Source organism: Miscanthus floridulus, chromosome 10 (genome assembly GCF_019320115.1).
Source record: "Miscanthus floridulus cultivar M001 chromosome 10, ASM1932011v1, whole genome shotgun sequence".
Taxonomy (NCBI): domain Eukaryota; kingdom Viridiplantae; phylum Streptophyta; class Magnoliopsida; order Poales; family Poaceae; genus Miscanthus; species Miscanthus floridulus.
Window position 1 is genome coordinate 62448360 of NC_089589.1, and position 72089 is coordinate 62520448.

Consider the following 72089-nt stretch of genomic DNA (forward strand, 5'->3'; position numbering starts at 1 on the left):
GTGGTGTCTTGAGGATCATGTCACCCCGATGGAATGCTAATTTTGGTTATATCATACCCAGGCAAGCCCCGGTGCATAACCCCTATTATTCTGAACTTATTTTATGCTTGTGCATTAAGTTTAAGGAGTTGAATGAAATCCACTTGCATATATATATCCTTATCCTATGAGTTTTACTAGTATGACCGGATCGTGTAAATTGCTATGCTATAGGACTCTGGTAGAAGTCGAGTGATTGCCTGTCACTCACGAGAGATAGGAAAGATATTATTATTGCTATTATATTATTATCACCTAGAAAATATATATGAATGATAATTGGAGACCGAGCGGAATGGTACTTTGGATCTAGACTTGGGTTTGGCATTTAAGCGAGGCTCGGATTGCATTTGTTTCGCCTGTGTCGGTTAAGGACCGGCCGTTGCATTCGGTTCTAGGCAGGTCACAGACTTATTATCCTAAGCACATACTTGTTTATGGGAGCAGGGAAGGCTCGTTACTCTCTTGTCGTGGGTTCCGGCTCTTTTTGGGCAAACTGATTGGAGGCAGGGATGGTGGAGGTCTAAGCACCACACTGAGTCTGGGACTCAAGTGTGGGGGCTTGGAGTCTAAGTTTGGATGAGGACCTGGACCCCTTGACAGGAGAGTGGTGGGTTAGTCCTGTTTGTGCCTAGGGTACAAGAGGGGCGTGTGTTTCGGGGTACCCAGCTGAGATACATTGGTTCGCGAATCGTTGAGCAATCCGGTACGACTTGTTTATAGTCTTGTACCGTAGTAAGAACTGGAATATGAAAGATGGTAAAATAGTTTTGATTGCTTACCACTTGCTTGAAAGTAGCACAGGTGCTTACATAGAATGGTTAATTAATGAACTAATGATGACTGCTAATAAAATTGAATATAAGGACATACGTTTAGTAATGCTCCTGCAGATGCAATAAAACCACAAGCCATATAGCCTTGCATATCCTTGGAGTCTATTATTTCCTCCTAACGGGTAAGTCTTGCGGAGTACAATTGAGTACTCAGGGTTTGTTGTACCCTGTTGTAGGTGGTAGGAACATGTGGAGCTGGCACTTGTGTGTGGAAACCTCCTGGTGGGCTCAAAGAGGATTTCCTTAATGTTGCGGACATAGAGTTTATTTGAAACTTTCACCCAAAATGTTTTACAATGGAAAAACTTATAACCTGTTATGATGTATATAATGAATCATCATGTTAATGTTTAACTTGTCATTAAATAATTTTATTTCCGCTGAGACTCTGATAACATGATTATATTCCGCTGTTATAAACAATAAATATTATACTCTGATGTTGCATGAAAAGTGATATAAGAAATGGCTAAAATGTTGTAAGCTTTATTCTCCCATTTATGATCCTGTTGAAAAATATGGATTTTCGGGTTCTCCCATGAGGTGTGCTCGACGGAACCGTGTAATTTAGTGTCCTCCCATGAGTACTTAGTGTTTAATGGAAGACAAGTACTCCTGGGAGACATTAGACTAGGCGGTTCTGCCACATTCCTCCACCACGCGGTCACGACCACAGCATCATCCTCCTCCCCGGATCGTAGCCCGTGGCCGTCTGCCCCTACCGGTACCCGACGACGCACATGGATGAACTAGAGCGGCAATGCACCGCCATGCTGGACCAGGGGCTCATTCGCCGGAGTTCCTCGGCGTTCTCCTCCCCTGTCTTCCTCGTCAAGAAGGCCAATGTCTCGTGGCGCTTCTGCGTCGACTACCGGGCCTTGAACATGATCACCGTCAAGGATGCCTTCCCCATCCCGGTGGTCGACGAGCTGCTAGATGAGATCCATGGCGCCAAGTTCTTCACCAAGCTCAATCTACGCTCGGGCTACCACCAAGTCTGGATGAGTCCGTCCGACATCGCCAAGACGACATTCCGCACGCACGATGGGCTCTACGAGTTCCTGGTCATGCCGTTTGGGCTATGCAACCCCCCGACCACCTTCCAAACCCTCATGAATGATGTTCTGCGCCCCTTCCTCCACTGGCTTGTGCTTGTATTCTTTGACAACATCCTCATCTATAGCACCACCAAGGCGGATCACCTCTGGCACATCCACGCCATCCTCACTGTGCTGCGACAGCACCGCCTCTTCATCAAGCGCTCTAAGTGCACCTTCAGTGTTGGCTCCATCTCCTACATGGGCTACATAATCACCGAGGCCAGCGTCGCCATGGATCTCACCAAGGTGCAGGCAATCCATGAATGGCCCCAGCCTCGCTCGGCGCGCACAGTGCGAGAGTTCCTCGGCTTAGCGGGCTACTACCACAAATTCATCCACGACTACCTCTCCATCGCGCCCCCTCATGGCGCTCCTGAAGAAAGAGGGGTTCAGCTAGAATGACGATGACGTCGCGGCCTTCCAAGTGCTCAAGGCCACGGTCATGTCGGCCCTAGTCCTGGCATTGCTAGACTTCGTCAAGCCATTCGTCGTCGAATGCGATGCCTCGACCCATGGCTTCAGGGCGGTGCTCATCCAGAAGAAGCACCTGGTCGCCTACTTCAACTGGCCCATCGCGCCTCATCACCGTTGCCTCACCACCTACAAATAGGGGTTGATCGGCCTCGTCCACGCCATCCGCCATTGGCGACCGTACCTCTGGGGCCACCGTTTTCTAGTGCGAATGACCCACTATAGCCTCAAGTCCCTCCTCGATCAACGCCACACGATGATTCCGCAGCACCACTGGGTCAGCAAACTCCTCAGGTTCGACTTCACCATCGAGTACAAGCATGGCGCCACGAACACGGTGGCTGATGCCCTCTCATGCCACGACACCTATGAGGGTGCTATCTTGGCCATCTTCGCACCACGGTTCGACTAAATCACGCACCTTCGCTAGGCACAGGCCACCAATCTGGCCCTCATCGCTATTCGGGATGAGATCACCGCGGGTACCCATGCATCGCCATGGTCCATGATCGACGGCATGGTGACCTTCGACTCCCGCCTCTACATTCCACCAACGTTGACCCTGCTGCCGAAAATCATGACCGCCGTGCACGAGGACGGCCACGAGGGTGTGCAGCGCACCGTGCACCGCCTCCGCCGTGGCTTCCACTTCCCCAACATGCGCCGCCTAGTTTAGGACTACGTCCGCATGTGCTCCACCTGCCAGCGCTACAAGTCAGAGCACCTACATCTAGCATGCCTCCTCATGCCCCTTCCAGTACCGCAAGCCATCTGGATCGACATCGGCCTCAACTTCGTGGAGGCGCTGCCACGCATGGGGGGGAAGTCTATCATATTGACGGTGGTTGATCGCTTCAGCAAGTAGTGCCCCTTCATCCCCTTGGCTCACCCATACACCGTAGAGTCTATGGTGTAGGCCTTCTTTGCCGACATTGTACGCCTCCACGGCGTGCTGCAGTCCATGGTGTCCGACCGTGATCCGGTGTTCACCTCCACATTCTGGCAGGAACTCATGCCCCTCATGGGCACCAACCTACACATGACGATGGCTTTCCATCCGCAATCATATGGCTAGACGGAGGCGGCCAACCGCGTCATCGTCATGTACCTGTGCTGCTTCACCGGCGACCGCCCCCGCCAATGGCTCCGCTGGCTATCCTAGGCCGAGTACATCTACAATACGGCCTACAAGACTTCACTCCGCAACACACCATTTCGTTTGGTGTATGGCCGCGACCCGCCGACCATTCGTTCCTATGAGCCGGGCGAGACGCGTGTGGTTGCTGTCGCCAAGAACATGGCGGACCACGACGAGTTCCTTGTAGACATCCGCTATCAGCTGGAATAGGCCCAGGTAGTCCAGAAGCGCCACTACGACAAGCTTCACCGCCCCGTCTCCTACGCGGTTGGCGATTGGGTCCTGCTCCGCTAGCGTCATCATGCTGCCGCCTCCCTGCCCTAGGCAACCAAACGGAAGCTCAAGCCTCGCTTCTTCGAGTCGTACCGCATCACAGAGCTCATCAACGCTGTCGCGGTGTGCCTTGACCTGCCCCCGCACACTCGGTTCCATGACGTCTTTCACGTCGGCCTCCTCAAGAAGTTCGTCGGCGTCCCACCAGCTGTGCCACCACCCCTCCCAGCCATCCACAATGCCACAACGGTGCCGCCGTCCCCGAGCCTAAACATGCACTGCACATCCGCTTGGCACGCGGCGTCCGCCAGGTGCTAATTCACTGGAAGGGTGAGACTGCTGCCTCCGCAACATAGGAAGATGTCGACTCCTTCCTCGACCAGTACCCAGCATTCCAGCTCGAGGATGAGCTGCTAGTAGATGCGGGGGGCGGGGGGAGAGATGTCATGTGGGGCCGCGCCTACACAAGGGAAACCAGCGGCACCGTAGGCACGGTCACCACGCTCTGCATGCGCGCGCGGAAGAAGGCAAGTGTCTGGAAGGCAGTAGAGCCGATCATGGCCTTAGATTGAGGAGCAATTGGCTCCAAGTTGTTATGGCCGAATGGCCTATATAATCTTGTACTCAGTATGGTGATAATCAAGCAAGAACAATTACCCAATTCCCTAATCTTCCTCTGCTGAAACAACTAGGCGCTGAGGGGTAAAACCTCACCCCTAACCACGGATCGCGGCTACGATCTACGTAGCTAGGGTCCTCCTACCCTATCCCTCGACGCCCTTGACAGGAACGAGGAAAAATACAGGAATATAAAATGAATGAATGTGCAAAATAGAGGATGAAAAAAACACAGGAATGCGAACACATGAACCAGATGATGGATGAATAAGGTAAAACTCATATTCTAATAATCTGAGGACATAATGATATAGTAATTAAGAGTTTGAAATAATGTACAGACTTTTCCCTCGTTTCACCTCCATTCTTAAACGGGCCTAAAGTGTTTGAAATTCCCAATCTCAACCGAGAGAAGAAGTTGATTCTGCCATTCACTCTCTCAGGATTCCTCATCAGCCGGTGGTGGTTTGTCAAAAACAACCATCACATTCACCTCATCAACCACAGTACCCTCCTTGTCAATGAACACGTCTCCAGTTATATCCATAGCAGCAACACCTCCATCTACTCTGGTGCTCAGCACGGTGATCTCCTCCTTGTGATTATTTGGCAGTGCATTGACCTGTGCTTGCGTTGTTACGGTGACACTACACTTGGATCCTGGTGGGACAATGCCCTTGTCTGGCTCTATGCGGAAGCAGCGTGACCTTGCCTTTGTCATGAAGGCAATGTAATCATTCGTATCGTTGGTCAGCTCAATTGAGTGTGATATCTGCGGGTCAAGTTTAAAGGGGAAGTGTATTTCCAGCGGCTCAATCCCAAGCATGTCCTCCAGGCAAGGGATTTCCTGTGATGGAGAAATTAAAGATGCATTAGCTTTACCAGAGCCTGTCAAAGCTTTAGACCCCTTGAGCTTCAGGGAGCACATAGGGCATACCTGGAATTGGCCACCCTTACTATCTATTGTGTTGAACTCATCCATTACGTATACTATGTCAGGTCTGGCTGTCGGGTTAATTTGGATGCATCTTTGGGCCAGCTCGAGGCATTTTGTCACTTGTTGATAACCCAAGGGTGTATGCTTTGATGATTTAATCCACCTGTGCCTCCATCTTCTAAGTACCTGCATTTACACAAAACCATTCAAATTGGCACCAAAATATTTAATGCAAATGACATGTACATTGTTATCGGCTTAATAATACAACTAAAGAGACGTTGGCTATAGTAACACAGGTTTGGAATATGTCAAAAGTATCCTAATTCCTGTATCTGAGAATTGCACTGTTTCCAGTAAACAAGCTATAATGTTCATGTGAAATTCCTATGTGATCCTTGTATAAAATGATGCCCAATCAATTTAAGAATTTTAAGTTGTTTTGGAAATAAAAAGAACTACAGAAAAAATGACTCACAACAAGTAGACAATTATATACGAAAGCGAAGTATCAAACAGTAACGTTTTTATTGTTTTTTTGTATTGGAATTATCCCTAATGAAACGTAAGTGCTTTTCCATTCTAGATTGATCTTACTAGTGAAATAACCAGCTCAACTACTTTCATTCAAGGTTTTTTGTATTAGCATCATGACCAAAAGAGGACATATCCATGCAACGATGACATAACCACAACTCTTACTTTGGTAAGATCAGGCCCCTTTTTACTTCCTGTCACCAGCTCTGTAACCATTACTCCCAAACTATATATATCTGACTTGCTGGACGATTTGCCTTCGAGAATGTATTCTGGAGCACAATATCCTCTGCATGATAAGAACACACATATCAACACGCTATGACATAAAGACCTTGTAAGAAGACAAGTGTCAGAAACAACAATGTATTATTAGTAGCTTACGGTGCAATAAGACGCGATGTGGTCGCTGTTTGTGAATTATTGTCAAGTCTTGATAGACCAAAATCTGTAATTTTGGGCACCATGAGATCGTCTAGCATTATATTCGCAGGTTTGAGATCCATGTGGACGATACCCTTCTCCTTGTGAAGATAGAGCAAACCTTTGCAGATCCCCACAATAATTTCTTAACGAGTATGCCATTCAAGTCCCCTCAGTTCATCTTAAGAAGTATATGAAGAATCAAGAGTATTTTAGAAGCTGCAAATAAACAATAACGTGCCCAGTGTATGTGCAAGTGAGCATTGAACAAAATGTTGGCCTTTTTTATCTGTACACTGTCCATGATTATTCATCAAATGCAATTTAAAAGTTAGGATTACAGTAGTGAAGATGCATGGTGCGATCAAGAAAGTAACCATATCATATGAAAATGCAGTTGTGCGCTTTGGTCACTGGACTGTATGTAAGCAAATGAATAGAAGAATATTGATAGCGTTTACTTGAGTATTTACAAATTTATTTTAAAATTCAGGAAGTGGCCATGATTAGGGATTTGACTCTTGATCAGATTATTTCTTTGTTGTGCTCTTTAATTTAGTTTTCACTGTTGATGATCTTAGTTTAATTTTTTGTTTGGCATATTTTTGCTTGCAAGCACTGTGTTTGATTGCTGATTATTGGATCTGCTGTCTTATAATGTGAATTGGAGAGCTACTGATATCATGTAAAAAGAAGTCATACCTGTGAGATGGCTCTCAAGGTTTCCGTTGCTTATGTACTCAAAACAGAGCAACCTATCCCGTATATCAGCCATAAGTGTTCTTCCATCAAATATGAACAAGCGTTCTTCCGTAAAAGAACAATAACCCAGAAATCGTACTATATTTTTGTGCCTAACCATGATCAAACTTTGAACCTCCCGATGGAACATCTTGTCTTCAATTGTTCGGCTGTTGAAAAGCCTTTTCACAGCAACAATTCCATTTCGAAGCATGCCCTGTTTATAATATCCTTAATTATGAGAAAGACCATGATCATTATGTCAAGTAATGCTATGAAAAGAGCAAACATGAAGGTGTGGTGCCATAAAAATTGCAGTTACCTTGTAAACCTCTCCACATCCACCAACACCAATTTTTCTCTGCTCAGAGAAATTTTCTGTGATGCTCCGTAGAAGTGACAAATCTAGATGGCTTGGTTCCTCGCTTCCAGCTACTACACGCTCGAGTATGTTGAGATCCATAGTCTGTACCGATGCAGGGTACGTAACGGTGCGCTTTTTTTTTTGTTTATGAAATACGAGTTCAGTGTTGTTGACAATGTAAAAAAAGTTTTGGAACAGATGCCATAAGCAAAAAAAAAAGCACTATGATACAAAAACAGCTAACTTTCAATATGCTACACTTTCCAAACAGATGGACTACGAGGTTCTAATGAAATACGAATTTCTATTTCATCTCCACTAAGGGGGTGTTTGGGACTACTTCACTCTACGTTTGTTTAGCTCCACTCCACGTTTTTTAGCCAAACAGGTTTAGCTCCACGCACTCAGTTCGAGGAAAAATATGAAGTTGTGAGAGCACCTTAATGCAGGGTGCTTCACAAACTCCAGGTTTTTATGGAGCTATTCCACAGTGGAGTTTGTGGAGTAGAGTTCGTGGAGCAGTCCCAAACACGCCCTAAATATTCACATTACCAGCAAACCATATTGGAGGTCATTAGTAAAAGGTTGTGTTTACCACATTTATTGCATATAAAAACTTTAAATTTTTATTACAATCCCTCAAACGGTATTCTTCAACACCATCTTCTCCCAAATCTATCCACTACCATTTCTGGTCCACTCCATTCCTCTCCTCCCATATCCAAGAGGAGTGAGGGGACATGGATGCAGCGACAAACGCACGTGTATATATAGAGGTATACCCATGTTGGACTATGTTCAATGATGGCACTAATACTATATGTGTCACTCATGTTGTGCCAATACGGATAGTGAGTATTGGTGCCAAAACATAGGCTCGTGCTCACATTATCATACCGCACATCGGCTACCTGGCAAGCAGGCATGAGCGTTTGATAATATACAAGTTGGACTAGCACCTCAGGCCAAAGTGATTTACTGTTATGTAGTAGGAGATCATTTTTATAAGAACATTATAGCTCTCGATGAGGTCACGAACTTTATATTGCCATTTTCTGACATTATCTAGATGGCCAAATCTTATTTACTTTAATTTGACAACAACAATTTATAAGGTACAATTCTTTTCCACCTGACTCACTCATCATAATTTGTAGTACTCATAAACGATATGAAAAGGGATAAAGATGTTAATAACATGATGAAATGATAATACTTGCAGTCCTTATGTACTAAAAAATGTTTACTGTTATGACATATGAAATTCACTAATATAAGCTTCCAGGCTTTCATGTGGACCAACTCAATCCAAAGTTGAAAGATTTGTGTAATAGTAATACAAAAATATACGGTGAAAAGAGTAGGAATGCAATGCTTAAGTTTTCATGTAGAGATTGCAATATATGTTGATGTCTAAGAGTAGGTATTATATGGTGAAACGATAATGTATGCAATGCTTAAGTTTTCATGTGAGGTTATAGAAAATAAGGGCTAGTTTACATGTTTGTAACAAGGTATTAAAAATTAAAAAAAGGTGTACCCAGTGCAGAGAGCTCCTGCTCTGTGCGGGGTCTGGGGAAGGGTGTCAGTGGCAAGCCTTACTCTTGCCTGTGCAATGCGAGGAGACCGCGACTCGAACCCGAGACCTTCCGGTCACAGGCGGTAAGACTCTACCGCTTGCACCAGGCCCGCCCTTCTAGCACTACTACAGGAATCAATTTGCGCAGCGTGGCCAAAATGGGCTCCGTGGCGGGCACCTCTTTTGCCCGCCACGGTTAACCGTTGGCCGGCCAGGGAGGCCGGCCACCGAGGCGCCCGCTGTGGGAAAAGGGTTTACCGCGGCGGGCCACCTTACTTGCCCGCCGCAGGAAATCATTATTTACCGCGGCGGGCGGTATGAATCGCCCGCCGCGGTTAATACGATTTACTGTGGCGGACTCTTTAAACTACCTGCCGTGGTAAAGAGTTGATTTATCGAGGCGGGCGCTTTATCTTGCCCACCGCGGTATAGCCTGTACAAATACACAGCACCACCCTTTCATCTTCTCCACGGGTCTTCCTCTCTCAAACTCATGGGGGGAGGCTTTGCCCTAAAATTTGAGGAAACTTTTGATTTGAGTTGAATGGCTTGGATTTGAGGGAGGACGACATCATAAGAGGTTCATAAAGGCTCTCCCTCTCTCCTTCCATCATCTCTCTATTTCCATCACCTAGAGTTCTCTCTAGATCTAGATCTAGATCAATTTTAATGGAAAAAATGATGTCATGTATTTCTTTAACTTTAGATTCATCATAGATGCATGCTTCATCTTTCACATCGTCATTTCCTCTCTTTTTCATGATTTTGGACGTAAAAATCATCAATTTCTCCTAATTCTTCTTTATTTAATGTTGATTGTGATGGGTCTCCTAATTCTTCTTTATTTAAACAGCAGCAGTTGGAGGGTGCTCAAGAATGGATTGAACTGGTCGAGAGACGTGCAGAGCACCCAACACTCCTTCAAGCAGACAAAGGCGGACATATGTAAGTTAGACAAATGCGTGCTTGAAGAGGGCACGTTCTTCAATGAGAACAGCCCGCTAGCGATATTACCGGAGTACGAGAGGCTGAGGAAATGGCCCACGATGATGCGTCCGCAGGATTACACCTTAGCGCATGTATAACGACTTTAATATATAAATGTAATGAATTAACGATGACAAGAACGACTAAGTGAATGTATATATATGTATATTATCTCATGTGTAATGCCTGCATACTTTTTAAGTTTAATCTGTGAAATCTGGATGTGATTTGAATTTGAATTTATATGTCTGCTGTATTTTTTTTAATTCAGGAAATAATTTACCGAGGCGGGCAAATAATAAAGCCCGCCACGGCTAATGAACATAATCGCGGCGGGCCACAAAAGGTGTCCGCCGCGGTAAAATAATTTACCGCGGCAGGCGGTGTAACGTGCCCGCCGTGGTAAAAGTATATTTAGCGCGGCGGGCACGTTACCGTCCGCCGCGGTAAATCGGTTAACCGCGGCGGGCAAAGCCGCCCGCCGCGGTTAAGCCACGATTTACCGTGGCCTCTAGGCCGCGGCGGACGGCTTTGCCCGTCGCGGGAAACCGAAAACGCCCGCCTCCAGTAAAGTTTGTGTAGGAGTGTAGGTGGGACAAAAAAAAAAGATCGGTAAGGATACAGGACATCAGAAGCATATACAGTATCATGCACCCACATGAAAAAGATGTGTTGACATGTGTGCATGCAGCTACCTCTTCATCCGTTGACCCATTGCCCTGCGTCTGCTCTGCGCCATTACCAGTGTCCATGACATGGACAACAAAATCATTTTCTTCATTTTCTATCTCCGACTGGTCTGGCTCCGATAGTTTTATTTTTCTTGAGCCAACTAAATCATTTTCTTCACTGCTGCTGCCAGTGTTCACAACAACTAGATCATTTTGGTCGATTTCTATCATTGCCAATCCGTTCCTGTGTGCAATCACTACCCTGTAACTGATTAAGATGTTGCCGATTAGAAGTTTTACATGTGATCAAAGAGCACAATCTAAATAAAGAGGCGTGAGCATAGAGGTTAAAGCCAGACAAAAAGCTCTTTGAGTTGGCTCGGTGGCTCGTTCCAAAAATGCTCCGATTGAACTCATTTTTCTTGTAAAATAAAAATGAGTTGATTTTGAGTGACTTTCGACTCCGTCTCAGCTCGTTAAGCTTGATATGAAGTTGGATCTTAAACAACTCAGGAGACCATGACAAATAAGATTATGTCAATATTGAAGAATGCTCGAAAAAAGTGCAGTTGGCACTCGTTATCATAGCCAACATGCTGTCAAGACAAAAAGTGCATACTTAATTTGTGCAATTTGATTCTATACAACCACTTGGCTTATATCGTCACATAACAAACCTAGCTGATAACACTCCCTCTCTAGTAAAAAAAAATGCCATTTCAGGTTGCATGCAATCAGCATATGTTTAATAAATAAACTATGTAGTAGTACATTAATATATTGGTGAATACGCTCAAAAAAATATATTGGTGAATATGTTAATTTGACTTTTATAAAAATATAACTAAATTTGTCTTATAAAGTACTAGTGTACTACATGTTATTTAAAGTTTTGCATATATACTTTACACTAGTATATTTGTATAAAAATTATTATGTAGGGGCCTCCCCTGCTAACCTTTCAAAAAAAAAAAGTGGGCACAATGTGCCTGTTATAACCGACCATTGTAATATAGAGGTTGCTAATACTGATGGGGCGGGCATGTCCACAGCTGACAAACGTTGCGGTGATGGCAGAGATGGTGGCACATCTGGGAGCTGCAAAGACAATGCGGATGCCGCCACAATAGACGGAGAGTGGCTGTTGGCGAGGCTGCTGATGGAGAAGATAATGGCAGTGTGGTAGACGTTGCGGCCAAGACGGAGAAGGACGTGCGCTTTGGTGGACCGTACATCAAGGCTAGAGTTGGAACAACCTAGCGTGTCACCATGGTTGGTGCTGATAATGGTGGCGTTCGAGTCTTCATTAGATCACCGAGTTGGAAGAACATCTTTTAGAGACGACCGATCCGCATGGAAAGGCGATCATACCCTGCAGAGACGTGGTCGAGACCCTCAGAGATGGTGATGAAATCACCCATTGAAGGCAGTGGTTGCTAGCAGAGCAGAAGGACAACAATGAGAGCGATCTGGTACAGGACCGAGGATCGAAGTTTCTGATACTAAAGATGTTGTGGTAGATTGGTTGGGGAATTGATAAAAGAACAACATGAGATAGATTGGCTAACTCGCCCTCCCTCTAGAGGCTCTGATCTGCTTTTAGACGTATGTTTTTATGAAACTGGAGGAGTTTGCACCCCTAGAGGAAGCTTATTAGAAATAAGAGTTGGATTTAAAGTACAGCACGAAATAGAAAAAAGAAAGACTGAAAGAAAATAAGAGATAAACGAGAAATTACAACAATTTTTGAATCTATAGACCAAAAACGCCTGAGTCCTTGGTTTTTCCTCGTGCCGTCAGTAGCTTTAACTCCTTAAAGAAAGTTTCCTTGGCTGCATTAACTGTTGTCAGTATGTTTTTGAAGATGAGATCATCCCTCGCTGTCCATATTGCCCAGCACATTAGGATGGCTATTAACATGAAAATTTGTGGGTGTGATTGTGCCTTGATTTGTAGCAGTGCTTCCGGGAATATTGAATCATGGCTGAAGTTAATGTTAAGCAGTCTCCAGCAACTTTTGGCAAAAGGGCACTCTAGAAACAAATGTTACATTGTTTCCTCCGAATTGACCTAACAGAGCACACAATTGTAGGATTCCAACTACAAGTTTTTTCTTTTGAGGATATTTCTTGTGCTCAATCTATCCCTAATGAGGAGCCAGAAAAAAAACCTTGTGTTTAGGCTGGCAAAAGCTTCTCCAAAGCCAAATGAATCCTTCATGAATTTGTCTGTGCCCGATGAGATTTGCATACGCTCTTGCTGATGAGAAGTCTTGTCCCCACATGTAATGCCTATGCAGACAGGGGCAAGTTGAATTCACTTGTTATGGGGTCTTTGGCATAGAAGCTATGCACTGAGATGTTTCTTGTCTTACCAAAGGAGTAAAGTTCTAGAAATTCATCTTTGAGGGGTTGTTGCGTCCAGTATTATCCTGCCAAAAGAGGCAAGTTTGTCCTTTTTGGATTTGATTCATGGCTAAAGGTTTAAAGGATTCCAGGAGTTTTAGATTTTCACTCCACCAAAAGGATCCTTTTTTATGCTTGGGAAGCTTTCCATTTGGATAATGTTTTTCCTAGACAATAGAGACCCAAGGGATGTCCTGCTTATTAAAGAACTTGTTCCAATTCTTCATCATCAGAGCTTCATTGTGTTTTTTTTTCAAATTCAGAACTCCAAACCCCCCTTCATTTTTGGGTAAGCAAACTAAGTCCGAAGCTGCCTTTGGTGCTTTTTTGAGTTCAAGTCAGCAACTCTCCATAAACAGTGTTTTCCAGAGGGAGCAAAGGTAGAAAGTTGGGAGGGCAGATATGACTGCATTAGTGATTTCAAGTCTTCCAGCCTGGGAGACAAAAGCAGAAGTGCTAGCCAGTCTCCGCTCACATTTGGTTACTAAAGGGACAAATTCCTCAACTCTGGGTTTGGTAAGGCCAAGGGGGAGGCCTAGGTAAGTAAAAGGCAAGCACCCAATCTCACAAGCAAAAGTGCTTGCAAGGTGATTTATTTTTTCTTCTGTCAAGTTGATTGGGAACATCCTAGATTTTCTGTCGTTGACCTTAAGTCCAGTTCATTCCGCAAAAATGTATAGGGCAGATTCCAAGAAGAGTTGCTTGGTTTCTCCTTCCAAAATGATCAGAGTGTCATCTTCATATTGAATGATGGGAAAATGTGGGGAAGAGAGGAGAGGGATGGGTAGCTTTAAAAGGCCAATTTCTGTAGCTTTGTTTAGGAGGGATTGCAGTAGGTCTATGCAAGAACAAAAAGTAGGGGGGCGAGAGGGCCCCTGTTGTCTAACACCTCTTCTACAATGGATAGTTTTCCCACGTACATCATTGAGGAGAACCTTTGATGTGCCAGAATAAAGAATATTTCTGATCCAGGCAAGTCAGACCCTACCAAAGCCTCTGGCTTCCAAAAGATTTATGATTGTTTGATATTCAATTTTGTCGAAAGCCTTTCCAAAGTCAAGTTTGAGGATCACCATCTCTTTTTTGGAGTGGTGACACAAATGTAGATACTCAAAAGACCATGTAAGATAGTCCTAGATTGTCCTGCTTTTGATGAAGCCATATTGATTTTTATGGATAAGGCCCTTGATTATTCCTTGCAACCTAATTGCCAGGAGTTTTGTAATCAATTTCATAGAAGTGTTTAGGAGGGAGATGGGTTTGAAAGCTGAAACTGTCAAGCAGGTATCCACCTTTGGGATCAAGGTGATGTAAGAGGAGTTAATGCTCTGTTGGCAGAGATTATTTTGATGAAAAGCCCAACATAGATCATAGAAATCAGCATTAATGGTGGGCCAACATTTTTTTTAGAAATTCATTTGCGAAACCATCTGGGCCAAATGAGTTATCATTAGGTAAGGATTTGACCACATTGTCAATTTCTTCTTATGTAAATTCTTCCTCTATAAAGTGGAGATGATCAGTGGGTTGGATTAGAGCTTGCAAATTGAATTGCATCTCATTAATTTCAGAAGTTCCAAGCCTTGATTTGAGAGCTTGCCAAAGAAGTTGCTCCTTCTCTGAGTGGGTTGAAGAATGGTGCTAGGGTCAGAAGCCAATCTAGCAATTAAGTTTTTTCTATGTCTATTTGTTGCATTTGCTTGGAAAATTTTGTGCCTGCATCACCAAGCTTAACCCATTTCAGGGAGCCCCTTTGTCTCCAGTATGTTCTTTGTTGTTCCAAGAGTGTGAAATTGTTTTGTTCTAAATATCTCTCTAAAGTTCCATTCCTCCAGATTAAGGTCCCTAAAATCTTCTATTGTCTCCAGAATCTCTAAAACTAGCTTTACATTAGCTATATTTGCTTTCAGGCTTGATAGATTTGAATGCCAAGCTTTCAAAGCTTTTCTCAGGGCTTTCAATTTGGAAGTGATGGTTTTTGTACAATCACCATGATGTTGATCATTTGTCCATTTCTTCTGAAGGAGATCTTGAAAGCCTGGTTGTTGCAGCCAAAAGTTTTCAAACCTGAACACTTGACCTTTTGGGGTAGAGGTTGAGAAGGTAATTGCCATAGGGTAGTGATAAGAGGTTTCCATAACCATAACCAAGGATCTAATGATACTTCATTTGGTAATATAAAATTGTTATTTTTTACAAGCTTAGTTAAACACAAGATAGTTTTACTTTGACAAAACTATAACGTTAAATTTTCTGGGATGAAGGTAGTAATTTATTTAAGCTTCCATACTTTATGGGTTGTGTCTATAATGCTCATGACAGTTGAACCACAGAACAGGGGATTGTTTTCCAGCATACCTTCTTGAGCTATCCATACATACTTTTACATCATTAACTCCTCCGAGGCCAAAGTTAAATGTTCTCTCAGGCCTGGTAGAGCACAAGGCATTTGTTATATAAGGAGACAATCATTGAAACGTGTGTAGTGCATTTTATAATTTAAAAAGATGAAAAAAAAGAGATCCAACCTAGGAGGAAGTAGGTGGTTTTTCATTATTATTAAAAAGAGAAATAAGCAGAAATAGGCACCCAAATTCAAGCCGAGATAGAACTTGAACCTCGGTGGTTGGGTGCACGACCACACCTCCCACCCAACCAGTTGAGTTAGGCTCATACTGTCCTTGTGGAAATCAACAAAACTCATTTTTCAACTCAAATAGTATTAAGTGAAATTGGACAAACAATGATAGTAAATTAGCAGAAACATGGTAGTAAAAAACAGTATATATTTGTGTCAGTTGATTCCTTTTTATCATTTTTGGGAAAATTATGTAACAATGATCAATGTAATTCACAAAATAAAAAAAAATGTAACAATGATCAAGATGTATGCTACGGCTGTAAATGTGATACAAATAGTAAAAAGAGCCAGAACTCTATTTTCATTATATAAAGAATGTGAAATGTGATACGGTACATCACAATCTTTTTTTTAAAAAAAAGTTTTACCTCTGCTTTTAAGAAAGCAACACATCACAATCTTTTGATGTCAATGAATGTAAATTTTTATGCATGTCCTTGTGCAATACACAATCACTATACTCCAACAGGATGATCAATAGAAAAGAAGCAATTATACATCTGTCTGTAGCATTGCTGCGCTTTATTTTACAGGGACATATATTTTCTCTCTGGTCTCATTGACAATATATTTCAGCGAACGCTGATATACCCATCCTGTCATGTGTAAGCTGTCCTACGAGCAGTAAAGTGTAAAGTGCTTTTACCTGAGCGTAGTTGGGTTCCACAGACAAAGAGTTCCATCTTCTGACCCTGTAACTAGTACTGGATGCTCGGGATGGCAATAGATTACGTTAACTGAATCAAGATGTATGCCTTCAACTGTTTGAACAAGACTCTTTGTGTGCAAGTCCCGAATCTGATTCAACAAAACAAAAAGATTATAATCGAGAATGCTTCATCGCATATGTTGCACGTCATGGTTACTGAGAAGACGTCACACCTTGACAATCCCATCAATGCCACCGATAATCAGATAATGATGGCCACCATTAGCAAAGTAATCTAAGCACTTTATAACTGGGTCATTATATTCAGACAATATGAATTCAGCAGAACCAGCAGACCGGTGACTACAAACCTGAAGAAGTTGGTCCATAGGTCGTCAATATACTATACTACCAGATTGACTTAAGTATTGGTCTGTTGGATATACTACCTTTATTCCAGCATCGCCATGAACTGCAAAAGTATCCGTATCCGTTACATTTAAGGTGACTCGATAGACATGGTCAAAGTCAACAAACTCAAATATTCGAGTGCATTCCCAGCCCCTTTCCCAGTCCCACAACTTGACGTTTCCCTCGTGCAAAGCAGCTGACAGCACATATGGCTCAGTTGGATGAACTGCCAAGTCCCGTATGTCTAAGTGTGCTTTGAAATGCGCTAGTTGCTGCATTGCCTTGTAGCAATACACATGAATGTAACCATCCCAATCTCCAGCCACAAGCCATTGCTTGCGTGCAATAAATTTGGCTTCAATCACACCTGAAATTGTAGTGATTAATCTATTTTATTAGCAAGTGAGTGCGTCGGAAAAGAAACAGCTAGAAGTAGAAGTAAAAATAAACACCTTTTATTGGTGGAAGCTTATTCGACAGGTCCAACTTTGCCTGCACGTAGACAGAAAAAACCGTTCGTTTTAGTACTCCGAGTAGCCAGTGGTATTTACATGAGGCCAGAACACACAATCATTGCCGGTTATGCTGGAACCGACAGTGTTTGCTTAACACTACCGGTTCATAAGCCTAGGATTCAGAAAAGTTAGGGAAGCTATTCACCGAGCAGTGAAGGCACCTATCACAGTTGGCTCAAAACACTATCCGACAGTGATATATCACCGCCGGTTCAAGCCATAAACCGGCAGTGATAGGTGTCATATCAATGCTGGCAAAGGCTATGAACCGGTAGTGATATATCACTGCCGGGTCAAGCCATGAGCTTTGGTGTTGACCCGATGTTCTCTGCCGCTGGATCCACCAAACCATCAATTGGTTGAGCTTCTCCACCATTAGATCCATCTACCACCATTACTTCTGGTTATAAAACCGGCGTCCATACACCTCCATGGACAGAGGAGCTAGGTCCCCTGCATGTGTGCCAGTCATTTGAATATAGTCTCAATATGTGTTCTCTGTGGGAGGAGTCTCTCCATATACACCTTCCGTTTTTTAGTCAAGATGAAGCATGAGAGGTACTATAAGAATGTTTGTAAAGATAAAGCCACATCAAAGCCAAGGTGTGTTGGCAGCAGTGCAACCATTCCTTAGTTTGTTGGTATTCTGTGGCCTACTGCTAGAGGCATGGGTTCATCACAGCTCCAAACCCTTGCCTGTTGGTCAGCGTTGAGCTAGAGGCAGCATAGACTCATCATGGCTCGCAGCCATAGTGGTTCTGCACCCTAGCATGCTCCTACACTTTTGACACCCCCACTCGGGTGTTACAAGAATGATTGTGAGGGGGTTATATTATAATGTGTTTATAGATTTTGATGCTAACATTATCCTAGTCGGTAAAACATTTAGTTCTTTTCTGAAAAGATCTTTATTATTGTATATGTAAATTTATTGTAAGGTCTTTGTTATCATATATATCTTTTTTGTACTCTAGATCTTTATAAATTCATATATGTTGTTGTTCTAGAATGACATATACATCGTTCACAAATTGGATACACCACATCTAAGGGTCTCAAACACAGGTATATAAATCATGCATCCAAGAAAAATACAATAAGTGCAAATAACTTTTAGCACATCTTCCGGTATCAGTAGGTGTATATATCCAATGGTGGACAACTCATGCATGTATGGGTAGGTGTATCCAACTGCCAGGTCCGAAACATGCCAGCAGTGCTGTATGGACTATCCGAAAAATGATTCGGATTGTGTACACGTGGCAGGAAGGTCCCATCACTGCCGGTTGAAATTATGAACCGCCGGTGATATTGGATCATCAGCCGGTTATTAAAAGAAACCGACAGTGATGTGTCAGTATCACTACCGGATTTTTGCTTAACCCGACAGTGTTACTGATACAATGCAAAAACCCCAACCCAAGCCCCTTCTTCCTCCTCCCGCCCAACCTGAGCACATTCATGGAAGGAGGCGACTTTTCGCTTTCCTCTTTTGCGGCCATTTCTCACCAAATTGCTCATGGAGGGGGTTGGTTTTGAAGGATTGACATGATCCCTTTGTTGTAAGGTGGTAAACTAGTAGTCCTTTGAATTTGTAGCTGGTCTTGTTGGTCATATTGTCTTTGATTCTCATGCTCTTGATCGTTATCAAATTTGCAGAGCTTTTTTCGTGAAGGCATCTGAATTTTGGTGAATCCACTTGCGACTGGCAATACAATGTTAGTACCTTTGTGTACTCACTTAATATGTATCTAGGTAGTTTGCTTTTGTTAGAATATTGGTTTTGATTTTTGTCATATGGGTGACCAGTTCTTGATGAACCCATGAGATACACATAATTTAATTTGAGGCTACATTACCTACCAAGTATTTATTTTCAGAATAGCATTTATTACCTACCAAACATTTAATTTAGACATGTTTGAATTATATCTGGTATAGGATTTGGAAATTTATTATTATTGGACATTATATTTACCTAGTAAGCATTTATTATTCATAGGGCATGCATTCAAAAACTTGAAACTTAAACTAAATCCAGTGCCCTGTACTTTTTTTTTGCTAACAGATGGATCAAGGATGGATATGCGGTCTGGGTCCTATGGACCTGCAGTTTGTGATGGGCATCGACTTATTTATCAAGGCCGCCAAAACTTATGTCATAGGTGATCCCCTGAATGAAGGACGTGTGCTGCCCATGCAGGGTCTGCAAGAATCTGAGGCAATTTCGCAAGCCTAAGGAGATAGGATGTCACCTGGTTACCCAAGGTTTTGTGGAAGATTATAAGTGAGATATGGAATATGCATGGTGAAGAGGGTGACAATGTAGCGGATGACCAAGGTGGCAATCATGAGAGCATACCTGGCGAAGATGTGGTTAATAATAATGTTCTTAGGAATATGTTAGCTGATGACACCGTGGACGATGGGTTCTCTAAGATGCTATGTGATGCGTAGTCAGGATTCCTTAGTCCAAAACAATTGAAAAAGTTAGAGAAAATGAGGAAGGATGGAAAAACACCATTATATAAGGGTTGCAAGGTGAGCAAATTAGAAGTTATCAGGCTATTAGAGCTGAAATCTACTCATAGTATGTCTGGTAAGGGCTTCAGAGACTTGTTATGTTAGCTCAAGAAACTGGTACCAAGGCGAGCAAAGCAACGAACAGTTTGCGATGCTTTGACTGAACTGAGTTGGATTCCAGATATTCAATGTGCAATCACTGTTACAATCATTGCTGAATTTCTTGACCTGTGTGACCTTTTCTCGGAGGTAGAACTGTAGGCCGAGAGTGAAAATTCCCACACATGGTGTTTCTCTTCTAATGGAAAATACTCAACAAAATCAACATATGAGAGTTTGATTGTTGGGGCTGACCATTTCAGTCGACCTACGGAGAGAATCTGGAAAAGTCAGGTGTCTGGTAAGTGCAAATTCGTCATGTGGTTGGCCGCTCATAATAGGTGTTGGACTGCATATCGCCTTGCCAAACGGGGGTTACTGCATCATGAACATTGCTTGCTATGTGATCAGGAGGAAGAAACAATTGTCCATTTGCTTGTGTCATGTGTCTTCACTTGACCAGCGTGGTACCTCCTCTTGCAGCAAGTGAGTTTGGAAGGCTTAACCCCCAGCCCAATGATGTTTCCGTTGATGATTGGTGGGCACAAACAAATGATAGAGTGAGTGGCCCAGTTCAAAAAGGGATTAATTCCATCATCATTTTAGGAGCTTAGACAATCTAGAATCACCACAATCGTTGTATTTTTTATGGGATTTTGCCAAGCTTGAATGAGGTTATGTTGTTCATCAGGGAGGATCTACACCTTTGGTGTTTGGCTGGGGCTCGGGTCTCTCATCTCCTTGCCCTTGTGCCAAGTGACAATTGATGTTTTGTTAATATCATTTTAGGTTTAAGTTTACAGGTAAGCATGTAATTTTTGTTGGTGTGTCTGGTTGTTTGGTTACAAACCTTTTTCTTCTTAATATTACAAGTTACTTAAATTGCTTCAGTTCTCAGTTGTGGTATTTTCTTTTTGTTTTAAGTTTACAAACTACTACCTCCGTCAAAAAAAGGATGCAACTCCAGCACATTACTAAGTAAAACTATATCAAATTTGACAAAATTTATACAAACAACTACAAATATTAATGATATCAAATAAGTACCATTAGATTTATTACTAAATATGTTTTCATCCTATAACTATTTTAGATTCATATTGATATATGTTTCTATAAATTTGATCAAACTTAAAATCAATTAACGAAAGACATACCTAACGTCGTATCTTTTTTGAGACAGAGGTAATAGTTTACTGAAACTGTCCTATACACTCTAAGCTTATGTGTTGTAATTCCTTAACACCCCGTTTGGATGTAGACATTGGAGCCCAAGCATTGGAATTGGAATCAGGTTTCCTCAACGCTGCTGTTTGGATGTACATAAAATTGAGATTTGGCATTCAAGACCGAATTCCTTGGTATTGAACTATAACTGGAAGGGGTCTATCCCAATACTAAGCCCGACCCCTCAGTATTGAGTGGAATTGGACCCGACACTCAGCCTCTTCCCCGTGGGCGAGCGGCGGCGGGCGAGCGCCCTCTTTCCCGTGGCCGACGACCTCCTCTTCCTATTCCCCATGGCCGACGGCGCGAGCTCCTCTTCCTCTTCCCCATGGATAGAGGCGCGAGCTCCTCTTCCTCCCCATGGCCGGCGGCGCGAGCTCCACCATGGACGGCGGCACGAGCTCCTCTTCCTCCCCCATGGCCAGTGGCGCGAGCTCCACCATGGATGGCGTTGCGAGCTCCTCTTCCTCCCCGCCATGGCCGGCGGCGCGAGATCCACCATGGACGGCGGCACGAGCTCCTCTTCCTCCCCCATGGCCGGTGGCGCGAGCTCCACCATGGATGGCGTTGCGAGCTCCTCTTCCTCCCCGCCATGGCCGGCGGCGCGAGATCCACCATGGACGGCGCGAGCGAGCTCCTCTTGCTCTTCCCCATGGATAGCGGCACGACCTCCTCTTCCACCCCATGGCCGGCGCCGCGAGCTCCACCAAGGATGGCGGTACGAGATCCTCTCCCCCCCCATGGACGGCGGCGCGAGCTCCTCTTCCTCCCCGCATGGATGGCGGCGCGAGCTCCACCATGGACAGCGGCACGAGCTGCTCTTCCTTCCCCATGGCCGGCGGCGTGAGATCCACCATGGACGGCGTCGCGAGCTCCCCCATGGCCGCAGTCGAGCTCCCTTCTCGGCAGCGCCTCTTCCATCTCCGCCGGCGGCGAGATCCACCATGGACGGTGGCACGAGCTCCTCTTCCTCTCCCCATGGCCGACGGCGCGAGATCCACCATGGACGGCGTCGCGAGCTCCCCCATGGCTGCAATCGAGCTCCCTTCTCGGCAACTCCTCTTCCATCTCCGGCAGCGGCCAGATCCACTCGCGTCCTCCCCCACTGCTTCTTGTCGATGACGGAGAGGAAGGGCCGAGGGTCGGCAGCGACCACCCCATCTCTAACTTCCCGCCTCCGCGCCTGAGCATGTCGCGGCCGAGGCTGCCTCCGCCTACGCGCCCGTCATCGGTGGAGAGCTCGGGCTGACGGTGACTTGCCGGCGGAGAGCCCTGGTGTAGATGTAGGACGGAGAAGAGGGACCGAGGGGGGAGGGACAAGGGAGACAGAGGACCATTTCAATGCCTGGCCATCCAAACAGAATTTCGACTTTATAACCTTTCTAGATTCTAGCTACCAATTCTATCTACAACCAAACAAACGATTTGGTATTGAACCAAATTCCATTCTAAGGCTGTATTGGTATTGGCACCCAATTCAATACCTCTAGCACAATATCTACATCCAATCAGAGCCTTTGAATTTAGCGCCAAGGGTTTATTTTTAAATAATAATTTAAAAACGACTTTGACCTTCTTATAACCGTATATCTTCCTACTTTGTAGGAGTGAGTGAAGTCTAAAAAACCAAACTTCGACGGCTCCTCCTCTTTGTTAATTGGTTTTGAGTTGGTGGAGCCAGAGCTGTTGCTACCGGAGTAGCAGGTGAAGGCGAAGCTAGATCTATCCTGAGGATGGCCAAAGGAAAGCCTTATATTCTAACATGTGGGCTAAAAATAATCATTTTATCTGCTGCAGCGTCTCTTTTTAAAATAATGCATTTTTGATATACAACAGCCAAAATTGAAAAAGATGGTGCGTGTTTTAAGCAAAACCAAAACGTTTTAGAGTCCTGTAGACAGATTCCCGGCCCTTTGTTCATACTATTTGGGCTTCGATAAATTGTACTTCTCAGGGGTCAGTCCTGGCTCTTGCCATGTAGTATCAGGACCGGCTTTTCTAATCTTGTTGCTCTAACATGAATGATCGAGTCAATTATAGTAATGATGAATACATAAATTAAGATTCTACTAAAAAAATAAATCTAGCTATAATACTACCGGACAACAAAGTCTCTAATTGGTTGGCGAGATTGTAAAAATAATAGAGTTAAATACAGTAGAGATTCATTAACTTTTAAGCGGTTGACCGTAGGACCATGCCCCTTCGTTTGGCCTTAGATTCAACTTCTTGGTTCTTAGATTTCATTCCATGGTGAATGTTGACTCTACGTGCTACGTGACCAAATAAAGGGGTGGTATGGACCTATGGTTAAAAGTTTATGGCACAAAAGTTGAATCTAAGGGCTGATCAAAGAAATATAGACCCATGGTGAACCACTTAAATATAAATAGTTTATAGATCCAAAATTCAACTTTTAAAGTTGATGGACCAAACTGAAAATCATGCATAAGTTAATAGACATATGATGCATTTAACTCAGAAGAATAGATAACCCACATATCTTAATTACATATATGCCTCTATACACTCAACTACTACGCACTCACTCCGTCGTACCATGGATGCAATTCTAGACTTATAGTATAGTGCATATAGTGCATATGTATCCGGAATTTGCTATTTTCCTATGAATTTTTATAAAACGAATTTAAATCTCAAATTTGGTGACAACATACATATATAAATGCACTACGAATGGACATTGTTTCTATTTTTTTAATAGTTCTAAGTATATTTTTGTAAAGGGTTTTCATGATTCCACTGAGAAGGTGGTTTGCATCGAATATTTTCCCAAGGTACCATGGAAATACATTTTTATAGTATCTGTTTGAAGTAATGAATGTTGATACTATTTTCCATAAATTTAGTTAAATTAAACATAGCTAGTCAGTAGAATTTATATCATTGCTGGGACGGATGTAGTACCGACTAGCTAGTGTCTGTGCAGCACTTACCCTGGTCCTGCAGTTCCAAATTTCAATGCCACGTGCCTCACCAGATGTTATTAGAACCCTGCGTGTACCACATAAGTTCTGTGAGAGCAAAAAAATGTTGCGTTAAAGAACTCGATGAACGAATAATCAATGCTAATCCGTATCATTTCAAGAGAGTAAATCTTTGCACGCACCATGGCTCCAATGGATGGATGTCTATGCTATAAGTAGGATTGAGGGATAATACCTGATCAAATCAAACAAACGCTAGTTAGCGCCAAAAGATTTAAGCATCACATATTACTATGAGCAAAATAAGAAAAAATAAAATTATGTATATACCTCAATTCTGGGCTGTATTGGTGTAACAACGCCACGAAATCAAGCAGTTGCACAATGATGCCAAAGGACAAATTAAATAGAGAAAAAGTATATTACAAATAAAATTCACTTTAGAAAAAAAATGACGTGATCTCGATCCATTTGTTAGGATGGGAGCGATAAGGGCACCCGTAATGATATAAGCTAGTTACTAGCTCTAAGCCAATCTCTTCAACAGTGTTAATTTTTGAGAGATTTAACTTTTTACCATTATAAAGATTAGCACCTCCTCAGATAGCATATCAACGGTTGCCGCTACATTCTTACCAGCGAAGACGGAAAACAGATACAAAAATGCCACTTTTGTTCACGTGGCACGCCAGCCCTCGCGTCAGCAGGGATCCAAGTCAGTATGCGGGCGTCAAATGTCTCTCCTACCCCTGCTTCGCCGGGGACCCGCTCCTCGACATTTGACGCTGTCTTCTTCTTCAAGTTGGAGAGGAGCAGAGGACGAACGGGCCGATTCCGGCGGCCAGGTGGCTCGGCCCGCGTGGCGCGACTCTACAGCTGGCTGGCGCTCCCGGTCACGGCACGTGCGATGCCTCCTCTGGCGCCGCCGCACGGCGAGAATAAGAGCAGCAGCTCCGGTCGGCGTTGTTCCACGGGCGCAGGACCGAGCAGCGGCACCACCAGCCGCAAAAGCAGAGGCCCAAGACGCTGCCTGACCTGCTTGCCGGCGTCAGGGCAACGAGCTTCCGTTCTGGGTCCCCACCCCCGGATGCTGGTGACACGGGGAGGAGTCCGAGGAGGACGCCGAGCAAGGTTGTGCTGAGCGTGGCGGTGCAGCAGAGCATGTGGCCGCTGCACGTCATGGCGTCCGCCGAGTGGACCGTGGCCGACCTGGTGAGCGCGGCGGAGATGGCTGCTGGCGGCGGGTGCGGCCGCGGCCCAGCGCTGGAAGCGCTCCGGCGTGCTGTAGTGGTGGCGAGCGTCATCAGCGCGCGATGGAGCGGCTGCTAGCAGCCTCAGGGCAGGCGGAGGTGGGCCGCAGTTCTCCAACCGCGCGCGTCAGCTGCCTGCGGACGTGCATGTCGGCAACGACGGGGTCTAGGTGGTTCCCGGCGGCGCGGGCTCAGGCGAGCGTGCGCCATGGCAAGGTGGCTAAGCGGCGAAGCTGGAGGCGCGTTCGGCTCTGTCCGCAAGCGCGTGCAGCAGAGGGAACGGCGGTGGCCGAGCTCGAGGCTCGTGGCCATGGCAGCCGGTGCGCACGCGACCGGCTAGCTACGCACGCACGCGGTGGCAGCGGCGATGGCCCAAGTCCGGGGCTGCTCTGGCGGTCTCCGGCTCGAGCGAGGTGCGCCGGGCGGAGAGGAGGACGAGGCTGTGGTGCACACGGTTGGGGTGGAGATGGCGCGGAGGGCGGGGAACGCAGTGGTGTAGCTTGGACGGGCCACGGCCATGGTGACTGTGCGTTCGAGCAGAGAGAGCATGGGCAGTAGAGACATTTGACGCTCGTTTGTTGACTTGGATCCCTGCTGGCGCGAGGGCTGACGTGCCACGTGAGCAATAGTGGCATTTTTGTATCTGTTTTCCGTCTTCGCTGGTAAAAATGCAGCGGCAACCATTGAGATGCTATCTGAGGAGGTGCTAATCTTTATAATGGTAAAAAGTTAAATCTCCCTTAATTTTTAGCATATAACTCATAATATGGATAGCCCCACGACACTCTCACATGTTTTTGGTTTGTGTGTATGAGCCTAGCTCTTAACGAAGAGCTAGCCTTTTCTTTCTTAAAATGTAAAAAAAAATACTTAGAGCTAGCTTATGAGTCAGCCATTGCGGTTGCCATAAGTTCTATGGTTTAGCTTTGGTCATAGGAGCATAATATCACATGAAATAGTGCCATTGTTTTTTGGGTTTTTTTATTCATACCATTACAATTTTTGAATTTTAGCCATTGCGGTTGCCATAAGTTCTATGGTTTAGCTTTGGTCATAGCGGCATAATATCACATGAAATAGTGCCATTGTTTTTTGGGTTTTTTTATTCATACCATTATAATTTTTGAATTTTAGAGAAACACCGTTACTATACCCCTATTTTAAAACATACCATTATAATTCTTCATCGTATGTCGACGACTTGGGCCTATAGCTGCAGGCGTAAACGAATACGTATACTTCATTACAGCCCCTCTCCCTGTCACCGACGCCCGGGCCCATGGGTCATCTTCGTCCATGGCGAGCAGCAGCAGCTAGCACGCGGCCGAGCAGCAGCAGCAGCACCCCGGTTAGGAGCGCCTGGGCCGCGAGCTCCACGCGCTGCCCAAGCCGCGAGCTCCGTGCGCCGTCCGGGCCGCGAGCAGCAACAACACGCCGCGAGCTCCCCTGTTTCGCACAAGCAGCAGCAGCTAGCACGCAGGCGAGCAGCAGCAGCAGCTAGCACGCGAGCGAGCAGCAGCACGCGGCGAGCGGACGGCGGTGGGGTGCACGTGGCCGGCGCAGAGCTCGCGGCTTGGGCGGCACACGGAGCTCGCGGCCCAGGCGCTCCCAGCCGGCGTGGAGCTCGTGGCCCCGTCAATGGCGAGCTGCTGCTCTCGTGGCCCTGTCTTGGCGAGGTCGTGGCTCCCAGCCGGCGTGCTGCTGCTGCTGCTCAGCTGCGTGCTAGCTGCTGCTGCTCGCCATGGACGGCGACCGATGCTGCTCACCAAAGAGAGATGAGAAGAGACAAGAAGATGACATGTGGGGCTCACGTGTCGGTAATAGGAAGAGGGGCGGTAATGAAGTATACGTATTCGTGTATGCATGTAGTTAGGCCAAGTCGTCTCTATACGTATTCTATGGCATTTTGTGGGAAACGAAGAATTATAATGGTATGTTTCAAAATAGACGAATAGTAATGGTGTTTCTCCAAAGTTTTTTTTTTTTTTGAGAAATTAGATGTTTCTCCAAAGTTCGAAAATGGTAATGGTACGCAAAAAAACCCTTGAGCAGCAAATTTACAGAACGCACCTTGAATGCTAGCTGGCTTGCACACTCATGAAGGCTCGTTATCTTCACCTGTTTCAACACATCATGAACTGCTTCTGCTTTGTGAAACATGTAGTCAATGCTCAACGATAAGTCCAAGTTGGCTGCAACGCTCTAGATGTGAATTGTGCTCAGGTTTGGGGGTGGTTTCTGTTGCTTTTGCATCGTCAGAATGTAAGTCTGAGTGGATCTTGCAGGTACAGTGCCATTGAGTGAACCGACGAAGATATCTGGGGTATTTGGCTGAATCCGGTAGGCAATATGATGATCTGCGTTGTTGGTTAGCTGCACTGGGCATGGAATCAGCTTATCTGGCTCGAAGGGGAAGCAGAGATTGAGAGGTTGGACAACAAATAGCTGCCTGTACGGCTTATCAATAGTTTCTTCTGTTTGGTTCAACATAGAGATGACATCCTCTATACTGGGCCTTTTGTGGCTGTTGGATTCCACACACTTCACTGCGATCTCAGTGCAAGTCTTCACTTGGTTGAAATAAGCATCCAGATACGATGCATCTTTCCATGCTACCATCAGTAACATGTTCCTCCAGTTTCGTTGAACCTGCAACTGAAGTGAATCAGTAAACGCCGTACCTCACTATGAAAACGTTTCGAGCCAAAACTACAAGAAAATGGACATTATAGTCCTCATAAGAAAAAAAACTTGCCATACCAAATCAATGAAGTCTTGGGAAGAGGGCATATCAGAATATGTGGAGTAGCCATCGGATCCTGTCAATATTTGTATGAGTATGACCCCCAAACTAAATACATCAAACTTCTTTGTGATTTTTCCCATATCTACATACTCTGGTGGGGCGTATCCGCTGAAATATATTTGAAGCATCGCATAAGTAACAGTGATGTAAACCTAAATAATTTATTTTATAGAAAAGATGGCCCAAGATAATCTCCTTCCAAATATACAATAAGAAAAACAGAAAACATTACATAGAAAAGACCAAAAGGTAACTTACTATTTCCAATGTTTATTACAGAAAAGATCCCATTAAAAGTAAAATTGCAATCAAGTAAAAAAATGTCGTCTTGACTAAAATTCAACCATGATTGCTAATTCATGCAATTTCCTATCACCATCAATGTTGCTGCCTCTAGAGGAAGGAAACTGCTTACAAAAAAATGGACAAGTATAATAGACTCCATCATCAATGTTGAGGAAGAAGAGGAAGAGGAAGAGGACGAGGAAGAAGAGGAAGAGGAAGAAGAGGAAGAAGAAGAAGAACAAGAAGTGGAAGAGGACGAGCAACATGTCTTAGAATGACTGCAAGAAGACGGTGGGTGATTGCACATCATCACTCGATCATCGATCGATGAGCTTCCAGATGATCTTTGCCAAAAAAAAAGGTACAAGGCATGCTTTCAGCTGATCTAGAAGTGTTCCTGGTGAGCTACTCCAAAGATCGGAGGGTGAATATTACTCAATACGGTGAGGCCATCTTCGGTAAGCCTTCTATCTCTACATCTGATGCACCTGAGGTAAAGATCCATAAAGAAGTTGATGATTTCTCCCCTACTAATGCTGATTATGCTAAGATATTACATGATCATAAAACTGTGATTGGGAACAACCTTATAACTGTTGTTAATATAATCATGTCTCATTTTGATAGACTAGAGGGTAAGAAAGTCGATTATATTGATGCATCTACTAGTGAATCGGCTTCTAAACAACCTTATTATGGGATGCCTTACGATTTTTATGAGAACCAAAGCTTATATATGGAGGGGTTTAATGATTCAACTGAGTGGTTGATTTTCACTAAATCGAAATCATAAAGGCACTCTCTATATCATAAATATCACATGTTTAAGCGCAATGCAAACATACCACTATTTAAAAAAAACAAAACAAAAACCAACAGATATACAAGGAATGAGTCATTTAACTCACAGAGTCCCTAGAAGGTTTTTTGTAGTAAGCGATTGACGAGTTCCACTAAAGAGCCTTGATAGGCCGAAGTCTGCAATTTTTGGCACCATATCCTTGTCAAGCAATATATTTGAAGGTTTGAGGTCAAGATGGAAAATTCTTTCTCCATGAAGGTATTTCAAACCGTCACAAATCCCCTTTATTATTTTGTAGCGACTATGCCAACGAAGTCCAGACCGTTCGTCTGTAGAAGAAAATAAATGACACATGTTTACAGAATTATTCTATCAAATGTAACTAGCATTTTTTTAGAGATCAACACTAACTAGCATACTAAACAAAACTACCTCATACCAGAGAGATGCTTCTCAAGGCTTCCTTTAGGCAAAAACTCCAAGCATATTGCCCTCTCTATCTTTGTAGCAAGCACTAGCCTGCCTTGGTGTTCGACACATCTATCTTGCTCTATGTAGCTTTTCCCAACGAGCTGGACGATGTTTGGATGGCAAATTCTAGTAAGGATTTGAAGTTCATTTTGAAACTGATCCTCATCTAATCCTGGCATGTGGTAAAGCTTTTTTACAGCTACCTCTTGTCCATTTGGATGTACTCCCTGTTTCACATATTTGATTACAGGCATTTCATTATTGAAGGATGAAACTGAAAAGATGAAGCAAAAGTCATTAACCATACCTTGTAAACCACCCCATATCCACCACTACCAATTTTTTGCTCTAGTGCAAAACCATTTGTAATGTCTTCTATTAGTTTCCAAGGCAAATCTGTTGGCACCTCCCTTGTATTGTATCGTTCATTATTCATAATTCATATATCTGTTACATTTAGTGTCACTTTAAAAAACTAACTTAAGATAATGAGCAACTAATGAACAATTAAATATACATCCTCCAGTACTAAAAAATTAGGCGATTTTTGGATTCACACTAACCTACCTTATGAACTTTTTTGCTGAATCTACTCATATAAACATTAGGTGTAAAAATAAAATACTGACACTCACATATTATTCTCATTTTACTGTATTTAACAAACACATGGACAAAATTCATTATCTTCCAGTCCAGAGTTTCGAAACCCTTAAGCAGCATCTGTTGTACTCTGCTATGTGGGACCAGACCAACAAACCCACCATGTCAGTTTCACATCCAAGGATTTCAGAGAAGTATGGTGGTAAATAAAGAATCAATCTGGCAACTACTCAAATTATGATAATATGGGAATGGGCAGGAATTATCTTGAGCATCATATGCCCAATTTGAAAGACAACCAAACAAAAGGAATTTCATGCAGTCACCTAGAGGAACTTTTCAAAGGATGAAGGTTCAATATTTACACAATTCCAGATCTTTGGATTTTGTAGTTTCCTTTTGTGGGTGTGTGGTGTTTTTTAAGGGTGCCCTTTTTTCTTCTTAATGCAATGATATGTAGTTCTCCTGCATGTTCAAGAAAAAAGTGTCATCTTTGGATGGACAATGGACCATCAAAACATTTTTAACATTTGAAATATAGAAAAAAAATTCATGCTGCAATAAGAAGAGTTTATGTAGCCTGGTAGTAAAGCAATTGTCTTCTACTGCAAAAAGGCTGGCATTTCAAGTACTATTTCAGAAGAAATTCTGAAAGGTTTTAGGGAAGCTAATGTCATATTGGTCACTATGGAATTCAGTGGTACAAACTTGCTATACGATTTGGACAGCAGATTGGTTGAGAGCAGAGGTCGGACAGCAACGAAATATTCCACGAGCATGTTATCAAGGAAGACTTTTCATAAACACAGATCTTGAACGGGAATTTCATCTGAAACATAGGAAGGACTAGTTTCACAGTATGAAAAGGAGTATTTCGTAAACATACTACTGGACGACAGGTAGAAAGCTTTTCTTCGAGAACCGAAATATATACGATTGTGTGGAGTAAGTTTAAGCATAAGCTAAGATATTACAAGAATACTAGAGGAGAGGAGAGGAGAACTGAAAGAATCCGTCTCTCTACTATTCCAAAATATGAGAGACAAAATTACAAAAATAGCAGGGTCACGAACTATTTAACATAACTCCTGGTAAGAAAAAAAAACATGACTAACAGAGAGAATATAGTATCACGAAAAGGTTTTACTGGTTTTTTGTCACCTTGCTGTTTGCTACAACACCAAGTAACCTCCTTTGAGCCCTTGTTTAGTTACACCCCAATTTCCAAAAAGTTGCTACAGTACCTGTCACATCGAATGTTTGCGGCCCGTGTATGGAGCATTAAATGTAGACGAAAAGAAAAACTAATTGCACAGTTTGGTGGGAAATTGCGAGACGAACGTTTTAAGCCTAATTGGTCCATGTTTGAACACTATTTGCCAAATAAAAACGAACGTGCTACAGTAGCCCCAAAATCCAAAATCCTGGAACTAAACAAGGGCTGAAACGATGAGCACACAAGAGTATCTGAGGACCAACAAGGCAACAACTAGTAGTATATGTGATGAAAATCCACATGTATATGCTCAGAGTCGCCATGTTAGATTTGGTAGTAAACACAGAGCTACGATCATCGATCTGGCAGCCTGGCGCAAATAAACTTCCCTAAAACCTTTTCAGAATTAAATATATAGCAGAATCAGGGTCACTAACCTGAAGCAATCTTGCAATGGCCACCCTCCTTGAAGCGATGGTGAGCAGAAGAAAGGAAAGGAGAGGGCAGCAACCAGTGAGGCAGAAGTAGATTATGCTTTATCGAGATTCAAGATTAATGCGAACAGAAGTTTGTTGGTTGTTGGACCTCTGCATTTGGCCAAGGGAGGAGACCTGCTAGTTGACTCCAAGTATCCAATGCGGTGCATGTGCTGGTTCAGCAAAAGCTGATGCCGACCCAAGAAGCAGGTTCAATAATTGCGGTGCATGCTACTCGTGAAGTGAAGGTGAGGGACGAGGTTTTAGAGAGAGAGAGAGAGCGCAAATCGGCCGGTCCGGTTATGATGGATTTGCTGGAATGTGAGAGGATGGAAGATACTTAATTAAATTTGTAAAGAATAATATCAAAGCGAGTAATGTAATACTACTTTCGTTTTCATCATAGTAAGTGCTAAGAGCAACTCGAAGAGACTCTATGTATCCTTCCTAATTTATAGGAAAAAATTCCCTCCAACGGCATCTTCAATTGGATCACCAAATAGAGACATCTTCTATTTCGTATTTCTCGCTAGCCCAAGTGGATAACGAGGATGGCTCCCTAGAGTACGCACAAGATATATAAAAGATGTTGGAAGATACAAAGATATAGAAAATGATTTTTACTCAAATGACTCTCCATATGATGATTCAGAGAGTAAATTTTTAGAAAGACACTCTTGAAGATGCTCTAATAATAATATCAAAGCGAGTACTAATGTAATTTTAGTTTCATCGAATTACCTAAATCTTAATTATCTTTTAAAGAATAATATATTATTTATGATAGCAAATATATATTACTAGAAATTAAAATAGATTTAATGGATAATCTACTGACATACTTTTTGGTATCATAAACATTAATAACTTTTTTATATTGATTTTGATCATATTTAAGATGTTTTCTTGGTAGTATATAAATTTTTTCTAGATGAAAAGAATATAAATATAGATTGGGTGCATGTCTATAATCATAGCTTAAAATTTTGGGACCCTACTTTAGAGAAATATAGATTGAGTGCATGTCTATAAGATAGGGCCATCAAATCTAACAAAAAAGTATGCATATGAATGTATGTATACATACATGGTGGACGTGCACAGTTGGTGTAATTTTTTTATTGGAATGTGATATATGTGGTGGATCCCAATGTGCATAGTTGATGTAAGAGTTTTTTTTTCCTTTGAATGTGACATGTCACATATGTGATGATGGATCTGAATGTGCATATTGGATGAAACTTCTTTTTTCTTAGTAATAACGTGGCATATGTAAATTAATGTGAAACCTGTATACTTGATTAATATATTATTTTTTGGACCTAAACTTGATTATTTGTTGTAACGTTTATAGATGTGTAACATGAGTACTTAATAGTGACATATGATCATACATAGGTGACACGATTTTGTAAAATAAAGTTTATACCTCGAAAGTCGAAATGTCCGCGCAGCGGATGTGATCCCCTAGTTTAGCTAGCTTGGGCGAGGTTAGCAGAACAAAACAGGTTTCTGCCCTAGTTAGCTCTGCCCTGCGTTGCTTCAAACTTTTTGACAGTGGGAGCAGGAAAGTGTAGAGAAACTACCGAGATTCTCTGCAACCACTGCAAATTGGAATTTCTTGCAGCCGCGGGACTTACGAGGGAAGTGGGAGGCGCTAGTGCCGTTCACACGGATGTGGCCTACGCATCTTTTTTTTTTTTTGAAGGGTGTGGCCTATGCATCTTGACTTGGCATGAGCGCGCGGATCAGTGGAACGCTGTTGAGGACCTAAGGGCATGTACAACCCACAGACAGGTGTTCGTCTCTAAGCGCCTCGAATCTATCATACAGACAGGTATAAAGATATGTCATACAACCCACAGACAGGGGGCCGGTCTCTAAATTGTTTAATGCTTTGCATGTAGTTAGGATCAACTATAAATAAATTTTTGTATACCATTATGTAGCTATTTGATAGAAAATGTATCAAAGATAAATAAGAGCAACATGATTATAATATTTTTAAAAACCATCAATATAATAATTATATTTCATATAGATGCAACGTCTTTTATCTAATTTCCTTTGTTTCCATAGCGTTGTCATATGTGCTCGATTAGATCCTTCTTGAGTTTCCTGTGTGTTGGCCGAGCTTTGATAGTGGAATTTCTACGAAGTACCTCTGCGAAGGTAGGATTAGGGTTGTCACTTGTACGCACTTCAGGTGGGAGCACTATCGTCGCACTTGGATTCTCATTCAAATCCAAGACTTCTCTAATTGAATCCTTCTCATCTTCCACTATCATATTGTGAAGGATAACACAAGCTTGCATTATGTTGATAACATCCCTCTGCTTTCATAACCTTGCTTGTCGACGAACAATATCAAAGCGTGATTGCAGCACACCAAATGCGCACTATAACACATAGGGATGAGATTCATACTAGCGGATATGAGTTCATACCATGGTTTCAACTTGTTCAGCCATGCATATAACACATAGGGATGAGATTCACGCTTAACTGAAAATTATGAAACTTCAGTGTAACTGAAAGAGTTACAGGTCTGAAATTCAGCAACAGACTTATAACAAAAGCCTCTTCCTGAAAATCAATGTGGTAGACAGGTAATTATTTGCATCACAACAAATTACAGATAGTTGAACACAAATTGAGTGACCAATGCATCACTTCTAATGCAATCTGAAAATACTCATGATGATCAATACAGAAAAAAACAGTCTCTCAGATCCTGTAGTGCTCCCATCTCTCTCAGAGATGGCTGATGCACTAGCACTAGCAGCAACCACCTGAAACAAGCACTGTCTGAATCAAGTGTTCAAACAACTCACTTGCCCACCTAATTTAATCAGAGAAATCAACAGTGGCCACTGTTTTCTAACCAGAGCTGCATGTTCACAAACAAATGAGAGGAGGTTATGAAATTATGATTCACAAAATGGTTAATTGTTTTCACAAATTTCTGAATCATGCTAGATCTGAACAAGAACGCATGAAAGACTTACCATGGAGGAAGCTTGCTTGTCTGCACGCTCGCAGCGCCAGGGTAGACCTCGCCTGCGCGGCTCGCAGCGGCCGAGGCAGACCTCGCTGGCGCGGCTCACGGCGGCCGGCGCGGAGCTCGCCCGTGTGGCTCGCGGCGGTGGGGGCGGAGCTGACCCGCGCGTTTCGTGGCGGCTGGGGCGAAGGTCGCGTGCAGCCTGTGGTGCGGCTCGCGGCGGAGGTCGTCGTGCAGTACAGCCGGCGGCGCGGAGGAGCTCAACCGCAAGGCTAGCGACGGTCACGGCGAGCAACATCCTCCTGCGCGCGCCAATACAAGATTCAACGTGCGCCCATGCTGGATCCGCGTGCGTCGTCGAGTCGAGAAGACGACTCGTACAGCGCCGCTGCAGCCGGCGACTGGGCCTCGGAGCACGAGCCCTCAGCGTCGTCTCGCGAGGCGACGACGCGGCCGTCTCCAAGCGAAGGGAGGGTTCTTTTTGCAAAATCAGCAACATGGAGACGGGGATAAAAGACGCGCTGTACATGCCCTAACCGAATCCACTTTCCTTGGTGATTAATTAGTCGAAAGCTGACGATTAGATTATGGAACTCGCAGACACTCTTTTGACGACCCCTGCTTTTTTCGAATTTGAAACAAACAATTATGCACGCTTTCCGTGTTCGCCCGGGACAGTTTCAAATCATGACTACATTAGACAGTTTCCAACCATGCATGGCCTTTCATACGAGAAATCTCTAGCAGGACCCTCATACAAGACCCTAAACTATCAGGCACATTCTTGGTGAGGAGATCTGTTTCTTCCGAACTTATTGAAAGGAAAAACACAAGCCACAAAAGAATTTAGAATTGCAGGTCTACTGGAAGAATCAAAGACAAAGGACTATATGCATAAATAATCAGAAGTATTGTTGTATGAAGAAGCAGGCGATCACTCGACGCGAACCTCCACCACTTGTGGCATCTTCTGGCGCATTCTACTTAACTCCCACAGGATTTTGAAATCCTTATGCAGAGACAGTAACCACAGCTTCCTTAAAGACACAGGGGATTCAAATCCTTCAGGAAACTTATTCAGTTTCGGCAGCGCCACAATATATAAACCTTCAATATTTGGAAGAGCATCCTTCCCAACTGTCAACTGGTTGACATTGAGCATGTTCTTCAGTATTAGTGCCTTTAGTTGTGGAAAGGACCCTTCAGAAATAACCATTGTCTCTGTGCTGCTCACCCTATTAAGGCTCAGATAGCTGAGGTTTGGCACATGTGCAGCAATAAGCAGTAGCGGGTCTTCCTGAAGACCAGACCAGCTTAGAGGTAGATACCTGAGGTTTTTCCCATGGCCTTGAAATATTGGGCACTGTAGTTGCAGTGTTCCGGCAGCCCAGCGCCCCCTAACGATCAATCTGTGGAACTGCTTGGACTGGCCATCCGCGTTTAGGCCGCCGACCGGTCAGCAAGCACGGGCACAGACCCAGACACGCACGAGTGCATGCGACTTCGGCTCCAGCACCGTCCACCCCACCGATGCCTGGCCTAGCCGGCCACCGCACGGGTGTTGGAACCGGTGGTGACCACCGAGTTCATGATCTTGGAGCTGGCTTGTAGCTGACACAGCTCATTACGAGCCTGCGCTCCCACAGGTCCCAGGTCCACCAGAGCTGACAACATATAAGGCATTTGGGCCTTACTCAACCCAAAAGGCTAGCCTTATATGTGAGGGTTCTCCCACCTTATATCTTGTGCTCCCCCACCATCGCTACACGATGTGGGACTAAACCCCAACAATCTCCCCCTTAGTCACACATCGGGGTGCCCCGCCATATGTGACGCTCGAGATTTTTTTATCGGATTTAGCTTTTTCTGACCTTGGGTACCGGCTTTGATACCAATTGTTGGAACCGGTGGTGACCACCGAGTTCTCGATCTTAGAGCTGGCTTGCAGCCGGCACAGCTCGTTACGAGCCTGCGCTCCCACAGGTCCCAGGTCCACCGGAGCTGACAACATATAAGGCCTTTGGGCCTTACTCAACCCAAAAGGCTAGCCTTATAAGTGAGGGTTCTCCCACCTTATATCTTGTGCTCCCCCACCATCACTACACGATGTGGGACTAAACCCCAACAACGGGGGCACGTGCATGCGCGGGCCTCCGGCCGCCTGGCCTAGCCGACGTGCGTGTGCGGGGGCCAGACACTAGGATCTAGGAGAGGCGCACGAGGCGTTGGCCATAGCCCCAGCCACCCAGCCACCTCCTGCCCTAGTCGGCGAGTGCGCAGGGGCATGGGCACGTGCGGGCCTCTGGCTCGACCACCCGGTTGCCCCCTGGCCTAGCCGGTGTGCAAGAGCGGGGTCGAGACACTCGGATCTAGATAGCACCGAGCACGCGGAGTTGAGGGAGACGCCCCTGTCGCTAGAAAGCCCGCTGCATACAAGGCCGATGCCGGAGCGGCCTCCCCTGCTCCCCCGCCTCTATCCTACGTTGCTCGTGGTCGAACACCACCGCTCGGAGCAGAACCCTAGTGGCCGCAGCCCGACCTCCCAGCTGCTACCTGACCTAGCCGACAAGCGTACGGGGGCACAGGCGCACGCGGGGCCTCCAGCCACCCGGCCGTCGCTTTGCCTAGTGGGGGTGCGTGCGCGGGGGGCTAGCGCTAGCCCTTTGCCACAAGTGAGACGCTCGGGCCTTCGGTGGTTCTTTCCTGTTACGATAATGCTATCTAGCGAGGGTCCATCTAGCCGGACGCGCGCCTTCGCTGAGCTGGGGATCAGGTCTGACCGGCCCATCATATATTAAAAAAACCTGGACACTTTCACCGAGCGAAACCGCCCGTGCCACGCGCCCCTGCACCTCGCGCCGAACCCGCTTCACGCCACGCGCCCCTACGCCTCATGCCAGACCCACCTCGTGCCACGCACCCCGCCTATGCCTCGCACCGCGCGCCGCCCGCGCCTCGTGCTACGATCCCCTTCGCCCGTGTCAACCTTCATTGGACAGTAGCAAGTAGATGAGCACATGTTGCAACCCTATGTTTCATGAGTTTCAGATGTATGTTGCATATGTTTCATCTGGATGTTGCAAAAGTAGATATGGTGTTGCATATGTTGCAATGGCTATACACTTGTGTTACAAGTGTATGTTTCAAATGTTTCAGCTATTCCAAACGTATGTTGCAAGTGTTTCATCTGGATGTTGCATATGTTGCAATGGCTATACACGTATATTGCAATTCTGTTTTTGAAATGTTTTAGCTGTTTTTCATCTGGATGTTGCATCTTTTCATCTGGATGTTGCATATGTTGCAGTGGCTATACACATATATTGCAAGTGTATGTTCCAAATGTTTCACCTATTTTCATACGTTTGTTGCAAGTGTTTTATCTGGATATTGTTATATGTTATGGTAGTTATACACATATGTTGCAAACGTATGTTTCAATTATTTCACCTGGTTTTAGTATGTTGCAGCAGGTGCTGCTCCTCACGCGCTCTGACTCGCGGGCACGCACCCATCCAATGCTGCCTATCTCTGTCATGCGGGCCAACGCCGCCTATCTCTATCATGCGGGCCAGCTCCAATAGTCAAACGTGCACACAACGGGCGGTCAGTGCCCAAATGGCCGAGCACTCCCTGGTCAAAGTGCATGCGCACATGCAGAGCGTCAGAGCGAGCCAGCGATGCAGAACCAGACTCCCCTACACAACCAGGCTTGGTCCCCTAGGGTGGAGCATGTAGCCGGGTTCAACATGGGTACGCGCGCAATGCTCCCACCCTCTCTCTCTCGCATGTAGCTAGGCAGGCCCCACGCACATGCTCTCCCGTGCAGGCGCTGCAGCAGCACGCGCGGACCCAGCAGTAGTAGCAGGCGCTTGGTGCGAAGCACGGGGCAGGCGCAGAAGCAGCACACGTAGACACAACAGCAGCAGCAGGCGCCGTGCATGAAACACTGTCGAGGACTAGTACTAGGCTACCCGAAGAGGAGGAGCTAATGATCATCAACATTGATTCATCTGAGCAGTCAAGGGTGCGACTACAGCTCCAGCCGACCTCTGGGGGCAGACTCAGCCTTGCCCGACCTAGAGGCCGCGGGCTCTGCCTCGCCCGACCTCTAGGCGTGCTCCGCCTCGCTCAACACCGAGGTCGCGGGCTCCACCTCGCCTGACCCCAGGCTGCGGGCTCCACCTCGCCCGACCCCAAGGTCGCAGGCTCCGCCTCACCCGACCCCGAGGCCGACGGCTCTGCCTCGCCCGTTCCTGAGGCCGCGGGCTCCGCCTTGTCTGACCTCTAGGCCACGGGCTCCGCCTCGCCCAACCCCAAGGTCGCGGACTCTGCCTCGCCTGACCTCTGGGGGTGGGCTCCGCCTCACCCGACACCGAGGCCACGGGCTCCGCCTCGCCCGACCTCTGGGGGCAGGCTCCGCCTGGCCCGACACCGATCCCGGTGTAACGTTTATAGATGTGTAATACAGAGTACCTAATAGTTACACATGATGCATCATACACATGTAACATTTTGTTTTTGTTTTTTTAAACAAAAACATTATTGATGACACGATAAGGAGCGAATCCAAAATTCCTAAATGCTGAAAATTTGTATTGTCAAATCTTTTCATTTAAAAGAAAATCAATGGCTCAGCTTGGTTTGACCTGTTATCTCATTTCCATCTTATAATATGAAATAGGTGACACGATTTTGTTCATTGGATCTAAAGTTTATGCTTCGAAATCACCGTGCAACGGATGTAATATTGTGATCCCCTAATTACCTTGGGCTTGGCTAGCAGAACAAAACATGTTAGTGCGGGCCCTCTACCCTGCTTTCCTTCAAACCTTGTGGGTTTAATTTTTTTAAAAGAAAGAAAGAAAAAGACTTGTGGGTTTTTGACAGCAAGAGCAGGAAAGCATGGAGAACACTACGTGAAAAACGGTTTGTAGCAACGAGAGGAATTTTTTGTAGGGGCGGCTGGTGATGGAGCCGCCCCTACAGTGGCGTGCTAGGGAGCCCAGACACTAGCCGCCCCTATAAATAGAACAGCAGGGGCGGCTCACTCACCAACCGCCCCCGGCATTGCTATTTGTAGGGGCGGCTGGTGATTGAGCCACCCCTACAAATGCCCTCGTATAAATACCTCCAATTTGTAGGGGTGGCTCAATCATCAGCCGCCCCTACAAATCACCCACATATAAAGCAAACTGCAGCACCTTCTTCCACCTCGGGTCACTCACTCCAACCCGTGAAAGAAAGATGGGGAGGCCTTGGGCACCTCCCAAAAATTGCTCTACTAAAGGAGGAGGTTTTGATCTCAAATCCTTTGGTGGAGAGGTTGTAGATGGTAAGAAAATGCTATTCCACACTTTTTTTTGAAGTTTTAATGGTTGGTTAGTGAGTAATTAGAGTTTTATTTTTCTCTCTCTTCTATGGTGCTTGAGCTACTTATGAAGCAAATTAGACCCAAGTTTTGAATGTACTAGGGTAAATTAGGGAGGGGAACAAGATCATACCCTTATTTGGTCCATGTTTCTAGAATTTAGTGAACAATTAGTTAGTTTTATGGATGTTTCATGTGCATGTGGATCTAGATCTAGGGTTTGTTTTTTTATTAATTTTGTTTTTATAAATTTATGTTTGATGAAATTGGACTAGGGTTTGGATGAAAGATATTGGGTAAAATATAATTATTGCTAATTGTTGTCTTTAAAATTGTTTATTGTAATCAACAAATATGTATTTTAATTATTTATGGATAAATGGGCCATTAATTAATTTTCCTCTACCATGGTGTGTTTGTATGCTTCATGTAATTATATTAGATTTATATTCATATATATCTGAAGTATATACAATTATTCTCAAGTAATTATTAATTTGATTAATTTTTATATATATCTGAATAAGTAGTCCTTTAATGTTTGTTTTGTTGTTGTAAAAGGAGTACATGAACTTTTGGATGTATGGTTCGTTAAGGTTCAAGGCAGGTTTCCGTGAAAAGGTGGATAAATTTATTGAAGCCACGAAGAAGAATGCAACGACATTGATAGAGAATAATGATACAATTATTTGTCCTTGTAAAGATTACAAGAACCGTATGGCATGGACAGATGTGACTATCATTAGATCACATTTGATTATGCGAGGATTTATTGAGGACTACACAGTGTGGATTCATCATGGTGAAATGGTTATTGTTAACGACGAGGATGAGGAGGAATACGACGACGAAACCATAGAATCCATGTCCCAATATTCAGCAGAGCTTGATGCACGAATGGATTTCGAGTTTGGCAATGAACAAGTGGTGATGCTGGTGGTTGGGATGGTAACGACGAAGGTGGTGCCAATAATGATGGTGGAGCACATGTCGGGGATGAAGATGATTTGGAGGACATGATTCGATCCCCTGGACCAGAGATTTTACTAAATAGCCCGAAAGGTCTAGAAAATTTGGAAAGGGTGACCAAAGCATCGAAGGAGACTATGTATGGTGTTGAAAAGGACTGTCCCACACATTGGACATTTCTACGTTTTGTGCTTGAGCTACTCATCCTGAAGGCTAAGTATGACTGGTCAGACTGTTGTTTCAATGATCTATTGCATCTCCTATCATGGGTGCTGCCACAACCAAATTCAGTTCCCGCCAACACATACCAAGCGAAGAAGGCCATAAGTCCATTAACAATGGGGGTTAAAAAAATCCATGCGTGCCCCAACCATTGTATACTTTTTCGTGGTGAAACGTTCAAGTCACTGGATAAATGTCCCCGGTGTGGGGCCAGCCGGTACAAGAACAATGACCTTTACGGTGGGGACGAAGCCTCCACGGGGAAAAAGAGGAATAGGAAGGATACAAAAAAGGTGGTACATGAATCTCAGCCCCCAGAGGACACTCCATTAGGCAACGATGCAAAGCAGAGAAGAATTCCTACCTTGGTAATGTGGTACCTGCCAGTGACCGACTGCTTGAGATGTATCTTCCTAAACCCTAAAGAAGCTGCACTCATGACATGGTGGGATGATGAGCGCAAGGTGGATGATGATAAGATTGCACACCCGGCTGATTGTAGTCAGTGGCAAAGGTTCGATGAGAAGCACAAAGAATTCAGTGATGACCCAAGGAATGTACTGTTTGGCTTGAGCACCGATGGAATGAATCCCTTCAATGAGAGGATGAGCGACCACATCACTTGGCCAGTGATCTTGACCATGTACAACATCCCAACGTGGTTGTGTCAGAAGAGAAAGTAACTTCTCCTCACTATTCTTATTTCTGGCCCTAAACAACCAGGTGTTGATATAGACGTGTTCCTCGAGCCTTTGATGCAAGAAATAGAGAGGCTATGGAGGCATGGGGAGCCGATGTACGATGCATTCTGAAAGGAGGACTTCATATGTAGAGCAATAATATTTGTTACTACCAATGATTACCCCGCGCTGTTTGCTTTGTCTGGACAGATCAAAGGGAAGACGGGATGCTTGGTTTGCTTGGATGGTACTACATGGGTGTACCTGGATGCATCCAAGAAGATAGTTTACCTAAGGAACCGATGCTTCTTAAAGACAAGTTACAAGTACCGCAGCAAATTGTTCTTTAGATTTTATGACAACACCCCGAAGATTGAACCCCCTCTGGAGAGATGTCATAACGGAGAACACGTGTACAGAATGGTGAAAAACATACGCGTTGTCTATGGAAAGAAGAATCCAGATGGGACGAACAGAGATAGAAGCACACCTCCTATCGAAGGCATACCTTTCAAGAAACAGTCGATCTTCTTTCAGTATCTGCCTTATTGGCCAGACTTAGAGGTCCCCCATGCCATTGATGTTATGGACGTGCAGAAGAATGTCTTTGATAGTCTCATTGCTACCTTGATGGACACAGGCAAGTCAAAGGATAGTCTGAAAGCACGAAAAGACATGGTGCAGCTAAACGTGATGCCACAGCTTCACCCGGTACCTGAGGCTAATGGAAAATACACTCTGCTCGCGGCGTGCTTCAACCTAACACCAGACGAGAAGAGAGCTATATGCACTTTCCTAAGGGGGGTCAATGTCCCGACTGGGTTTTCAGCAAATGTGAAGAAGCTAGTGTCGTTGAAGGACTTGTCAATAACACACTGCAAGGCTCATGATTGTCATGTAATGCTGACAGTGTTTCCACCTATTGCAATCAGGGCTATAAAGCCAGAGTTCTTAAAAATGGCCATCACCTGCATGTGCTGCTTCTTTTCGAAGATCTCACAGAAGACAATTGGCAATCAAGAGCTAAGTGACCTACATGAATTTGTGGTGGAGACACAAAACCAACTAGAGATGTGTTTACCTCCTGTTTTTTTTATATAATGCCACATCTCATGATTCACATGGTTCATCAGATACAGGCGCTGGGCCCTTGCTACTTGCATGAAATGTGGTCCTACGAGCGGTTCATGTCGGTTCTAAGTCGATACGTGCATAATCGAGCATACCCAGAGGGCTCCATGATAGAGGGTTATGGTACTGAAGAAGTTATCGAGTGTTGTCAAGAGTACCTAAAAGTACAGAAAGGGATTGGTAAACCCGATTCTCGTCACAAGGGTAGGCTGGCTGGGAAGGGCACCAGTGGTAGAAAAGTGTTCATCGACCATGATTATAAAGAGGTGAGTTGGGCGCATTACAATGTCTTATAGAGTACATAACTGATGCAACCGTACATTGATGAACACTTGGCTATCATTATGACGGAGAGAAATGATCGTTCGGATGATTGGGTCATGAAACAGCATAAGGAACGACTAACTACATGGTCGAAGGACCAGAACATACCGCCTGGAGAAACCATAGACTCTATTAACATCAGTAGGTTGGCGGAGGGGCCATCGAGACAGGTGGCATCTTGGAATGCTTATGACATCAATGGGTATATGTACTATACTAACGCAAAGGATAGTAAATATGTGAACCAAAATAGCGGCGTTCGAATAGAGGCTCTCGATGGATTGGGGCGAAAGATCCAATACTTTGGCATCATTGAAGAGATATGAGAACTTGACTATGGAAGGGATATAACGGTGGCCCTGTTTCGATGCCACTGGATCAAATAACACCAACTGAACGAGATCGGATTGAGAGTCCTGGACCTCGAGAATCTAGGCTACCAAGATGACCCTTGGGTGCTCGCTTCACGTGTTACACAAGTTTTCTATATGTCTGACCCACAAAGTAACCTCCCCCCAAAGAAGAAGACAAAGCACGAGGTTGCCTCCGGGAAACAGCACATTATCGGAGTTGATGGCGTGGACGATGTTGAAGCTTACAATAACTACGATGAGATGCCGCTATTCATAGACTTTCCTAAGAAGATCAGTGTTGTGAAAAAAAACCTACCCAAAGATATATTGCCATGGGAACGAAAAGGTGTCAAGGGGAAAGTCGTTACAGCAGGCTAGCTAGTTGTTGAACATAGAGTATTTGTGTAAGTGTGTGTTTGTAAGACTTCATTTATGCATGCGTGTGAGACTATATATTTATGTATGTGTGTAAGACTATATATTTATGTATGTCTGTGAGACTACATTTTATGCATGTGTGTGAGATTACCCTTTGCAACATCCAGATGAATCTATTTCAACATCCACTCTATTACTGCCAAAACTTTATAAAATCACTTAACACTTTATGAAATCAAGAAATGGCCAAAATAAAAGTAGGAGATTTTGACGAGTTATACAACTTTTATATTCATCACTTTTACAGCTGAAATCATTTAGTTGTTGAAAATCAGGTTTGAAGCTATCAATTTCTGAAATTCAAAATTTGAAATGTTCAAATTTTGTCAAATAAAAATATGACCAAAATAAAAAGTTGTACATAGTGATGTGTTCAACAACTTTTATATTCATCACCTTTACAACTAAAATCATTTATTTGTTGAAAATCAGGTTTGAAGGTGTCATTTTCTGAAATTCAAAATTTGAATTGTTCAAAATTGGTGACAAAGATAGATGAGTAGACTAAAATGATAGAGCATGATTTTAAAAAATTATAGGGAAAAAACCATCACATTGGAAGTTAGTATGAGGAAAAAAAACTAGTTACAAGTTTCAGCCACGGATTAAAAAGAGAAATCGCACTTGTTCATCATTGATCATCATGAACAGTTGTGATTTTTTTTAATCTCTGGGTAAAATTTGTAACTAGTCTTTTTCCCTCATACTAACTTCAAATGCGATGATTATTTTTCCTAAAATTTTCTAAAATCATGCCCTATCAAGTTAGTGTGTTGATTTGATCATTCTTTTCATTTGACAAAGTTTGAGCAATTCAAATTTTCAAATTAAAAAAAATGATAAGTTCTAACGAGATTTTCAACCATTAAATGATTTCAGCTGAAAAAGTGATGAATACCAAAGTTGTATAACTCATTAAGATCTACAACTTTTATTTTGATCATTTCTTCATCTGACAAAGTGATAGTAAACATTGTTCATAAATCAACATGTTTCTCGTATAGTTCATGAAACTATGAGTCATATATGAATTTATGAACAATGTTTACTAATACTTTGTTATATGAAGAAGTGATCAAAATAAAAGTTGTAGATAGTGATGAGTTCAACAACTTTTATGTTCACGATTTTTATTGTTGAAATCATTTAAGGTTTCAAAATCTTGTTTGAAGTTGTCATTTATTGAAATTCAAAATTTTAACTGTTCAAATTTGGTCAAATGAAAATATGATCAAAATAAAAGTTGTACATATTGATGAGTTCTACAACTTTGGTATTCATGAGTTTTCATCTGAAATCATTTACTCTTTCAAAATATTGTTTCAAGTTGAAATTATTTGAATTTCAAATTTTGAATCATTCAAACAAAGTCACATGACAAGATGACCAAAATAAAAGCTGTACATGTTGATGAGTTATACAACTTTTATGTTTACAACATTTTCATTTTATTTCATTTATTATCATAAAATTGTAGTCGAAGTTTTAAAATTCAAATTTTTAATTTTTATTTTTTTTGTTTTCTATATTATTTTGACTACAATTATTTTTATATATATTTCTGCATACATAGAATAATATAAAATATTATATTTGTGCATATATACAATTGTTTTTATATTACTTTGTGTTTTTGTGATATAAAAAATACAGAATTAATAATTTAATAAAATAGAAAATATTTGTAAGGGCGGCTGGATCAGGAACCGTCCCTACAAATGTATTTGTTGGGACGGCTGGATCAGGAACCGCCCCTATAAATGCATTTGTAGGGGCGGCTGGATCAGGAACCGCCCCTAGAAATCGTCCTGAGTATAAATACAATGGCGCACGGGTGAGAATGGGTTGGGCGCTCTCTTCTTCCTCCCGACGTCGTTAGGCTGCCCACTTTTTCCCCCGCGCCCGCAGCCGCCGCCTCTCGGACCTCTCCCGACGGCCACGCCCCCTCTCCGCACCCCTGGTCCTCTCCCGACGCCCGCGCCCCCTCTCCGCACCCGGGCGCCCCATCTCCACGGCGGCTAGGGTTTTAGAGCCCCGGCCGGCGGCGCTAGGGTTTTTGACCTTGAGGTGCCGCGGGCCTGCTCCCCGCCCTCCCGTGGCCCAGGTGCGTCGGCGTCCGTGCTCCCTCCCACGGCGAGCGGCCACGGTGCCCGAGCTCTCCGGCGTCCGCACTCCTTCCCTAGCGTCCACACCTCCAAGGGCGTTGCCCGCCTCATGCGCGACCGCCGCACCAGCGAACTCGTCGCTGTCAAGTACATCGAGCGCGGCGAGAAGGTATCGCGCTGATCCCCTTGTCCCTCCCCTGTGGATTCAATTCGGTGCTGACTGTAGTTAATCAATAACCCATCGATTCCACCGCACGGCGTTTGCGTTCCGAGGGGGCTATTCGATTTGGGATGTGAATCCTTTGGGTCCTGCCGTGGGGGTAGGGTCGTAGGGACCGTATTTCAGCCCGAGGATGACATTTGTGTGCATTTAGGTTATTATTTGTTGTTTGAGTGAATATCAGCTGTGGCCTTTTGCTGTTTGTTCCATCTGATACGCAGGATATGCCGAGTATGCACGAATTATAGTTTTGTTCCTGTGAAATTTTGTTTGGGTGTGCTGTATTTGTGGCTAAGCATTTGCCACCACAATCATTAAACAAGCAAGCTTATGCTGATTTAGGTCCAGTCTGGACTGAATCGAAATAATAATTTAATCACCCTGTTTGCTCAAGCGAACATCATAATTTTGATACGCCGCAGGATGCTGGAAGGTGGTTGTGACTTGTGAGCTTGGAGTCACCAGTTAACAGCGTCAAATAAACAATATCTAGTTTGCTTGATTTTTTATCGAGTTTATCAAGAGAGTTGGCCATGGCCGCTACCTATTTGTTTTTTATTTTCTTGAAAATAATATTTCGCCCCTGTGACCTGTGCCACCCTGTGGCACTTCTGTACATGCACATGAGTGAAATATCATTGTTCTACCAAATTTTGTGCTGCTCTGGTGCTTTGTTGCTGCTATTGTAATGCCATGTCAGACAGAAAGACCTACAGTCTAACCTCCTGTGTTTGTGAAAAATAGGTCTTTCCATTTGTCATGCTACCACTTTCATTGTGCACATAAATTGCCTACTGTTACATTATCGGGTCCAAAGCCTGCTATCATATAATTTTGGGTTGCTGAAAGCAATTGCTTCATGGAAATGGTTTCATTTTATCTGTATGAAGTGAGTATGACATGACCACGGGTTATATTCTATTTCTTTCATTAAGTACTTTTCTTTCTGACACTTGTGTATCTTGTAGGGATTTGGGTAACTCAAATTTGTCAGGCAGTCTTGTTCCTGAACTAGGTCACTTTGAGCACCTGCAATATCTGTGAGTATGACAAAACATTACTTTTTATTTTTACATGAGGTTGTAGGTGCCATAGCTGGTTATTTGCCATTGATAATACCTTTAGACCTCTGCCTTGCTGACTTCTTTTGCACCATGAGTTTGAGGGTTATTTGCTCTGGCATCAGTTTTTGCAACCAAACCTGGCTTGGAGCTTTCTCTTGGTTGGGTATGCACACACACACACACCTCTCGGCTGGCTAGGTGGCTGGCTATCTACCTATCTATCTTTGCTGCCAGCAGCAGCACCTCCAGTACCACCACAGCAGCAGCCACAAGAACAGCAACAATCCTTTTCAGTACTGCTCAGTTTTACTGATAAAGGGCGAGTACATGTGTATCCCTTGTGCCATCACTGAATGCTGCATCTACAAGGTCTGAGGGCATAGTATTTTATTCCCACCTAGATAGGCCCAAACCTGTTCCTAATTCATTCATATGTTTTTGTTTTCTTTATCTTTCCACATCTATGACAAATTGTGATATTCTTTTGAATTAGTTTCTTCAAAGAACACAGATCATTCATAGTCTTTGGCAGATAACTCATTTGCTTTATTTCATGGTTTTTATATGCACTTGAAAGTCGGCAATGCTCTTTTTTTTTATATGCACTTGAAAGTCGGCAATGCTCTTTTTTTTAAGCTCTTGTGCATGTGAGCATCTAGTTGAACTTGGACTACACATGAGAAACGCACCTTTGCCCATATTGTCCTTCCCATTTCTCCTATCCAGCATGGAATCTATCCATTGACCATGGAGTATTTCAACCTCCAAATACTGCTGGCACAAAAGAAGTATTTCATAGTGTTTTTTTAATAAACTGTCATGACTGTTTTCTTACCATGGCAAGTACATAAGCGGTAATACTGTCTTCATATTGTGTCCCAAAGCTCAGTATCTGCTGTGCAGAATCATGAGGCGGAGTGGATTGTCATGTAATAATACAAAGTCTGTAGGCCAAGGTTTCATGATATTTCATATAATTTTCAGTGTTTTCCCTTTTTTCAGGGGGGGTGTGGGTCCTACATCCATCTCATGTCATATTGTCTCCACTGGTTTTTCTTGCAGCATACTTGAATTACAGCATATTTACAAATTGCTCATATTTTGCAACCATCTATTCTGGCCCCATCTATTCCTTCCCTCTCTTCCTCCAACAGCAATAGCACATCACCTCCATCTGTTTCCTCGATGCAATAGCAACCTCTCTCTGATTTTTTAGTCATGTAAGGAGAATTAGCATATGCATATATGATTCATGTGTAAGCTGTGAAGGGATCCTACTGAGATTTGTGCTAGAGATCAGTTATTAGTGAAGTTCATTTAAATAGATTTTGTGGTAGGCGTCATGCGCTTCTTTTTCTCTGTCTCCGTTCTCTTCCTCCTGTTCGCTTGGTCGGTCTCCTGTGTTTCGGGCCTGAGCAAACCGGCACAGCAGAGTCGCTCGCCTCTTCCTTTCTGTGTTCGTCGGATTTGACTGGTGATTTTTGGAGCCAAGTGCAGCAGCTCGTTCTTACTTGTTTTTGATTGGTCTATGGCTTAGTGCTTGCATCCGTGACCTACTAAAGCAATCAATCATTGATTAATCTTTGTAGTCAGTGCAGCAGCTCGGCGTTTGCAGACCAGCATTCGAGCTTTCTTTCTCTCTGTCGCAGCCAGTGCTAGAGCCGCAGTGCGTGTGCAGTTCCTACCTACTTCCCTACTACTACTGTCTACTACTTCTACTTCTGTCTTCCCTACTACTTCTGTCTACTACTTCCCTACTACTACTTCTGGTCTTCTGTCTACTACTTCTATGTTTGGCAGCAGCTGCTCTATTTTTTTTGGCAACCAGCAGCTGCCTTTTTTTTGGCAAACTCTCACCTCCTCTCTCCTCTTTTACTTGCTTTGCTGTGCAGCAGCTCTGTACTATACTCTGTACTCCTCCTACTACTTCTACTATAAGCTTTTTTTGCTACTTCTACTACTTCCCTACTACTACTGTTTACTACTTGTACTTCTGTCTTCTACCATAAGCTTTTTTTTGCTACTTCTACTACTTCAACTACTTCCCTACTACTACTATTTACTACTTCTACTTCTGTCTTCTATCAACTACTTGTACTTCTGTCAACTACTACTTTCCTACTACTACTGTCTATTACTTCTGATTGTCCGATCTACCTATCAGGTTCGGAAGATATTAAGCATATGATGTTCATGTGTGATCGAGCAAAGTCAGTATGACAGCTGTTGCTTTTTTTGGGAAGTAGCACCTGCTTTTTTTTTTGCCAAATCTCCCCTCTCCTCTATTTTTGCCACCTTTCCTATCATCTATGTTTGAGAAGCAGCAGCTGCTTTTTTTACTCCTTTTCCTCTCTATGTTTGTTAAGCAGTTGTTGCTTTTTTTGCCAAATCTCCCCTCTCCTCTCATCTCCTTTGTTTTGCCGATGATGAAATTGTCCAAGTCCATACATTATATGGAATATGAGCTGATGATCAAGAACTTGTGAGGAACTTGGCATCATTAGCAGCCGCCCCTACATTACCTTCTCCTCTCTTCTCTGTTATGATGCCTTGATGCTCCAAGTTCATGATCAAATGATGATTGACATGTTTTTGAGGCCTCTACTACTGCTACTACTCGTTTTTTTGATATATTGTTGTTTTATTGGACTACTTTGGTTTATAGACTTTTTTATTTCTTATACCTTCTCCCATACCTAAAGCACACTTTCTTGCATCTATTAGAACAAAGCGCGAAATAATGTCGTGGACACCAGACAGTGCAGCCCGATGCCCCGAGCATGATGAGCAGCCAACCTATGAGGAGCAAGCACTAGAGGACCAGCTTACTCAGGAGCAGTTCGATAACGAGTTAGAAAAGGATCTAGAAGTGATGCTTACTCAGGAGCAGTGTGACGAGGAGGAAGGGGGAGCAGAAGGAAGAGCAGGAGAGTCTGTTGAAAGCGAAGACGAACAGGATGATGTTGATGATGACTCAAAAGAGGGATATGTAAGTCTCGAGGATCCTTTCCCACGTGAAGCCAGAAGGAGGCCAACGGAGGAAGATTTGGACAAGGATTTTGACCCGAACGAGGAGGTAGGAAAAAAGCCTTAGCTTGTAAATTTTGCTAAAACTTTGGCTGTGTTTCCTCTGCTAACACTTTGACCTGTCGTATATACACGTCCCTCCTAAAACTCGGAAAAGACGACGTCGACGTCCGCAACATCTCGCTGGACAAGATGGAGTAGGGGAAAGGAGAGCAGAGGCAACAGCCATAGAGACGGATCACGATGTCTCTGCTCCACAACCTCAAGAGACAACCACGACTACCAAGCCTAAGAGGAAACGAGAGGATAGAAAAGGAAATCTATATCCAAATAAGGTATGCTATGTGATAACGGAGGTCGGGCCAGCAGGGGAGATCCTTGAGCCAAAGGAATTAAGAGGACGATTCCGTAATGCGATCGGGGCCCTAGTAAGAGATAAATTGAACCCAGCAATCCCTAACTAGAAAGAGGTACCAGAGAATAAAAAGAATGAACTATGGGATAGGCAGCTGAAGCTCAATTTTAGATTTTCGGAGGGTAAGCACGAACTAGTAAAAAATGCTTTCAGGATGATGGGAGAGTCATTCTAACGTTGGAGATCAGAGCTCAACACGAAGTATATCCAAAAGGGGTTAACTCTCTTCAACGAGTTTGACAAAATAACTCCTAGTCAATGGGAGGAGCTCATGGCTCAGAAGACTTCACCGAAGGCATTGGAGCTCAGTGCCCGTAACATCGAGCTAGCGAAGAGGAACAAATACCACCATCATCTAGGCCCCGGTGGCTACTATGCCAAGGAAGAGTAGTTTAGGAAGATGGACGAAGAGGCCACAACTGCTGGGAATATCGATGTGACGAATTTGAAGGTACGCTCAAGGAATTGGATATATGCGAGGAGTACAGAATTATCCGGCGGTAATCTTAAGTTTGATAAGCCGAAGACCCAAGAGGCAGTATCAAGGATACTGAAATATGCTGAAGACAAGGAGAAGGGCTCATTCAATCCTTCCAGAGAGAGGGATGAGCTTAGCCTTGGCTTGGGAAACAAGGAGCACACAAGCCGCACCAGGGGGCTAGGGAAAAGGACGACCTGGAAGCAAGGATTCGAAGAGGACAGGCACATGTACAAGAAACATGACAGAGACCGAGAGACTAGTCTTGAGCTCCAAGTGAAGGCTCTAGTTGCGAAAGCGCTGGAGGAGCAAGGACTGTCTATGGAGCCACGGATATTAGTGACGCCGCCGAGAGAACTGGCATTAGTTGGCAGCCCTCCGAAAGTTCCTACCAGCCAAGGTTCCTCTACAGCCACAACCCCCGTCGATCACATACGGGAACCAACTAGTTGCGCATTGGTGTTTTCCAGCGGCCGGCAGAACACTATGATGGAGGTGGCAACGGGTGTGGCACATCCTCCCGGTGGCTTACGCCACAATAATAAGATACCACTGGACTACACTAGGGTCGAGGTGCATACCGTGAAACCTAAGTTCATGCAGTGGAGGATAGACTACGCAACTCCTGAGGGGCTGGTGTTACTCGAAGACGTTATTGGGTAGTTCATCCTCTAGCACAAACAGGACATTATATTGACTGGTTCTTCGCCGCCTCCCCCTCTCCCAAATTTGGAGCGAGTTGTTGAGGTCGGGGAGATATTTTCACCATCTCGTGACCACCACATTCCTGAGATGCCACATTCTTCCCCGCCTCCTAGCGAGCATGTGCCTGATGAGATGCCACAACCTTCTCTAGCTCGTATCGAGCAAGTGCATGATGAGATGCCACAGTCTTCTCAACAAGCACAACCGATACATGAACAACGAGTGCCTCCTGAAGAAGGTGATGCACAAGAAGATGAGAACGTGCATGAATGGGAACTTCGAAAGAAGCATCCAATCATCATAAGGCCAGTTTATGTTCTGATGAAAGACGTCTCGTCGGTGTCCAAGTGGTATTCCCATGACCAGTTCAAGCCTAAGAACCAAGTTAAAAAAGTCCCATCATAGGGTTCTGAGGAGGCCGTCACTAGCAAACTCCACCAAATTGCAAAGCAGTATCCAAATGTTAATGCCATCAAATGGTCAAAGGATTGCCCGAAAACATATGAAAGAGGCAAGCCATTCCTACCAAACCAGGACATCCAGCGCCTACCACTTGGAATGAGAAGGTTCCATGATTGGTACTTGCGTGTTCTCCCAACGAGCATAGATCTCATACAAGCATGCTTCCCCACCGACACATTTGGAAGCCCAGCCGAGAAAATTGTCTTTGACTTCAATGACATGCACACATGCTTTCACCTAGAAGAAATGGAGATGAATTTAATTCGCACATGGTGCCTGTAAGTCCTTATCCCCCCGATATGATATGAATGTAATCTTTGAATTTTGTTGTAACTAACCCACGTCGTGATTTGTAGAATGCAAGTGCACATAGTCAAACAAATGCCAAGTGTGAAAGTCGGGTATCTAGACCCTCAAGCTATAGCCCAAACAAATTTTAATTATCCTAAATAGTGGACACTGGATGCCAAAGAGCTAGCTGCTATAAATACTCTTCGGGAGAAAGAGCGCATCCATATGGCGAAACTAAGGGAACATTCCCTTAAAGTTGCGGCATACATTGCTCTGGCTTTCAAAACTCTCCAACAACACTCTACTATATGTCTACCATACAACTTCGAGTAAGTTCAACTCTATACTTAAAACTTTGTTCGATATATTTTATTCCATGCAAAAGAGCTTATCTAGTTCTATGATTAAATCCATGCAACAACCACTAGATTTGTATAGCCGTCGATGTCGGGAGGAGCATGGCATGGGTCTTTGATTCAATAGATAGGGACCCGGTGACATACAAAGACTTTATATCGATTCTCAAGACGTATACATATCGACAATCCTCATTAGCTTATATGTTTGTATACATACTTGTAACATTCACTTTTGGATACTGACAAGTTGTATTTGCTAAAATAATTCGAACACGGCATTTAGGTTCTATGTCACTAATCATCACGGAAGGCATGATCCAGCAAGGAAGGAAAAGTTGGCTATAAAAACACTATGTGCGGTAAGTGTAACTTACTTCTTCAGTACTCCGTTACATGGCTGTCAAAAGCATTACTTAACATTTTCATATGCAAAACACACAGTGCCCCACGCAGAAGCCTGGGAGTGTACATTGTGGATACTATATATGTTCTATGATGAGTAACACCGGTGCCTACAGGAGACACCCCTTAAGTGTAAGTTTGAACCTCTTCACCCGTAGTACAAAAACTTCGTACATGGTATGAAATACTAAACCGAAACGTGTTCTCTTGTAGTGGAGAGAAGAGAAAGGAATGAAAAGAGACCCATACAAGGATGACCAACTCTTAGAGCTCGTTGACGACCTTTACAACTTCATATTGGACCAGATTGTATACGTCAAAGGCGCCTACCATGACCCAGAGTCTGACTTAGGTAGAAATCCTCAGCACCAACACCTTCGTGAGACTGAAAGGCTAGCTCTAGGACGTTGATAACAATGTGTATGGAATTTGTATATTTAATGATGGATTGTTTATATTCTTGTGAATTGACTTGTAATTGTAGTTTATATAATACTATTGTGCTTGTAGTCTAAGGGGTTCGGAACGCTAGTCGTGGGGCGTTCAGCAACGCGGACGCGGTTCGGAACGTTGGTCGCGGGGCATTCGGCAACGCGAACGCGGTTTGGAATGCTGGTTGGAATACGCTGAAACGAACAATGTTCTGGTCGAATTTGAATTATAAATTTGAATTTTTTTTGCCGAGAAAACGTACTTTAGGGGCGGTTCAAGATTGAATCGCCCCTACAAACAGGTATTATAGAGGCGGCTTGCATTACCAGCCGTCCCTACAATTGCATGATTTGTAGAGACGGTTTGGTAGGGCCGGCTAGCCAAACCGCCCCTACAAAGGGTTACGAGCCGCCCCTAAAAATGGTTTCTGTAGTAGTGGAAAGCACCGAGATTCTCTGCACTGCACTGCTGCAAACTTTAGGTTCGTTTGGTAGAGCTCATACCGGCTCTAGCTTATTTGACACATTCACTGTTTATCCACTGTTCACAGGAGCTATTTTTCTCTCTCATGTCTTCTCGACTCATAGAACCGGTGGGAGCAAGAGGAGCCAATTTTTTTTGGTTTCACCTGCTCTTACTACTCTGTGAGAGGAGCTCTGCCAAATGGGATGAATTGTTTTTTAATTTTAACACTTCTTGAAAACTAATTTTAAATCTAACACTGTCGTTTTTTTTTAAATTAAACTTTTGGCCGCGCCTATTGCCTTGGCGCGGCCAAAAGCCTGTGCAGCGCCATGCATGGTGGCACGGCAGCGGGCTGACATGGCGACGACCGGAATCGCTGACCGCTGATGTGGCAGGGCCTGCCGCGCCACCGATCTTGGCGCGGCAGTGCCGCGCCCTGATCCGTGGGGTGGCAGAGCCAAATAAAACCCCCACAGCCAGTCCTGCCTCCCCGAGCAGCAAGTCCGCCTACCCGTGCCTGGCCGCCGCGCCTGCCCCCCGCTCGGCCCTTTGTTGCCGCCTCCCTCCCTTCGCTTCCATTCCCCGGCCGCCTCCCTCCCCCCTCGTCCTCATTCAAGGTAATGATGCACATTTTATTTTCATTTGAATGGTGGATTGGATATTATGAATGGGAGTTAAGGTTAGGAGGAAAATTATATTTGGGAACTATGGGCTACGGTTTGAAGGAAGATATTAGTTTGATTTTATCAATGTTGCGGTTAATTATTTAGTTAGAAGTATGTTTACCATGTATATTTTTGTTGCTATAAGTGTTGGTTATATTATTTTAGTTGCAATGCAAATGATTATATTTTACATTAATTTACATTGTTTTGATTGATGTTTAATTTAAACTGTTTTATTAGATGGAAGACATGTTTTGGGAGCAGTTATGGCGAAAACGGGGTCTTCCTAGAGAATTGTACCCCGACGAGTCTAGCAAAGATGCCCTCGTCCCTCCTGAACTCCCTGTCCCTAACTGTGACTGTAGTCGTCCAGCCGACGTGTTTCAATCGAGACATCCGGACACAGCGGCTCGTTGCTTCTACACGTGCAGTCGTTTTAATGTAAGTAATTGTTTCCGTATGTTTTTCTTCTTCATTTGTATTACTAGGTTACTAATATTTTATTGAATTTTTGTTGTGTAGGCCCATGAGAGGTGCTTTTTCTTTCAGTGGATCGACGGTGCAGACAAGTTTGACCCTAGGTACCTCTTTTTCGACGATTGGTGGAGAGGGCGACATCCACGAGAGCACTTCGTGCGGTGGGTTCCACCTCCCCCTAACCCCCCTCCAATGACAGCTAAGGAGAAGCACTTAGCCGTAGTTAGACGACTTGAGGAATCTCCTCTGTGCGATTGCGGAGACCGAGCTATGACAAACCCTGACAATACGTTAGAGTTTGTGTGTCCAAACAAGCATGAAGTAAGTGCAAAGTGTATGTGTTGAAATGTTGAGCTATATGTGTTCATGTACTAATGTCACATTATTTAGGTGTATTCAATGGCGAAGTGTCGTTTCAAAGAGTGGTTGTATGGTCCTAAGAACAAATGGCTCGAAGAACCTCCAAAGGCAAAGCAAAAGAAGAAAGAAAAGTTAATTTACAAAGCACCGCCAGTCAAGTGCGAATGTGGTGTTAAATCAAACTACGGTCTAGTCTCTTCGGAGCTTAGAAAAGGCTATTATTGCGGCCATATGATTGACTATGATGAGGTTGGTTATTTTTGTGGTAACCATGAAATCATATTTTGTTTCTTTTGCTAAGACATATATGATATAATTTTTCGTTTGAACAGAGCACTAGGAAATACAGGTGGGAATGTTATGATGGTCAAGCTAAGTTCTTGGATGAACTGAAGGGGAAGCAGGTAATTGCACGGAAGAGGGGATATGAACCTGACTACGTCAACCTTTTCGTTAAACATCACAAAGACAAGATGCGTGAGTTTGCTAGACAGCGCGGTATTTGTAACCCGATCGACATTGGGCTTGACAAATGGGGATTGGAGAGACGAATGTCATTAGAGGAGGAGAGGGCAAGGAATGAGGCAAGGGAGGAGATGCAGGTCTTGAACGAGCATGTTGTTGCATTATGTGCACTGAGTGCTTGAAAGCCTTTTTTTCTTTGCCTGATTTTAACTGTAATATAATCGCGTTGCTAACTGATTGCATTTTATACATGAAGGGATTGGATGCAGCGAGGACCATGCTGCAGAGGTGGCTCGTGCAAGGTACGAGAAAAAGAAGTTAGAAGAGCACAGAAAGCGAGCTGGTCACACCGTTGAATCACCGATTGTGTTGTCTGATGATGGGGACGAGGACGAGGACGACACTACTAGACTCAGCGAGCTCATCGCTCTAGCAGAGGCGGGCTTGCAGGCGGAGGAGGCTAAAGACAACACTAGTAGACTGAGCGAGCTCATCGCTCTAGCAGAGGCGGGCTTGCAGGCGGAGGAGGCTGAGGACGACACTGCCAAACTGAGCGAGCTCATCGCTCTAGCAGAGGCGGGCTTGCAGGTGGAGGAGGATGACGACGCGTTCTTCACTTAGGCCGCAGAGGCCGTAGATGAAGCAGAGGCCGCTTACTACAGGCGAAAGACAGATCAGGGCAATGCAGGTAAGCCTGGCCACAGCAACATGGTTGTGGTTGAGGATTGATACTCGGACGACGAGTTGCTTACTCAGTATGTTTCTGATTGAGGGTTTTTTATTGCGTCGTCGGTTAGTTCAATGCTTTATTAATGATCAATGTAGCTATGTAGTAGAAATTTCATTGTGTTGTCTTATATTCCATTTGAACTACTGATGTATTGTACTCTTGTATCATGTACTCGGATTACCCATGGTCGATCTTAAGTGATCACATCTGTTTGTATCATGCATTGATATTTTCTAAAACGAACGTAATCGAATGAACTTATCTCGAATACAGCGCCATAGCCCATATATATATTCAGTGACTTGGCGACACCATATATATATTCAGTGACTTGGCGAAGCATACATCTGAAACGCGTGAAAACATCCGATTGCAAAAGGCTCGTCAACATGGAGCTCGACGCCAGCGTAGAGTTCGATGCCATGGAGTGACGGGGTGGTCGCCGGTGCGAAGTTCATTGGCGGCACAGGCCTCGGTAGTGGCTGCAATAGGTGGATGGGCGCGTGGCCGCGGCGAGTGGCGCAGTTCCAAGCACGAGGCATGGTGGAGGCGGTAAACCGTCCAGGTACCGCCGCGCCATGCGCCGTGGCGCGGCACTGCCGCGCCAAGATCGGTGGCGCGGCAGAGCTCTGCCACGTCAACGGTCGTGATTCTGGTCGTCGCCACGTCAGCCCGCTGCCGCGCCACCATGCATGGTGCGGCACAGGCATTTGGCCGCGCCAGGGCAATAGGCGCGGCCAAAAGTGTTAGTTTTTGAAAAAAACAGACAGCGTTAGATTTAAAATTAGTTTTCAAAAAGTGTTAAAATTAAAAAAATCAACGGGGTTAATTTCCTGGAGCTGCGAGAACTACGAGGGATGGGAGCCCCACTGATCGAGGAAAATGATTTCTCGATGGCCGCTAGTGCCGTTCACACGACATGACAGCGTGGATCAGTGGAACCCCGAGGAGGACTTAATCAAATCCACTTTTCTAGTGATTAGTTGAAAGCTGACGATTCAAATTATAGGGCTCACCGACACTCACTTGGTGACCCCTGCTTCTTTTTCGAATTGGAAAACGAACAATAATTAAGCACGCTTTCCGTGTTGGTCCTAGACAGTTTCAAACCATGACTACGTTGGACAGTTTCGAACCATGGTCATTCATACTGACATGGCTATTGGAAATTAATAAATGTGCCTAAATGGCAAAATATACTGCTAGGTCATACAGTCTAGATTACAAGACAATTCAAGTCCCATATATTTTTCTAGTTTTACTGCACATTACAGCAGCTACCGTCAGAAGCAATAGGTCATATATAGTAGATAGTGTCCATCCAACATGCACATATTTTTCTAGTTCCAGTAAAACTGAGTGCACATTACAACAGCTGTCGTTCCGCTCCCAGTGACTTAGCCAAGCATCAGGATGGCATCACCATCGCCCATCCGCCAAAAAAAAAGATGACTGTCATGGAAGTTGTTGGTGATAAGATCCAACGCATTGTGCAATGTAGATGACTAGATGAAGGTTTACTTAGTACATTCACACCAGCCGGCGTCTTATAATAATAACAGCTCGTTTAAAAGTTGAAGGGGACGTCACAAAGTGACAAACGTAGTTGGTTCCAAAATCCAAATCGAAAATTATTGACTTGACTTGGTTTCTGCGCATGCAATGATGCCATTTAATTAGGTTTCACATCACATGGAGCCGTTCGAATAGAATTGCAGACCAACTGATAATACTCTGTTCTTGCACCTCTACAGCTCTTTCATCTACACTGCTATTGTCCGCTGACAGAGCAACTCACCAATTGACATAGTATAAACACCGTTGTCATGTGTGGCGCCATAGACAGCATCTCAAGATCACCTTCCCCACTCGAAAATACTATCGGGGTGTTCGGCTGATGGTTTTTGCGGCTGATGCTGCTTCGTTGTGAGAGAAAAACACTGTACCATAGCCGATAGATTGAAGAGAACAGGACGTATGACTGTATATGACACTGTGGCTGTATATGGATTCCATCAGTACACGACATGGACGTTGTACAGATCCAATGCGGTGCATGTGCTGGTTCCAGCAAAAGCTGAGGCCGAGCCAAGAAGCGGGTACAATAATTGTGGTGCCTGCACGCGTGAAGTGAAGGCGAGGGACGAGGGGACGCGGAGTCCATGAGACCATGACCCAGTTGTGGGGCCGGTGATGAGGTTTGCCGGTTTGCTTGATCGGGAATTCGTGAGCGAGGTTGGAACAGACTTAACTAATGTAATTAAATTTATGTAGAAAGAAAAATATCAAAGCGAGTACTCATGTAATTCTAGTTTCATTTTCAGCAAAGCCAGTACTAAGAATAATATCAAAGCGAGTATTAATGTAATTTTAGTTTCATCAAATTATCAAAAGCTTAATTAATTTTTTTCAAGAATAATATTAAAATAGATTTAGTGAAGAATTTAATGATATTCATTTGGTATCATAAACATTAATAACTTTTTATATAAATTTTGATCAGATTCAAGATGTTTTGCTCGTACTATATTAATTTTTTCTAGATTAAAAGAATATAAGAATATAAAGTATAGCTTAAAATTTTGGACCCCTATTTTGGAGAAATATATTTTATATATTTTTTATTTTGGAAGAAAGGAAAAATATGTAAAATATCCTGCAATACAAATAAATATGAATATGAATGGATCTTGTTGGGGGGGGGGGGGGGGGGGGGAGGACCCCCGGCGTACCCTCGGCCTCTAACACTTATCTCTGGATTATGCAGGAGCTAGGATGACGAAGGTGTGGGCCACGGCTGGACCCTCATGGCGAAGGTTCGGGATGCGACCCACTATCGCGGGACGAGGCGGCCACGGAGTGAAGCCTCGCAAGGCCAACGGCGTGAAGCCAGGTGGAGATGTTCCACGAACGGAGACGGACGGCGTCGTGCGGGAGTGGTTAGAGGAGGTGCGGGAATTTACTGCCCTGCCCCCACCGTTGTGTGTCCTGGGCACGCGTTGTATTAAACCCTTATGTAATTTCAAACCACCACCGGATATGCTCTATAAATACTCGATGAGTGGCACTGTTCTAGACAGAGTTTTCATGAATTAATGGACATTTATTCCTAAAATTTATTACCCTACCACCTTTTCGCAAGCTAACTCATTCCTCTGCCGCGCTCCGTCTCCCCTCCTTGGCCTCGTCGAGGGTGGGAGGCCAGGTGTTCACCCCACAGACCTACACAAGGTGGACGTGCATAGTTAGGTAACATTTTTATTGGAACGTGATATATGCGGTGGATCTCAATGTGCATAGCTGATCTAAGAGTTTTTTTTCTTTGAATGTGATATATCACATTTGTTGATGGATCTTAATGTGCACGTTGGATGAAACTTCTTTTTTCTTAACGTGGCATATGTTAATGTGAAAAATGTATACTTGATTAAGAAATGATCTTTTAACATAAATATGATTATTAGCTGTAACGTTTATAGATGTGTACTACAGAGTACCTAATAGTTACATATGATGCATCATACACATGTAACATTTTGTTTTTGTTTTTTTTTAACAAAAACATTTATTGATGACACGATAAGGAGCGAATCCAAAATTCCTAAATGCTGAAAATTTGTATTGTCAAATCTTTTCATTTAAAAGAAAATCAATGGCTCAGCTTGGTTTGACCTGTTATCTCATTTCCATTTTATAATATGAAATAGGTGACACGATTTTGTTCATTGGATCTAAAGTTTATGCTTCGAAATCACCGTGCAACGGATGTGATATTGTGATCCCCTAATTATCTTGGGCTTGGCTAGCAGAACAAAACAGGTTAGTGCGGGCCCTCTACCCTGCTTTCCTTCAAACCTTGGGCCTGTTCGGCAGGACTGAAAAATACTGTTCCGGCTGATTGTTGTGAGAGAAAAATACTGTTCTGACAGGACGTGAACAGTGATTCTGTGAGGTGGCTGGCCAGCCGGCAACCAGCCAGCCAGCCAGCCGAACACGCCCCTTGTGGGGTTCATTTTTTAAAAATAAAGAAAGAAAAAGACTTGTGGGTTTTTGACAGCCAGAGCAGGAAAGCATGGAGAAAGCACCGAGATTCTCTGCACTGCACTACCACAAACTTTAGGTCCGTTTGGCAGAGCTCATACCGGCTCTAGCTTATTTGACACATTCACTGTTTATACATTGTTCACATGAGCTATTTTTCTCTCTCCTCTCTTCTCCTCTCATAGAGCCGGTGGGAGCAAGAGGAGCCAGTTTTTTTTGGCTTCACCTGCTCTCACTGGCTCTGTGAGAGGAGGAGAGAGGAGAGAGAGAAATGGCTCCTATGAACAATATATAAATAGTAAATGTGTCAGAGAAGCTGGAACTGATAGGAGCTCTGCGAAACGGGGTTAATTTTCTGCAGCTGCGAGAACTACGAGGGATGGGAGCCCCACTGATCGAGGACTGAGTGAGGGGCTGCACAACGATGGAACTGTGCGGGGCGGATCCGCCTTGGTCCGTTTCGCGCCCTGTGGTGTTAGCTGCCTAGCTAGCTTACGTGGAGGTGAGCACAAAAGCAAAGACTATTTTATACTTTTTTTCTATGTATTATTGGACACATATGTTTCACTCTTAGATTCTTGGATTATGTGAAATATATTAGTTATTTGTTCGTCGCTAGTGTCTACTCTTTTCTACTTTTTTCCTGTCCACGTCAGAATAGCTAGCTGTTGGGGACGCCCTAAATAATATAGACAATGCTTCTCGCTGGCTAGTCAGCATTTTTTTTTTTGCTGATATGATTGAGAGAAGAGAGTTTGGCTCTCATGCAAGCAACAAGTTGAATACGAAAGCCTAGGCAGTAGTGGGTCCCATTAGAGATGTATATGAGTAGGAATACGAAAGAGAATGAAAACTTATAATAATAAAAAAAAAGTTTGTAGACAAATAAAAGACTAGCTATTGTATAGCTTAACTTTTATAGTTTGACTTATAGCACCGCACTTGGCTCTACGATTGACCTTATTCTAATCATTGCCTGTAATTTTTTTCGAGTGATTTAAACACAGAGTAATCAATTCTTATGAGCAAAATAGGGGAAGCGAACAGTCTATTAAAGTTTAAGCGGAGGGCACAAAGTGACAGACGGAATTTGGATCAAAATTATTGACTTGACTTGGTGAGCATGTGATGCCAGCCCCGGCGGCAACTTGCAGCCATTTAAATTTAATTATGGTTCACCTGACAAGGAGACGTACGATACAATACAGGATGGCTAGATTGCAGACCAATTCGCAGGATTGGTTTCCAGTTCATCTCTATAGCCAATCGTTCCGTGGAAGTGTGGTCCTCGGCAGATGGAGAGACACATGACTGACATGCATCATGCAAGCCCTTCGTCCTCTGCTGCGCTGAATGAGAATACTCTGCTTCCGGAGCACCTCTACTCTACTGGACTAGTGATATACTAGTTCCGCTGCCGGAGCAACTCACCAATTGACGGGAGTGAAAACTCCGGATCAACAAAGCAGTCCATTCTATTATCTCCTTTCCATTCTCATTCCACTTAAACAGAGTACACATTGCAACAGCTCCCAATTACTTGACAATCATAGAAGTTTTTGGTGACAAGATCCGATGGGTTGTGCAATGTGGATCAGGGGATTAACAAATACTCCGGCCGGCCGGCGTATTATAATAACAGCTAATTTAAAAAGTCGAAGTGGACGTCACAAATTAAAGTGACAAACGTAGTTGGTTCGAATTCGAAAATTATTGACTTGACTTGGTACGCATGTAGTGACGCATTGATGCGTGTTGAAACTAGCGGTCTCAGACGGTGAGGAGGTGGTAGGGGCCTCCGCCCGATGAGTGCAGTAATCGGGCGGACGCTTGGAATGGTTGGCACGGCAAGTGGGCGTGTAAGGGAGTGAAACATAATGCTGGGTATCATTAATACATTCACCAACCTCCCCGCACTGTTACAAGTGTTCCTTATTTATAGGGCTCAATTACCGCCTTTGTGGTGTTTACAATAGTACTCCTCAGCTGCTACAGTACATTCTCGGAATATTCCACTACTCGCCTCTCATCTCGGGGTAATCTTGTCATGCCGCCTTCAGGTACTGGACCTGCGCGATCAACCGGCCCATCAGGCCTCAGGATTCGGCGATGGGCCTTTGGTCCTTCGCCGTAGGTCTCTGCCTCTGGGACGCCGAAGCCGCTGACCTCCGACGCCCAGTACAGCCGTCCTCCTGCTTGGGTCTCCGCCCCATACGAGCAGAGGCCGAACCGGCGCGCCCGCGCCGTCCGCGAGCGCCTTCCTCTGGTTACCTGCACACACGTAGGTAACGTTGGCACTTGATTAGCTTTGCAGTGGGGCGGCCTCTGCCCCCTCTGCCAGGGTCACCGGCAGCATCCTGCAAGCACAGTCTGAGGAACCGTCATCTTTCTTGGGTCTGGAGGCGTGGTGGCAGGGCCTTCGCTTAGGTAGTCGGTCGGAGACATCTTTGCGAACTGTTGACCGCGTAGGTCTCCGCCACTCTCGGAGGCCATGTCACAACAGTTCCCCTCTTTTGAGACCACGGTCCGCCTAAGCGTGTCGTGAGCTCAAAACGCCCTAAGCAAGGACGTCTGTGGGGGCGGAGACTGCGCGTAGTTACGTCTCCGACCGATCCCCGCCGCTTCCCCCCTGGCCCGCTCGGGTGTGGCCGTTGGTCTTGTCAAAGTAGCCGTTAGGCTGCAAATCTAGCCGTTATGTACCTTGCAACTTATTCGGAGATGATCGTTGGGCGGCAGGCGTATTCTCCGGGGCTGACCATTGCACGGCGGGAGGCGAACCGTCCGCCCGCGGCCTATATAAGGGCGGGGTTGGTGGCGGGGTCCCCCCCGCGTGTCTCATTCACTTTCCTTGCCTTTGAGAAATCGCTCTCTGCTCTCTTTGCTTCCATCTGAGCTGTTTTCGCGCATTCTGTTTTTTCGCTTGCGTCTTCCACCTAGGCTGCCGTCGTGGTGGCTTTCTTTTCCGTCTCCGCCCATACTCGCCGGCCCGCCTTCTTCGGACCCTATCGCCACCTTCTCGGCGTTAGGGCAGCCGGCTGGAGTGCACGCTTTGAGGAGTGCATGCTTGCCTCCGCCTCCGCGTTGGAATTTGAGAAGCTGCTGGAGGAGGATTTGGGGGGTGTCTCTGCGTCCGTCGGAGACCTGATCACTGCGGATTCCGAAGACATGGCGATAAAGTCATGGGATTTCGGCCCCTCCTCCATTACCGAAGAGGCGGTCGCGGAGATGTTGAAGGAATCGTATTTTCCTTCTTTAAGGGTAAAGACCCCTCCGCCCGGCCAGACCGTTCCGGAGCCGAAGGAGGGATACGCGGTGGTGTTTCGGGACTTCTTCACCTGCGGCCTCCGCCTTCCTTACGTCCCCTTCCTCCTCCAGGTGTTGGAGACGTTCAACGTCCAGCTTCACCATCTGACCCCTACGGCCTTCCTTACGCTCAGCAAATTTTGCTGGGCGTGTGTTTCTTATGGCTCGGAGCCGGATGTGGACACCTTCTGCGCGTACTACGAGCTGCAGAAGCAGCCGAAGAAGAAGAAGGAGGTGTGGGAGGGCAAGGAGGTGGAGGTGACCTACCAGTATGGTAGCTGCACCTTCATGTCGAAGAGGAACCAAGGCGTAGACCGCCTGGAGATTTCTTTTTGTCAGAAAGGCAAATGGGATCGCGGCTGGCTTGAGCAGTGGTTCTACGTGAAGACCTACGGGGTCTGTGGCACCACCGAGGATGGTGCGGAGGTCCGAGAGTATCCATTGACCTCAAGAATGGAAGTCATGGCGCCGCATACGCGCGTGGAACCGCCGGAGGAGGTGTCTCCGGCGAGGGAGGCCTGTGAATGGGCCTTTGCGTTGGCGTGCCGTTACTCTAGGGGCCGTGATCTGGTGGAGGAGATTATGGCCTCCAACTATTGGCCCCTGAGTAGAGACAATCCACCCTTTCAGCTGGAAATGGTGGCAATTCCCGTTTTTGGGCCGGAGGCCGGGATTCCGTTCCCCCGCTTCGGCCAGTCTTTGGAGGAGGGGGTGACGGAGGACAGTTTCGTCTCCGAGGTTGAGGAAGCCGCCATCGGGTTGGTCGGCAGAATTTTTGAGCGTGAGTACACGTCTCGGAGAGCCATGGCAGGCATCATGCCGTGGCTCAATCGAGTTTTTGAGGAGCTCGGGATCGTCTACTGGGAGCGCGAGGTTCCTGCGGAGGTCCTGGCTTCGATTGACAAGAAGAAGAAGAAGGCCCCCGCAAAGAACGTTACGGCAGAGGCCGAGTCCAAGAAGAGGAAGGGCGCCGCTGTTGGTCGGGCGCCTGTGAAAAAGAAGAAGACCGGCGCTCTGGTGATCGCGCCGGCCGCGTCTTCGGCCGATAGTGCGGGCGTTGCCACCGCCGACAGTGAAGACATTGAGAGCTCTTCCGTCCCGTTAAGGGACGTGCGGGTCGCGAGCAGCGGAGACGGTGGCTCTCTTGGAGCTCTGGTGCGCTCTGTGTGCGGCGCTGTTAGCGGTGTTGAGCAGCCAGAGGCCAGCACGGCTCCGGCACGCTCCTTGCGCGGTGCTGTGAGTGGCGCCGAACAGCCGGAGGCCAGCGCCGCCAATCCTTTGCCCAACATTTTTGGTGGGCTGTATTCAAGTTCTGAAGAGGGCATGGAGGTTGGCTTGCAACACACTCGTTCGTCTCCCGTCGTTGCTGCGTCTCCCCCCGCGCCAGAGGCCACCGTCGGGCAGCCGGAGGCCGTGCTCGCTGAGCAGGCCTCGGCGGCCCGGGCTTCTTCGAGCTCTCCGCCCGCCAGGCCATGGGCTGGGGAGAGCCGGCCTTTTGGGCCTTCGCCGCATGATAGGGCGGAGACCTCTGCCCAGGGGGCTCGTCAGACGGCCCATCCTGGGCTTTTTATGAGTAAGTTTGTTTGGCGCACATTTGTGTGTCCGCTGTCTTCGCCAGGTTTATCTGTTTTTGTATTCTACCAAGTGCTAATGTTGTGTACTTGTTGCTTCGCAGGTGATGTCATGGTCGGACTCCTCACTCCGGAGGAGCAAGCGGCCGCCGCCAGCGCCAGGTTTGGTCCGGGGCAGCTGGGGCTGATGGCGCCGGGTCCAAGTGAGTGTAGAGTGTTTTTAGCTTACTCGTCTTTTGGTCTGCTGCTATTGCCTATTTCTGATGAGCCTTCTGACTTGAGTTGTTGTTGTTGTTGTTTTTATGCAGGCTCCTCCGACACTTCTATCTCAGGTTGGGAAGAGTGCTATCTTGGGGTTCTTGAAGACGTCGGAGGTGGTCTCCGGCAGTTGGTGTATTCATTGTGAGATTTGCTTTTCTCACCTTATGGTTTTGTTTTTGTTTGTTCTTCTTTGAATAGACCGCTTCAAACAGCGTCTGAGGGACATGGATTTCTTCCAACTTATCCATGTTCATCTAGAACACCAGAGCTTGGTGCGTCTTCGGCAGTTTACCTTTTTGGGTGTATGTTCGCCTTTAGACTTGTTTCTATTTCTATTGCTGATCACCTTGGTCTTCTTTTTTCTGATCGTAGGGGTATCACACGGCCGTTGTTTTGGAAGAGCGCTGCACTCGCGAGGTCTCCGACCGAGATACTGCGATTGAAGCACTCAAGGCAGAAAATGAACACCTGGAAGGTGAAAAAGGGGGTTTGGCCAACTCCCTTGCAGCTCTCCGCCTTTCTCTGGCGGAGAAGGAACAAGAAAAGGAGGCTTTAAGGGCCGATCTCGCCAAGGCCCAGGATGCAGAAGCTTTGTCCGCCGAGCAGGCCCGCAGGGCGAACGAGTTGGCCAAGGGTCTCCGGCGAGAGCTGGCCTCAGAGAAGGAATCTGCAACTACTGTGGGGGAGCAGATGTCTTTGACAACGAGGCATTTGGACTCGGTCAAGGGGATCCTTGCTGCAACCGTTGGCCAATACCGAGCCACTGTCGCCGAGTTCAGAGGCGAAACCTCCGCTCCTCCAGAGGAAGACAACGTCTATGCTCTCGTCTCCTGGCTAAAGCATCACCTTGCGAAGCTCCCCGGTCTGATCAATGGCTGCATGGACTACGGGGCGCTAGCGGGAGTAGCGAACTATGCCAAGCTTTTGGTGCGCGGCGGGTGTACGCATACCGAAAGTATTCTAGAGGGAACGCTGCCGGGTCCAGAGGAGCTTGGTACGACTTCTCCTGGTTTGCGAAAAACCTTGAGAAATTTCATTGGGTACTTTTGGGCTCCATTTGGGAGACCTGCTGCCCGGAAGCTAGCGGAGGAAAAGAGGGCGAAGGTATTTCTAGTCTTCGTAGCCGCTATTTTTCTCTCCTTGCTTCTTGCGAAGCTACGAAGGCTTTCATTGCCTGTTACTGATGTTTTAGCTTGTGCTACAGGATGCACAGAAGAGTCTTGCGGGCAGGCCTCCGCCAGTTCCGCTCTTGGCGACCACGGGTGCCGCCTCCGCCACCGCTGGCGCTCCGGGCGGCGCTACGATCGGCGGTGGTGATAGTCGGAGGCTGCAGGCGCCGTCTCCACCCACAGTTGATGCGGGCTCCGTTCTAGGGACTTCTGCTGTGGCCGGGACACCGGAGGTCTAGGCTCTTTCTAGGACTTAGCTGTTTTAACTTGTATATTGTAGTCCAGTTGGACTCTTGTAAATAAAGTTTGTTTTGTTCTGAATGATTTTGTGGAAAATTTTAACCTTGCGCAGGTTCCGAATCGGGAGCCTGCGCAAGATGTTGCGCCTTTGACTCTCTACAACGACGGTATTTATGTGAGCGGAGAGCTTTGGGAGTATTGGCGTTCGGCCTTTCCCCACAGCGTTGCGCACGACGTGTTTGAGTCAGTTAAGTTTGACATAGACGACGAGCGCGCTGGGTTTACCCGTGCGCTTGCTTGGCGCGGACCTCTGCCACAATAGTTTGGATTTTATTATATGTTTGTGTCCTGTAAGAATGCTACTTGAGGTTTTATGGAATACAAAACAGGTTCACTTTCTTGATTGTTTGTGCGGGGGCCTATGTCTGTTGTGCTAGTTTACATATCTCGTCTAGTCCTGAGCTTGCACACCGTGGGCCTTTGCTTGGGCGAACATGCGCGATACAGAGGTGGTGGCCAGGACCTCCGCCCCATCTTCTCCCCTTCTCTGTGCTTGCTTGATGGCTGGGATAGAAGTGTTGGCACTTTTCTGGCCGGCGGAGGCGTACTTGAAGTCCGCCTAGCAAGGCTTGCTGAATCGGTGTGTGATCCGATAGGAGGTTTGGCGCGGACTGTGCAGGCGGCGGAGACTTTTGATATTTCTTTAGCTGGGTGTTTTAGCTGTCTGGTGGTATGGGCCTCCGACGCTGCACGCCTGTGGGACATGTTTGTTTTGTGGAGATGGCAGGTTAGGTCTCCGGCGTCAGGGGGATGTTACGAGATTTCGTACGATATCCCCCCTCTTCCGTAGGCCTGCGCTGTTCATCACCGTGCCATAGGTTCTGTCTCTATTCCCACTATTTCCGACCGTCTACTGGTGCCTCCAATTTTAAGAGTTTTCGTACAATATCTACGGCCGACTTAGATATCTGAGACCCCTGCCTCCATGGCTGTTGCTGTGGCTTGTGCTTGTGCTCTGCCTTCTTCCCCCTTGTGCCCTATGCTGGTGGAGGTTTTAAGGGCATGGGGCGAGCCCGTTTTATAGTGGGGTGTTGGCTTTTTGGTGTTAAGTTTTTGGTACGTTGTTTGTTGGAACGTATCTTGGCTTTAATGACCTATATCTTGCTTGAATTATTCGTTCCTTTTGAGATCTTTTGAAGTAAATGGGCCTAGCGCCGTAATGGTGACAGTGTTTTGTCAGACATTTTCCTCTTTTTGTTGTTTTCGATGGCGGAGACCTTCTTCCTGGTTCTAGCGCCATAATGGTGTTGCCCCTGATGCTTGGGGTTGTTTTTTGTTAAGGTCGGAGGCCTGTTTGGCCGAGGTTGTTTTTGCCTTGGTGCCTGAATCTGGTCAGGTCTTTGTCAAAGTCGGAGGTCTGTTTGGCCAAGGTTATTTTTGCCTTGATGCCTGGATTTAGTCAGGTCTTTGTCAAGGTCGGAGGCCTGTTTGGCCAAGGTTGTTTTTGCCTTGATGCCTGAATTTGGACAGGTCTTTGTCAAGGTCGAAGGCCTGTTTGGCCAAGGTGGTTTCTGCCTTGATGCCTGAATTTGGACAGGTCTTTGTCAAGGTCGAAGGCCTGTTTGGCCAAGGTTGTTTTTGCCTTGATGCCTGAATTTGGACAGGTCTTTGTCAAGGTCGAAGGCCTGTTTGGCCAAGGTGGTTTCTGTCTTGATGCCTGAATTTGGATAGGTCTTTGTCAAGGTCGGAGGCCTGTTTGGCCATAGAGGTCGTTTCAAATTGCCAAAGCCTGTGGCCGGTGCTTTTGAAAGGACCTGTGCTTATTTTTGTTCACCGAATATTGCGGCGCCAGAGCTGGCCGCTTTTGGTTTTGGACTTTTCAAGCGTTCTTTTGGGGAATTACATCTTTATACTTCTAGAGGATTTTTACATTGAGCCTGCCTCATTAAAAACCTCACCTCTGCTTGGAGTTCCCCTGTGAGGAAAAGAGTACAGGCTCTTTCACATTTTTTGGGTTGAAGAAAAATGGAACTGAAAGGTAAATGAATGGAGGGGCCTCCGCTTATTATTTGCGGAGGTTGCCCTTTGGTACATTGCCTAGATGTAGTATTTGCAGAGGCTGTCAATATTCCAGGTGTGGGTTGTCATGACACCTTCGCTGTCGGTCAAGTGGAAAGAGCCTGGGCGTCCTGCTGCCATTGCTGTGCATGGGCCTTCCCATTTCGGTTGCAGTTTGCCAACAAGTTGTGCGTTGGATTTTCTTCTGAGTATGAGGTCTCCGTGTTTTATGTCTTTTCTTACCACCTGAGAGTCTCTCCACTTCTTGGTTTGGGACTGATATTTTGCAATGTTTTCGACTGCTTCCAGTCTTGTGGCTTCTATTGTTTCTTTTGCATATTCTTCATCTTGCAACATTAGCTGTCTCATTGTGCAGAGGCTTTCGTGCTTGATTTCTTCTGGCATCATGGCCTCTTCTCCATAAAGTAGTTTGAATGCTGTGAATCCTGTTGTTCTTGAGATAGTTGTGTTATGTGACCAAATCACTCTGGGTAATTCATCTACCCATTTTCCTTTGCGGAGGCCCAGCAATGTTTTTGATATTGCTGAAAACACTACTCTGTTTGCTCTTTCCACAGCACCATTGGACTCTGGGTGGTATACTGAGGCAAAGGCTAGTTTTGTCCTAATGCTTTTACAGAATTCTTTGAAGTTCTCTGAATCGAATTACTTTCCATTGTCTACTGTCAGAATCCTCGGTACACCGAATCTGCAAATGATGTTTTGCCAGAAGAATTTTCTGACAGTTTCTGAGGTTATCTTTGCCAGCGGCTTTGCTTCGATCCATCTTGTAAAATATTCTACTGCCACTACTGTGAATCTGTTTCCTCCTTGGGATGGTGGTAATGGGCCGACCAGGTCCATACCCCATCTTTGTAGCGGCCATGTCGAAGGTATAAGCTGGGTCTCCGACGACGGTTTTGACTGCCCGGGAGCGAATGTTTGGCATGCTTTGTATGTTCTGACTATCTACTCTGCGTCTTGTATGTGTGTTGGCCAGTAAAAGCCTTGCCTTATTGCCTTTGCTGATAATGCTCTAGAGCCAATGTGTGACCCGCAAATTCCTGAGTGTATTTCTTGAAGCAACTCTATGCCTTCGCTCTGCGATATGCATTTGAGGAGAGGCTAGACTACTCCTTTCTTGTACAGTACACCATCTATGATTGTGTAATTTCTTGCCCTGGCCTGTATTCTTGCTGCTTTTGCTTCATCTTCTTCGGTGGTTTTGCCTTCCAAGAATTATGTTATCGCCTTTCTCCAATCTTCATTCTGCAGGTGTAGTATGGGCTTAGGTGCCTTAGATGTCTCTGCAGTTGCCGGAGACTTCAAGATCTGGTAAAAAGTGTTTGGTGGCAGTGGCAGGTTGTTTGCCGCAGCTTTTGCTAGTTCATCTGCTTCCGCATTTTCTGATCTTGGGATGTACTTCAGGGTGAAGCCCTGGAATCTCCGCTCCAAATTTCTGACAACGGATAGGTATTTGATGAGTTCTGGCTCCCTTGCTGTGTATTCTTTCTCTACTTGGCCAGTAACTACTTGAGAATCTGTTTTGACTGTCAATGTTTTTGCCCCTAGGGCCTTTGCTTTACTGAGTGCTAGGATCAGGCCTTCATATTCTGCTATGTTGTTTATTGATTTGAACTCTAGCCTTGCTGCGTATTTCAGTCTGACGCCGGAGGGTGCCGTTAGGATGGCAGAGGCTCCTGCTCCGGCTTGGCCCTAGGCTCCATCCGTGAATGCTATCCAGCCTTGAGTGGTGGGTTGTACCTTGGGCTCTGTCGGAGGTGTCCAATCTGC

The 72089-nt window shown here is 45.1% G+C and overlaps 2 pseudogenes; both read right to left on the minus strand.

Annotated features, from left to right (window-relative positions):
• Positions 1 to 4695: 4695 nt before the first annotated feature.
• LOC136486668 (uncharacterized) lies at positions 4696 to 32273 on the minus strand (annotated as a pseudogene).
• Positions 32274 to 70334: 38061 nt separating this feature from the next.
• Positions 70335 to 72089, minus strand: part of LOC136489935 (uncharacterized) — a 5691-nt pseudogene continuing 3936 nt past the window's right edge.